This window comes from Triticum urartu, chromosome 1A (assembly GCF_056163025.1).
Source record: "Triticum urartu cultivar PI428250 chromosome 1A, HENAU_Tu73, whole genome shotgun sequence".
Classification (NCBI taxonomy): domain Eukaryota; kingdom Viridiplantae; phylum Streptophyta; class Magnoliopsida; order Poales; family Poaceae; genus Triticum; species Triticum urartu.
The window spans coordinates 272245513-272317601 of record NC_141873.1 but is presented as its reverse complement, the minus strand read 5'-3'; the positions used below and the strand labels follow the sequence as shown (position 1 = coordinate 272317601).

Below are 72089 nucleotides of genomic sequence, written 5' to 3'. Positions count from 1 at the left end.
CCATACAACGCCATCCTCGGGTACCCAGCCCTGGCAGTGTTCATGGCAGTGACTCACCATGGATATAATGTCCTCAAGATGCCAGGAAGCGGTGGAGTCATCACCGTACCCTGTGAAGAAAGGGACGCAGTGTGTTCGCTTGAGCGCGCGTTCCAAGCCGCAGCAATCAAAGACCCGGACTGCGGAAATGGAAGACTTCCCGAGGCGACCCCCAAGAATAAGAAGGCTTCGCCTGGCCCAAGCCATCAGGAGGCAGGCGCCTCCGGAGGTGTTGGGTCAGGATCTGCGCCCAATCAGGGAGCGCCACCCTCTCTCGCATAGGAAAGCGCGCCCGGCACCCTCCTCAGGCAGGGCTCGGGGGCTCTTTCTTGGAGAGCCACCGACTTTGCCAAGGTCGCCAGGGAGGCGCTCGGGCACCAGTTGGAGGGGTGCTTCCAGGCATGTTTCCCTCAGGAAGGTACAAGGCAGGGAAGACCAGACCCTCATGAGTTCATCACAAGCAACACTCAGGAGCTACAGGAGTCGAGAGTCATGCGCGGCAGCCGCCGCTTACCTGCCATGGACCCACATCTAGGCGAGGATGGTGGGCTGCGCGTCTGCATCGACGTACCGGGGCTCAACCGAGCTGCGTCTCAGGAGTGCCTCTGGCCTTCGCGCGCGGGGCGTTGCGAGGGTCCACCTCACGGCTACGTGCGCATGCCTTTCGGCCTGCCGAACGCGGTCGCCGCTCATCGGCGCCTGCTGAGGAGCATTCTGGAGGCTCATGAGGTCAGGCATGGTACGGTCCTGGCGGAGATGGAGATGGCTCTCGGAGACCCACCTGTGCCCCCGGAGCCTCCCGAGGCTCCTGGGCCTGGGGGCTCGTGAGGGTCTACGTCTTCATAGCGCATCGCCCGCTTCTTCAACATCACTCCATCTTCAACGGCACCAGGTGACATCTTTCTAAGTTCCGTTTTTAGCTGGGAGTGCCCACAGGGCCGCATCATTCCCAGGTCGTGTGGGTCCATCCCTGCGGCATGTATCTGTTTTGCTTATGCTCTTTACTTACCTTGTCGGGGGCGCCCCTCGGGCTGCATCATCCCCGAGCTTCTCGGGCCTGGCCCTGCAGCGTTTCCTTTTCTGGCATCTACTTAAAGTGAATTTCCTCCTGCGTGCTTAACATACCCAACCTAATCGCCTACTCGATTGACGCCTACCTATGGAGCCGCTCGCTCTGGCATGGCATCTGCGCACGGGTCCGTCCCTGCAACACCGAAAAATCTGAGTGGTCGAGCTCTGGCCGCGGCAGCCCCGCAAGGCGCCACCTCACCAGGCCCTCAGTGCCCCAATCACTTCCCCGGAGCAACCAAAGGTTGGCTGGCAACCGTAACAACAGGTCTTGTTTCTCTTTATGACTGGTGTGCAGGACCTACTCCGGGAGCAACGCTAGGGACATCGCGAGCTGTCTCTCCCTCTCACCGGCATAGACCGCTTGCAAGTTAAAAGGGGCGCCTGAGCATCGCGACTCACGGGCTACTACTGGCTCTCCAGCCCTCACCCCCTGGCCTTGACCCACGGCATCGCGACCTGTCATACCAGCGGCGGCTGAGCTCGCTCGAGGGCCGGGACCTGGGGACATAGAGCATTAAGGAAAGTGCGGGGGAGTGGGAAGAAGCTTGCGAGGACCTAACCCAACGGTGCCTCAGCTGCCACCGCTCGGGCCAGGCGCTTCGTCGAGGAACTGCACCTAACTCAAGAGATAAGTCATGCCCTTACAAGAGTTGAACCAACGCATTGCAAGACCCTTGCCCAGTGCGGCTCTATCACAGTGACGTTACCTTCCTTTCTCGCCCCGCGAGGACTGCTTGAGCGCTAAAGGGGACCTCCCGAGCATCGCAACTTGATACGTCTCCAACGTATCTATAATTTTTGATTGCTCCATGCTATATTATCTACTTTTTTGGACTATATTGGGCTTTATTTTCCACTTTTATATTATTTTTGGGACTAACCTATTAACCGAAGGCCCAGCCCAGAATTGTTGTTTTTTTTGCCTATTTCAGTGTTTCAGATAAACGGAATATCAAACGGAGTCCAAACGGAATAAAATCTTTGGGAACGTGATTTTCTCACCGAATGTGATCCACGAGACTTGGACCCTGCTCCAAGGAACAAAAGAGGCGGTCACGAGGGTGGGGGGCGCCCCCCTCCTAGGGCGCGCCCCCTGCCTCGTGGGCCCCTCGTTGCTCCTCCAGTGTACTTCTTCCTCCTATATATACCCACATACCCCCAAACTATCAGAATAGGAGCCAAAAACCTAATTCCACCGCCGCAACTTTCTGTATCCACGAGATCCCATCTCGGGGCCTGTTCCGGAGCTCCGCCGGAAGAGGGCCGTCATCACGGAGGGCTTCTACATCATCATAGCCTCTCCGATGAAGTGTGAGTAGTTTACCTCAGACCTTCGGGTCCATAGTTAGTAGCTAGATGGCTTCTCCTCTCTCTTTGAATCTCAATACAAAGTTCTCCCCTCTCTTGTGGAGATCTATTTGATGTAATCTTCTTTTTGCGGTGTGTTTGTTGAGACCGATGAATTGTGGGTTTATGATCAAGTCTATCTATGAATAATATTTGAATCTTCTCTGAATTCTTTTATGTATGATTGGTTATCTTTGCAAGTCTCTTCGAATTATCCGTTTGGTTTGGCCAACTAGATTGGTAGTTCTTGCCATGGGAGAAGTGCTTAGCTTTGGGTTCGATCTTGTGGTGTCCTTACCCAGTGACAGAAGGGGCAGCAAGGAACGTATTGCATCATTGCCATCGAGGATAACAAGATGGGGTTTATTTCATATTGCATGAATTTATCTCTCTACATCATGTTATCTTGCTTAAGGCGTTACTCTGTTTTTAACTTAATACTCTAGATGCATGCTGGATAGCGGTTGATGAGTGGAGTAATAGTAGTAGATGCAGAATCGTTTCGATCTACTTGTCACGGACGTGATGCCTATATACATGATCATGCCTATATATTCTCATAACTATGCTCAATTCTGTCAATTGCTCAACAGTAATTTGTTCACCCACCGTAGAATACTTATGCTCTTGAGAGAAGCCACTAGTGAAACCTATGGCCCCCGAGTCTATTCTCATCATATCAATCTCCATTACTTTAATCTTGCTTTGCTTTTTACTTTGCCTTTACTTTTTACTTTGCATCTTTATACCAAAAATACCAAAAAAATATTATATCTATCAGATCTCACTCTCGTAAGTGACCGTGAAGGACTTGACAACCCCTAATCGCGTTGGTTGCGAGTAGCTATCGCTTTGAGCAGGTACGAGGGACTTGAGCGTGGGCTCCTACTGGATTGATACCTTGGTTCTCAAAAAACTGAGGGAAATACTTACGCTACTCTGTTGCATCATCCCTTCCTCTTCGGGGAAAACCAACGCAAGCTCAAGATGTAGCATGACTCGGGGGCTCTTACCGGACCTCGGGCTGCTCACCTCCTGGCATTGACCACGGCATCGCGACCTGGCATACCAGCGATGGCTGAAGCCTGCCTGGGGACTGGGACCTGTCAGCGTAGAGCGCCAAGTCCTCGCGAGGATAGAGAGGGGGAGCCGAGCTGAGACAGGACAAGCACCTCGCGTTGATTCATATTCAGAATATAATATTCATAAAATACATGGCAGACGCCTTACATACCCCCACGGGGTGTTGCTTCGATTCCTCGCAGGGAACAAGAGTTCTAATCCTAAGGAACGCTAATCGCCCGCACCGCCGCGAGGGACGCCATCATCAATAGTGGGCTACCCAACGTCGACGCCAACCCCTTCCAGATCAGTGACGTCGGCGGCTGGACGCAGCTGCCCCGCTCCGAGCACCGCATGAGCTCGGAGGCTCGTAGCTGTTGTCGCTCGTCGCTGGAGTCACGAGGAGCTCGGGGGAGCCACTGAATTCCCCGGCTCCTCCACTGCTGCCTGAGGAGCTGCTGGAGGGCCGACGGGCAGGCCAGGTCCTCGCCGGTTCATCACCCATGCCGCTCTCCCTGGGGCAGCACTCCAGCCGGCGTCCTTCAGCATCGAAGACCTTGAAGAACATCAGGGAGGCGCCGTCGTATTCAAGATGAATTACGAGGGCACCTACCGTCCGGCAGACCCGGGCGATTTCGCCCTAGCCCCGGGTCATGAAGACCTTGCCCGGAGCGACGACCGCGACCTCCACTCCGGCCGCAAGGGTGCCGCAGTCAGCGTGCTGCAGCCAGAGCTCCAGAGCCCCGCTCGGCGGCATCTCGAAGGCGAAGGAAGGAGGGAGGAGAATCCAAGAGCTTGGAGGCATGGCGGCGTGGAGCACGAGCTCGCGAGAGGAGCGTTCGGCATGGACTCCAGGAGGAACGACACGCACCACCGTGACTCGCCGGCGTCGACGGCGGCACCGTCGATGTTGCTCCACACCTCCTCCCGCAGGACCTACGACGCGGGCGTGCAAGGGTAGCGGGTACCCAGGCGGCGGCCGCTCGTACCAACGCCTCGGTGCCTCCTGCTGAGCACCCTCTTCTCGGTGGCAGAGGACCGGCCGCTTCTTCAGCGGAAGTGGGTCAGGACCCTCTCGGGGGGCCTTTCCCTTCTCTTCTGCAGAGAACCGGCGGATTGGTGCCATTGGCGTCAGGAGAAGCAAGAACAAGGAAGAAGAAGGGAAGGAGCAGCAGGAAGGGATGGACTGAAGGGGCTCGCCCAGCCCCGTACTTAGAGCCGGAGGAGGCCAACCGCCGAGCACCACGATCGCAGGTAATCATGACCGGTTTCTCTACATGCAGGGACATGTCAAGTCGTGTGATTGCCGAGGCGTCATGGGGAAGCGCAGTCGCCCACGTCCAGTCAACCGCCATGCGGCGCCCAAGGCCGCAGGCTGTTGGGGCCTGCGGCGCTTCACGCTTGCCCCTTCGCTCTCCTGCTAGGCCAAGCCCGGGCGCGCCTTGGGCCCGGGGGCTACTATCGGCATTCTGGGAACGGGGGTCCCCAAACTTTCCTGCCTGCGGCCTGCGGCGTGGCTCGAGTGGGGTCCAGCGCGGCCCATCTTCATCAGCTCAAGCTCAAGACCCTCGTGAGGGGCCAAGCCTCGCGGGGCGGACGACAAGAAGCTTCCTCAGAGGCAGCCTCATCAGGCAGGCTCGCGAGGAGGCGGAGAGATCAAGGCAGGGTAACCTCGCGAAGAGCCCATGACGCAAGCCATGATAATCAAGACCAGGCGGGCGCCAGGCGGGCGCCGGCCTGCGTAGTGTCCTTGTTTCCTCTTTGGTGCAAAGGGGGCAAGCACAGGCCAAGGCATCAGGCAAAGGTTGCCATTCCGGTGCAACGAGACCAAGACCAGCAGAGCAGCAGGACGGAGGTCACCGTGGAGCCCAAGACGGCGTCATCACCAGTACTTTTGGTAGCCGAAGACCACCTTTGGTCAGGATAACTTGTACTACATGTTCCCTTTCAAAATGGCCAATTGTTGGCGCCCTTCCCGCTCATTATTTGGGGAGAGGCCCAGGGCCTCTATAAATAGAGCTAGCCACCACAGAGTAGAGACATCTAGAAAACATCCAGAGATCTGGTAGAGCCCTAGCAGAGAGAGAGAGGTGACTGAACTCACCCTAGCAGTTCATCGCACCAGCTCAAGAACACCTCTCGCGAGGCTGTTCTTCCCTTGTACTATTCATCATCAGCCCCTGAGGCAATCCACCACACCACACACTGGAGTAGGGTATTACACCACAATGGTGGCCCGAACCAGTATAAACCTTGTGTCCCTTGTGTCATTCGTTGTTTCCAGCTTAGATCACGCGAGAAGATTGGACGTAGATCGGTAGGCGAGAGATCTCCGCGCGCACCCCAGTGTTCGAACCTCAAGGGTCTGCCGGAACCCAAAATCCGACATTTCTTCCCTTGGGGGGGGGGGGGGCAATGCTCTATTAATGATGATCATCACACTTCTATTTATTTACAACTCAAAGATTACAACTCGATACTAGAACAAAGTATGACTATATGAATGCCTCTCGCTGTGTACCGGGATGGGCAATGAATCAAGAGTAACATGTATGAAATTATGCATGGTGGCTTTACCACAAATACGATGTCAACAACATGATTATGCAAGGCAATATGACAATGATGAAGCGTGTCATAATAAACGTAACAGTGGAAAGTTGCATGGCAATATATCTCGGAATGGCTATGAAAATGCCATAATAGGTAGGTATGGTGGCTGTTTTGAGGAAGATATAAGGAGGTTTATGTGTGATAGAGCGTATCATATCACGGGGTTTGGATGCACCGGCGAAGTTTGCACCAACTCTCGAGGTGAGAAAGGGGAATGCACGGTACCGAAGAGGCTAGCAATGATGGAAGGGTGAGAGTGCGTATAATCCATGGACTCAACATTAGTCATAAAGAACTCACAGACTTATTGCAAAAATCTACAAGTCATCAAAACCAAGCACTACGCGCATGCTCCTAGGGGGACAGATTGGTAGGAAAAGACGATCGCTCGTCCCCGGCCGCCACTCATAAGGAAGGCAATCAAAGAACACTGCATGCTTCAAATTTGTCACACAACGGTTACCATATGTGCATGCTACGGGACTTGCAAACCTCAACACAAGTATTTCTCAATTTCGCAATTACTCAACTAGCATGACTCTAATATCACCATCTTTATATCTCAAAACAATTATCAAGTATCAAACTTCTCATAGTATTCAATGCACTCTATATGAAAGTTTTTATCATATCCCTCTTGGATGCCCATCATATTAGGACTAATTTCATAACCAAAGCAAATTGCCGTGTTGTTCTAAAATACTCTCAAAATAATATAAGTGAAGCACTAGAGCAAACGACAAACTACTCCGAAAGATATAAGTGAAGATCAATGAGTAGTTGAATAATTATGTAACTATGTGAAGACTCTCTAACATTTCATAATTTCAGATCTTGGGATATTATTCAAACAGTAAGCAAAACAAAATAAAATAAAATGACACTCCAAGCAAAACACATATCATGTGGTGAATAAAAATATAGCTCCAAGTAAAGTTACTGATGAACGAAGAGGAAAGAGGGGGTGCCATCCGGGGCATCCCCAAGCTTAGGCTCTTGGTTGTCCTTGAATATTACCTTGGGGTGCCTTGGGCATCCCCAATCTTAGGCTCTTTCCACTCCTTATTCCATAGTCCATCGAATCTTTACCCAAAACTTGAAAACTTCACAACACAAAACTCAACAGAAAATCGCATGAGCTCCGTTAGTATAAGAAAATAAATCACCACTTTTGGTACTGTTGTGAACTCATTATAAATTCATATTGATGTAATATCTACTGTATTCCAACTTCTGTATGGTTCATACCCTCCGATACTACTCATAGATTCATCAAAATAAGCAAACAACGCATAGAAAACGGAATCTGTCAAAAACAAAACAGTCTATAGTAATCTATAGGTTTCGAATACTTCTGTAACTCCAAAAATCCTGAGAAATTAGGAAGTCCTAGGCAATTTGTTTAGTAATATACTTCAAGTGGAGTTGGTATTTTATCTCTCTATGGTAAAAAAGCAAAATTATTCTTGTGAGAGCATACTTTCTGTTTTTTACAGCAAGATCGCAAAGACTTCACCCAAGTCTTCCCGAAGGTTCTACTTGGCACAAACACTAACTAAAACATAAAACCACATCTAAACAGAGGCTAGATGAATTATTTATTACTAAACAGGAGCAAAACGCAAAGAACAAAAATAAAATTGGGTTGCCTCGCAACAAGCGCTATCGTTTAACGCCCCTAGCTAGGCATGATGATTTCAATGATGCTCACATAAAAGATAAGAATTGAAACATAAAGAGAGCATCATGACGAATATGACTAACACATTTAAGTCTAACCCACTTCCTATCCATAGGGATTTTGTGAGCAAACAATTTATGGGAACAAGAATCAACTTGCATAGGAAGGTAAAGCAAGCATAACTTCAAGATTTTCAACACATAGAGAGGAACTTGATATTATTGCAATATGTAAAAGCATGTGTTCCTCTCTCATAGTAATTTTCAGTAGCATCATGAATTAATTCAACAATATAACCATCACATAAAGCATTATTTTCATGATCTACAAGCATAGAGAATTTACTATTCTCCACATAAGCAAAAAAATTCTCATTTGGAATAGTGGGAGTATCATAAGAAACTCGAATACTATAAATTGTTTCCACATTAAAAGAGTAATGTTCAGAAAAATGGTAATCATAATCATGTCAAGTTTTATATATATAATCACCACTACTTTTTATAGCATAAGTATCATCACAATAATCATCATAAGTAGCAACTTTTTCTCATCATAATCAATTGAAACCTCTTCCAAGATAGTGGAATCATTACTAAATAAAGTCATGACCTCTCCAAATCCACTTTCATAATTGTCACAATAAGATTCAACACCCTCCAAAATAGTGGGATCATTACTTCCTAAAGTTGACACTCTTCCAAACCCACTTTCATTAATATAATCATCATAAATAGGACCCATGCTATCATCATAATAAATTTGCTCATCAAAACTTGGGAGACTAAAAATATCATCTTCATTAAACATAGCATCCCCAAACTTGGGACAAACGTTAATTGCAACAAATAAATTCTCAAACATGTCATTCTCATCAAACATAGCATCCCCAAGCTTGGGCCTTTTCATATCATAAGCATAATCACTCTCATCATTAATAGTATGGATAGCACCAATAGTATAGCAATTATCATCATCACAATGAGTAATAGGAGCAACATCATTGGGGAGGGATACCTTTTTACCTTTGCTTCTCCGTCTTTTCTTTTTCTTCTTCACATTAAGTATGGGTTTAATCCTCTTTTTGGAGCTCCTTATTAATGATATTGGTTGAATAGAAAGCTCCTCCTCGTTACCTGATTCATCATAAGAAAGAATAGGAGGATATTGGGAAATCTCTTCCCTTTCATCAGTATTCTCTTCATCTTCTATTTGTTTTCTAGACTTTATGTAATTGGCAATGTAAGGATTTTCAATACAATTCACCACACAATACATATAAATTTCCTCTAGATCAAAATCAAGAAATTTATCAAGGACAAACTCTGGAAGACTTAGTTAAACGTTTCATTTCTTCATAACCCACAAGCAAACTAAGTTCATTATGATGTGCAAGGGAAATCAAGTCATCACAATTTTTGGACACGATACGATCATGAAACAATTTGCATTGGAGATTTAGATGATCACGTTCATTTCAAAGTTCACAAGGATGGCAAAGAAATTTTAAATTTTCAACACAAGCATCTAGCCTTTCTTGCAACCATTTAGTTTCTAAATACTTATGCCTCTTGCAAAATCTATCTTCCCTATTTGGTGTGTACTTGCAAACTCTATGCACTCCACAAAAATTGACATGCTTATAAGAGACATTGTCATCATGACTAGTGCAATCATCATTAGTACTATGGGTATTCAAAGATTTCATACTAACAACATTGCCATCATGCTCATCATTCAAAGATTTAGTGCCAAACATTTTAATGCATTCTTCTTCTAACACTTTGACACAATTATTGGAATCCTTATTTTCACGAAAGACATTTAAAAGATGAAGCATATGAGGTAACCTCAATTCCATTTTTTGTAGTTTTCTTTTATAGAATAAACTAGTGATAAAACAAGAAACAAAAAGATTCGATTGCAAGATCTAAAGATATACCTTCAAGCACTAACCTCCCCGGCAACGGCGCCAGAAAAGAGCTTGATGTCTACTACACAACCTTCTTCTTGCAGACGTTGTTGGGCCTCCAAGTGCAGAGATTTGTAGGACAGTAGAAAATTTCCCTCAAGTGGATGACCTAAGGTTTATCAATCCGTGGGAGGCGTAGGATGAAGATGGTCTCTCTCAAGCAACCCTGCAACCAAATAACAAAGAGTCTGTTGTGTCCCCAACACACCCAATACAATGGTAAATTGTATAGGTGCACTAGTTCGGCGAAGAGATGGTGATACAAGTGCATTATGGATGGTAGATATAGGTTTTTGTGATATGAAAATATAAAAACAGCAAGGTAGCAAGTGGTAAAAGTGAGCGAAAACGGTATTGCAATGCGTTGAAACAAGGCCTAAGGTTCATACTTTCACTAGTGCAAGTTCTCTCAACAATAATAACATAATTGGATCATATAACAATCCCTCAACATGCAACAAAGAGTCACTCCAAAGTCACCAATAGCGGAGAACAAATGAAGAGATTATTGTAGGGTATGAAACCACCTCAAAGTTATTCTTTCTGATCGATCTAGTCAAGAGTCCATAGTAAAATAACACAAAGTTATTCTTTCCGTTCAATATATCCTAGAGTTCGTACTAGAATAACACCTTAAGACACAAATCAACCAAAACCCTAATGTCACCTAGATACTCCAATGTCACCTCAAGTATCCATGGGTATGATTATACGAAATGCATCACACAATCTTAGATTCATCTATTCAACCAACACAAAGAACTTCAAAGAGTGCCCCAAAGTTTCTACCGGAGAGTCAAGACAAAAACGTGTGCCAACCCCTATGCATAAGTTCACGAGGTCACGGAACTCGCAAGTTGATCACCAAAACATACATGAAGTGGATCACGTGATATCCCATTGTCACCACAGATACGCACATGCAAGACATACGTCAAGTGCTCTCAAATCCTTAAAGACTCAATCCGATAAGATAACTTCAAAAGGAAAACTCAATCCATTACAAGAGAGTAGAGGGGGAGAAACATCATAAGATCTGTAACGCCCTCAATGCGGCTATATCTCCTACGTGTCGAAGCACGACTTAGAGGCATAACCGCATTGAAAGCAATGTCGCAAGTAAGGTAATCTTCACAACAACCCATGTAAATAGTTAAAAGGGGAAAAGGTACATAGTTGGCTTACACTCGCCATGTCACACAAATACATGAATAACATTACAATCATCCAATACACTCATGGTCCGGCTACGGTTCCAAAATAAAAGATCAACCCCCACATGCGACAAAGTCCCCGATCACCCCACTGGGCACCACTACTGATCATCTGGGAAAGACACATAGTAACGACGAGAGTCTTCATTGAACTCCCACTTGAGCTCAAGCGCATCATCTGGAACGGTATCATCGGTCCCTGAATCTGGTTTGGAAGTAAACTGTGAGTCACGGGGACTCAGCAATCTCGCACCCTCGCGATCAAGACTATTTAAGCTTATAGGTAAGGCAAAGGTATGATGTGGAGCTGCAGCAAGCGACTAGCATATATGGTGGCTAACATACGCAAAATAGAGCGAGAAGAGAAAGGCAAAGCACGGACGAATAACTATGATCAAGAAGTGATCCTAGAACAACCTACGTCAAGCATTACTCCAACACCGTGTTCACTTCCCGGACTCCGCCGAGAAGAGACCATCATGGTTACACACGCGGTTGATTCATTTTAATTAAGTTAAGTTTCATGTTATCTACAACCGGACATTAACAAATTCCCATCTGCCCATAACCGCGGGCACGGCTTTCAAAAGTTCAAATCCCTGCAGGGGAGTCCCAACTTAGCTCATCACAAGCTCTCACGGTCAACGAAGGATATTCCTTCTCCCGAGACATTCCGATCAGACTCGGCATCCCGGTTACAAGACATCCTCGACAATGGTAAAACAAGTCCAGCAACACCGCCCGAATGTCCCGACAAATCCCGATAGGAGCTGCACATATCTCGTTCTCAGGGCACACTCAGATGAGCTCTCCATACAACTAAAACCAAACCTCGAGTTTCCCTGAGGGGGCGCTGCACAGGGCTCTAGTTTGGACCAACACTCAGAGGAGCACTGGCCCGGGGGGGTTTAAATAAAGATGACCCTTGGGCTCCGGAAACCCAAGGGAAAAAGAGGCTAGGTGGCAAATGGTAAAACCAAGGTTGGGCACTGCTGGAGGAGTTTTATTCAAGGCGAACTGTCAAGGGGTTACCATTATAACCCAATCGCGTAAGGAACGCAAAATCCAGGAACATAACACCGATATGACGGAAACTAGGGCGGCAAGAGTGGAACAAAACACTAGGCAAAAGGCCGAGCCTTCCACCCTTTACCAAGTATATAGGTGCATTAAGATAAACAAGATAATATGGTGATATCCCAACAATAAACAATGTTCCAACAAGGAACGATCTCCAATCTTCACCTGCAACTAGCAACGCTATAAGAGGGGCTGAGCAAAGTGGTAACATAGCCAATCAACGGTTTGCTAGGACATGGAGGGTTAGAGGTTTGACATGGCAATTTGGGAGGCATGATAAGCAAGTGGTAGGTATCGTAGCATAGGCATAGCAAAAGAGCGAGCATCTAGCAAGCAAAGATAGAAGTGATTTCGAGGGTATGATCATCTTGCCTACAAAGTTGTCAGAGTTGACTTGATCCTCGTAAGCAAACTCAACGGGCTCCTCGTTCGTGAACTCGTCTCCCGGCTCTACCCAAACAAGAACAACAAGCAAACGGAACACAATCAAGCACGTGCAATGCTCAAACAACATGATGCAAACATGGTATGATATGCGGGATGCGATATGTGGTGCATATGCAAGATTTGACAAGGAATGATTGAACCTAGCCTCAACTTGAAATTCCAAGAGTTCCACTGGAAAGGTGAGGTGATTTTGGTTGAAATCTATATAAAGATCACCGGAATCGGATGCACGGTTTGGAAATGGCAAGCAAAACAAATATGGCACCGGTCTGCGATAATCAGCAAGTAGTCATCTAAATGCATCAAGATAAATATGCTACAGCACTCAAACATGACAACAAAATACATGGCAGGGATCCACTCATGATGCTTGACAAAATATGAACACTGATATATGGCTAATTCATCAATTAACAGGTTCAAACAAGCATGGCAAAAATGCAAATGATAACAGGTTTCAGACTTAGTGAAATTAACACAAGCCTGGAATTTATCATCAGGAAGCACACTTTAGAGCATGAAAAGTACAAGCTATAGGAACTTAACATGGAAAAGCAAGGCATGGCATGACGCTACTCAAAGCACTTAACAAAACTCCCTTAGTGACCTTGAGCCAAAAGGGATCAGAAAATACAATTGCAAGCATGTGAACATGGCAAAAACATAAACAGATCTCAGACTTAGTGAAAAACTGGAGCATGCAAATCAGTTAACGAGTAGGCATGTTTACGAGCTTGATGCACTCACTACAGAGCATGGCATGACAAACTAAGCATACACCCATCAAGAATACATGGCATAGAAGCTAGACATGGCAAGAAAAACAACATAGCATGCACGGATCAATAGCAACATTCTCGGCAAAATCGCTAACAAGTCAACAATCTGCCAGGATTCACGATATAGCAAAAGTAGAGCTCGATTGACTCAAGCTAGTGTGCTCCATAAATGCAAATAAAGACATGGATGGATATGGCACCACGATATTAACAAATAATCCTTACTGATCATCCTCAAAAGAGGCACGGATCACTAGGAAACAACATGAACATATGGCATAACGACAAAATCAAGACAAGGACTTAGTGAAATTCTAAGTCCCTGAAATTAGCATTACCGATTACGCTACTTTGCAACCTTGTTCTAGTCACCACAAATATCACAAAAATAGATGGTAAGCACCTCTGTAAAGATGGCATGGCATATAACAAAACACATGTAGAGCTCAGGAGCATAGCATGCACACATTAATCATGGCAAAAATGACAAATAGCTATTTGCTGAAACAGATCTGCCAAATTTATCACATAGCCCTCTTCCAACAGCATTTCGGGCATCAAGATGAGCTCAAATGAAAATGATGCCATGAGATGAAATGATATACACGTTGAGAAGAACATTTTGATATGCTACACGCACAAATCGGATCTACGATGAGAGAGTTATAGCATGCCAAAGATTGCAAAAAAATAACTGAGAGAGGCAAAAGTCAACCCCCAACTAGGGTTTACTGTAGTGCGGATCCAGATCTGGTGACTCGGCACGGATCCCGAGGTTCGTCAGTGACACTGTTCACCGGAGGTCGCCGGAGATGGTGGTGGTGGCCGGAGCTCGTCGCGGTCGGAGGAGGACGCCAGATAGGAGTGAAGGCGGCGGCGGTGCGGAGGCCGGAGCGGGGCGGCGCCGGAGCGGGGTGTCATCCGAGGTGGAGGAGTGGGGCGGAGCGAGCTCACCGGCGAGGACGTCCGGCAGCTCCGGCCGGCGAAGAGGTACCGGGCACGGAGAAGAAAGGAGGCGGGCGCGGGCGCGCGCCTGAGGCGGACGGCGAAGGTCGCGGGCCTGGAGGGCCGCGCGCGGGCTCTCCGGGCCGGCGCGGTTGGTGGAGGCGGCGACACGTGGCGTACGGTGGTTGGCGGCGGTGGAGTGTCTGTTAGGCGGCGGACATGTCTGGCGGCGGCGAGAGCAAACTTTTTAAGGTCAGGGTAGAATGATCCGCGAATTTCGGAGGAGGGGCTTGTTTTATAGGTAGAGGGAGCTAGGAAGCTCCAAATGAGGTGCGATTTTCAGCCACGCGATCGTGATCGAATGCTCTACATGATGGAGAGGGTTTAGGTGGGTTTTGGGCCAAATTCGAAGGGTGTTGGGCTGCAACACACACGAGGCCTTTTCGGTCCCTCAGTTAACCGTTGGAGTATCAAACGAAGTCCAAATGGCACGAAACTTGACAGGCGGTCTACCGGTGGTAAACCAAGGCCGCATGGCAAGTCTCGGTCCAATCCGGAAATGTTTAACCCCCACACACGAAAAGAGGTAGAAAGGGCACCGGAGGAGATAGGAGCGCCGGAATGCAAAACGGACAACGGGGAAAAAGCTCGAATGCCTGAGACAAACACATATGCAAATGCAATGCACATGATGACATGATATGAGATGCATGACAAAGGCAACAACACACGGATACAAAAACCCGAACCCTAGGAAAATAAAATAACTTAGGCCAGAAACGGCAAGAGTTGGAGTACAGATAAGGTAAATTACATCTAGGGTGTTACAAGATCCAACTATAATAGCAAAGCTCGCAATACATCAAGATCGTTCCGAATCAAGAACACGAGAGAGAGAGAGAGAGAGAGAGAGAGAGAGATCAAACACATAGCTACTTGTACATACCCTCAGCCCCGAGGGTGAACTACTCCCTCCTTGTCATGGAGAGCGCCGGGATGATGAAGATGGCCACCGGAGAGGGATTCCCCCCTCCGGCAAGGTGTCGGAACGGGTCTAGATTGGTTCTCGGTGGCTACAGAGGCTTGCGGCGGCGGAACTCCCGATCTAGGTTTCTTTCTGGAAGTTTGGGTACATATAAGAGGTGTTGGAGTCGGGAACAAGTCAGTGGGGTCCCCGAGGCGTCCACAAGGTAGGGGCGTGCCCAGGGGTAGGGCGCGCCACCCACCCTCGTGGGTGCCTCGGGACTCTTCTGGCCCATCTCCGATACTGTGGGCTTCTTCTCGTCCAAAAATAACCTCTGTGAAATTTCAGGTCAATTGGACTCCATTTGGTTTTCCTTTTCCGCGATACTCAAAAACAAGGAAAAAACAGAAATTGGCACTGGGCTCTAGGTTAATAGGTTAGCCCCCAAAATCATATAAAATAGCATATAAATGCATATAAAACATCCAAGATTAATAATATAATAGCATGGAACAATCAAAACTTATAGATACGTTGGAGACGTATCAGTGTGCCTTCGTGGTAACATCCACCTCTCCAAACGGTGACTAGCTTCCCTCCAAGGAAGTGAACATCGGGATACAACCTCGTCTCCATGGCTTTGGTTATCCCTTACCCTATCTCCTTACTTGTGGTTTACTTTGGTCTCTTGACCTTGCATTCACTATATATATTGTCGTCCTCATTATATTGTGTTGGCTATTTCCTTGAAGAGATTATTTAGGCCTACACTTTATATCCCACAATTCATACTTGTTACTATTGATATATCTTGTGTTTAGTGTGAATTGCTAACTTGTGTCATACACTTACATATCATGTGATATTGCTCAAGTAAGTTTGTGTAACTTACTTGTGCTTCTTAGTATCCTTGTTGTGCTCACCTCATTTACATTAAGTTATTGATGCACTTATTTGAGCCTAGTATATTTAGGATTTGTGCTTGAAAAGTATCCGCTTAGTTTATTTTTGCATTAGGATAAAGCCAAATCCATAGAAGTTTTTAAAACGCCTATTCACCCCCCCCCCTCTAGGCGACATCGTGGTCCTTTCAATTGGTATCAGAGCTAGGTCTCTCCTTATTAGGCTTTACCGCCTAGAGAGTATCGATGTCGACTAGTGATTTACTACACAATGACACCTTTGATTTAGATGGTAAAAATTATCACTTATGGAGAATTCGCATGCTTTGCCGCTTCCGGGCTGTGGGTCCAAATGCTTTGCGAATTGTTCTTGTAGGGATTTCTATTGCAAAGTGTGGTCCATCTCCATCAATCAAGGATATGCTTCTTGATTGTGTGGTTTCTCTTGCCATTCATCAAACTATAACCTTTGAGTGTTTAAGTCAATCTCATCTTGTAAGTCAGCTCATGAGGCTTGGACTAAACTTGACGAAATATATTGTGGGTCCAATCTTGATGAAGATAATCGTCTTTCGGAGGAGTTAATGGAGGAGCTCTCCACATTTTTATATCATGAAGAGCTTTCTATTGTTTCCACCTCCGATTACTTAGACACTTCCACATATTCCACTTCACCAACATGTGGTGTGCCACAAGGTAATGACATGGTGAGTGAAGAAATATTTTGTGATGATATGTTTTCTCTCTCATGTTGCCATGATCGAAATGCTTTGGTTTCCTCTAGTTGTTCTATGACTAACCATGTAGAGGAAATCAAGAAAGATGAGGCACGCTTGATTGATGAAGAACTCCCTTCTCCAAAATAATCATCATCAACCCCTTTGGTCACATGTGCCTCATGGCAAGAGGTAATGACGAGGTATCATCTTATCTTAGTGATAATGATGATAGTTGTAATGAGGATGAGGATGATGACTTGACTCAAAATCTCTATGAGATTGGTAAAACGCTCCATAGAGCTAAAAATAATACTTACAAAAGGTTCCAAGATGTTCTTGCTTACTTTGAAAAATGTAATGATTCATTTCTTGACGAGCAAGCTAAAAGTGAACAACTTGAACATGAACTTGCTAAGGCTCATGAAACTCTTAGTGACTTGAGGTCTTCAAAAGAAGAGATTAAAGTTACTCATTGTAAACTTAAAGAGGATTTTGAGCTCCTTATCCTTGAATGCAATAGTGTCAAGGGAGAGCTCATAAAACTCTCTAAGTCTCATGAGGAGCTTCAATCAACTCATGAGAAGTCTCTAATTGCTACTTGCTCCTCTCATATTAATAATGATGTTTGTGCTACTAACTCGGTTTCATGTGAAGCATCAATTTTGAAGGAGAATATTGAGCTATGTGCTCAACTTGCTTTGCTAACAAGCAATTATGGGAAATTGGAAGAAAGTCATGAAAAGCTCTCGGGAACTCATGAGCATCTTTTAATCTCTTATAGTAAGCTAAAGTCAGCTTACGAGGCTATGGTCGCCGAGGTAAAATCTTGTGAGTCTCATGTGAACATTAGCACCAATTACTAATGAACACTTGTTGTGCATCAAGTACATAGACTTGGATCTCAAGGCATTCTAAGCCGATTGTTATTCAGAAAAGGGGGAAAAGACAGAGGAAGACCCATGTGGATGATAGTGCTACATTAGACGTGCATTTGTCCAGATATTTTTTATCCGAGCATGTCCAACATTATTCACACCAGCATCCGTGATTGTCTGACAAAAAATGCCAGGTGATATCCATCTAAGTATATTTTATTAGCACATACTGTTTTTGTCAAAAAACAAGTACTCTGCTTTGTGATATTTTCTGATGTAGGACAATTGATCACTGCAAGGGCGATGGTCGTGTCATGGATATATAGCTCGCACCACCATTATCATGCGCTAGCATCTGACCGTACCATAATGCTCAATGAATGTATGTGCAAGCCAGGCCTCTGCGGCCCAGTCTACATCGACGTGACGTGAGTAACTCGCCGTCCGTGCGGCTTACTACGCCCGTGATTGACTCGACGTCCATGCGTCTTACCACGCCCGTGATTGACTCGCCGTCCGTGCGGCTTACCATGCCTGCGATTGACTCGCTGTCCGTGCGGCCTACTGCACACGCGATTGACTCGTCGTCCGCGCGAATTACCGCACATGCGATTGACACGCCCGTCTGCGATGGCTTACAACACCGTGGCTGGCTCATATATCTGCTCCCGCGGCCGACTCGGTCATGATTGATTTCAGCTTCACCGTGGTGATCATCAACTGTGCGGTGGATAATTTCTTGTCTAACATATCAGGTGAAATACATCCAGTATATTTTTATATTACATATTGCTTTCTTTAAAAGGGCAATTACTCTGGCTTGCAAGTTCTCTAATGCAGGACAAGTTGTCTACTACATAAGGGACCGTTATGTCACTTAGTTGTTGAATGACTCATACCGGGAGTATATAATAGTCAAATGTGGAGAATCTTAAGCCAACTCCTCGAGTTGTCTTAAGACTCGGGGGCTACATGGACATGGCTCGGTAAATGTTGCCAATTTAAGCAGACTCAAGAACTCCGGGTCATTGGAGGGAAGATAACCCGGTCCCAGAGGCTACTGTTATATTGATGAAAATCTAAAAGCCGTCAGAATATTTCCGGCTTAAAAAGAAGGATTTCGGTTTAAAATCCGGCTCAAGAGAAATCTCTCTCCCACAAAGCTTTGGAGCTCTCAATATCCGGTTTAAAATTCCGGTGCAAAAAGAATCCATCTCTCGCAAGTTCGAGTTCTCAGGAAAAATTAAAGGTTGCCAAAGAGAGCTTGCTGCCATGATGCGCGGTTCAAACATGGGCATCCTACCTTATTGGCTTATCACATTATTGGTCACTTGGGGGCTTCCTATTCATTGAGCACAGCTATGACTACCCTACCGATCCGGCTTGTACGCCTTGATTGCAAATAACTTGGGGGTTTTCTGCCCAAGTTGAATTGTTACCAGAGAGAACTTGCTATAATGTGCAGCTCAAACATAGGTAACCTGCCTTGATGGCTTGTTAAAGGTCACTTGGGGCTTCCTGTTCAATGAACATAGTTATATTTACCCTTTGGTCGGCTTGGGCGCCAGGTGTATTCACCAAAACTCCGGGTTATCCTGCCTTTGTATGTCTGCCACTCCGCCCAGGTAATCCTGGAATGACCCGCCGTACTCTTGACAGTCAATCTTATAAAGACCCTGAACGTGTCAAAGTTAAAACGGTGATTGGTCATGTGAGGCCCGGCTTACAGGTTTGAATAAAGGATTAGCTCAGTGGTTGTGCGGCACTTGAATAGCACTTGATATTGAGGTTTGTTAACCTATGAAAGCCTTGTTTTTTTCTAATTTGTTATTTTCTATGAACATTGTTTGGGTTCATATCCTTGTACCATATTGAAATATGGTTTAAAATGATTCAGGCCATGTAGCCTTAATCCTTATGACTCATATTTGAGCATATCTGGGGTTTTGATAACCTGGCCTGGTTATGGACGATAAGTCGCTAGTGTGTGTTGATCATGTGCTTCGAGTTCTGCGCTCTAAGTTTTTGGGGATGTTACCCTTGCTGCATATGGCGTTGTAAGCCGGTAGTATGAACCGATTTCACAGGCCATGTAGCCTTGATTATATGACTCATCATTGAGCATATTTGGGTTTGATAACCCGCCCTGATAGCAGACTTTAAGTCGTCGGGATATTTTGCCTTGAGCAATCAAAATGATGATATTTCATGACTCCGGGTTGATACTGGCTCCGGATTATAATTATCAAGGCATCACCATGGTATTAATCTACAGGTATGTCTTTCAGTAATGGTATGAATATTTTGGGTTTAATAACCCGTCCTGGCTTTGGGCGTTAAGTTGCCAGTATATTTTGGAGTGCGCCATTGAAATCATCGGCTTATAAATCATTGGATTATTTCCCTCACTAGATATGGCAATGTAAGCCGGCAGTATGAGCCAATTCTACAAGTATGTTTTCCTGGTTATATGAATATGCGAGGTTTGATAACCCGCCCTGGCATTGGACATTAAGTCGCCAGTATATTTTGGATTGCGCCATTGGAATCATGCGCTTATAAATCATTGGATTTTTACCCTCACTGCATGTGGCGATGTAAGCCGGCAATTTGAGCCTATTTTTCAGGTATGTTTTTAAATTGTTGGATGAATATGCGAGGTTTGATAACCCGCACTGGCTTTTGACTTTAAGTCACCGATATGTTTAGGCTTGATATCATGTTTGGGTTGTTACCCGCCCTGGTTTTCAACGTTAAGTCGCCAGGGCATATGTTGTTTAAACTTTGTGTAGGACATGCAGAGCTTTACACATAAAGATACTACTATTGCTCATATGAAAAATTGCGTTTAAGCCCATCATCTGGCCATCTGAAAATATTGTTTGGTTATTCTGCTTCGGGTTATATTGCTACATATTGAGTTTATTGAGGCTACAAGAAGCCAAAGTGATCTTTTCAAAAACTGGACATGACTATGAGCCGCCATGGATGGTTTATCAGTTATTGATTTTTACAAAGGCTATAAGCCGCCGGGTTACAAAAATCCCAGATTACAATGGATGTGTATTAAGTCGCCATCGGCCAAGAGCCGCCGGGTATTTAACTCCGGATTTACTTATCAACAGATAAGGTATTCAAATCTTTAATAGCCAAATTTGGCTGGATTTTCATTATAATATTGAATGATTGAGGTTTTTATACCGGGTTATATTATTCAAATCTTGAATAACCAACATGGCTGGGTTTTATTACGGTTATCAATAACCAGTATTATGATTGAGGTTTTCAAAGTCGCTTCAGTGTAATGGTTATTATTTCTTTATCAATAGATATGATTTATTTTACAATGGAAAGAATAGACCCAAGTCGCTGTAGGCACATGACCTGGCACTTGGGGGCTACATTATTCAAATTATGATTATATCAAATATAGAAGTCCCATGTCGCTGCAAGCATGCACCATGACACTTGAGGGCTAATGCAAAGTCATTTTTTGCTCGCCTTATTGAAGACCTGACTCATCACATCGTAATGAGCCGGCCCTTGGGGGCTACCAATTGCTCTTGTCAAAAATTCAAAGTACACAAGCCTTAATCCATTATATTGAAGGGTTCATTACTCAGTTGGTAGAGCACAAGGCTCTTAACCTTATGGTCGTGGGTTCAAGCCCCATGGTGGGGACTACATCATATGATATTATTTTTAATGAAGTATATATATAAAGTCCCAGCTTAGTATTGTCTTACTGAGCCGGCCCTTGGGGGCTATACGTTGTTGCTCAAGTCTACATGATCATATCTACAAAGTCCCTGCTCATTATTGCATAATGACCCGGCCCTTGGGGGCTACACTGGTTGAAGTTTTTATGAGCATAAGGCAATTACAAGTCCTAGGTTGCTGCAAGCATGACAACCCGGCACTTGGGGGCTACATATGTGGAATATTTAGTTTTGACTAGTGACTGAGATGAACAACCCGGATTTCTTCGAAGTTGCGACATTTATATTGAAGCAAGTCTTAAGTTGTTGCTACGCTCCCTTCTTAAGACTTGGGGGCTACAAGTGATATGCATATAAGAGAGGTACATTTTCAAGCTTGATCTTAGCGACAATTATGACCCGGTGCCATCAATATTTACAAACCGGCAATTTTGGTAATGATAAACCGGCAAGTTCTACATCTTCAAGCTGGCTGAAAATCAGATGAGTATTTGAAGACCAATATTTTGTTAAGTATTGAGGAGCTGAATCAAATGAATTATTCTTCACAGTATTTTTCTGTGAGAAACCAATGTCAGCAAATTGATTATGAGGTGGCCTATTGACCCGGACTTTCTAGAAGAAGGAAATGACAAGGACTTAAGGATGATTAGGTGCCGGCTTACAAGAACTTTTAACCCGAAGCACAACCTGTCAAATTTGTTCTTGTGTTTATATTGCAGGATCAGTTTAACATGGATAAATCCAAATTAAACTGGGGGCTAATGTCGGGGATATACCCTGCGGTATGACCCGGCCGGAGATATGACCCGGCTGGGACTTGGCGTTTCATCGGTAACCCGCCCGAAGACTGGCGACTCACTGATGACCCGGCCGGCCTGGTGACTCATTGATGACCTGGCCGGTGGTTCAGACGATCGACAAGACCCAACGGCCCAGAAGGCGGCTCGTGGGAAGGTCGGCTCATATTATGGTGGGCCAGCTTAAGAGGAAAGGCATGAGGAATATTTCCCTTACAAGGAAGCAAGACCCGAACTTGTATCCGACTTGTAATATAAGATAGACTAGTCCTAATCCTACTAGGACTCCACATGTAACCCGCCCCTCCAACTTATATAAGGAGGGACATGGCACCCCAAGAGGGACAAGTTTTTCACAAGTTGAGACAGACAAGTTGATAGCTCTCTCTCGAGAGAGAGAGAGAGAGAGAGGTAGCCAAAGAGCACCCTTGTAATCATGAGCATCACCATGATCAATATCAATGAAGCAGGATGTAGGCTTTTACCTCCACCATGAGGGGCCGAACCTGGGTAAAACCTCGCGTCTCTCGTCCTGCTCAACCCCTCTCAAGCTACCACATAGATGCGTTGGCCTCACGACTAAGTCCTCACACTAAGGACATCTGTCGTGACAAATCCACGACAAATACCACTCATGATGAATTGCTCGCCTTGTCTTGTTTCTCTAACCATTAAGTTTCTGCTTCCACTAGTCCTCTTGTTTCTACTATTGAAACTAACCATGTAGAGGAAATTAATGAGCTCAAGGCCCAAGTCACTAGTTTGAAGAATGACTTGGAAAAATGTGGTAATGTGATCTTGTGTGTCCAAAAAGACCCACAAGACAAAAGTGGACATGACTTCATCTCCAATAAGAAGTCCCATAACATGATGAAGAGACAAGATCAAGTCAAGAATTCGACCAATATTACTTGCTTTAAGTGCAAGAAAGTTGGTCACCATGTGAGATCGTGTCCATTGAAGAAGAAGGCTTCAAGTGTGAAGCAACAAGGGAAGTGGCACCATGTTCAATCACGAGATGAAGAAAGGACTCTACCCATGATTAACGGAGATAATGCTCCCAAGTTGAGAAACTAAAGAAGAAGAGAAGGTAGAGTACATGTTGTCATATTTGCCATAAGAAGGGACACATAGCCTCATCATGTCCCAATGGTAACATATCTAAGCCTCCAATTGTCAATGATAATTATTCACTTAGGAAGGACAATGTTGGCAATTTGTTTGCCAAGTATGTTGGTGCCCAAATGGGTTTGGAAGTGGATAAGACCATTTGGGTTGCCAAGCCTATTGTGACTAACTTCTTAGGACCCAACTTAGTTGGGCACCATCAAGCTTAAACTTGATCAATAGGTGTGCGGAGGGCATTGGAGACTTGGCTAGTTCATGAAGAAAAATGATTCTCAACATTTATCATGGTCCCAGCCAAGTCAAGTGGATTATCATCAAATTTTTCATTGCAATGCTCCTCGAGGCGGTAACTTGTACTTATATATTCTACATTGAAAGTTGCTTGCCTCTTGCATGTTTAGGTTTTGTACCTAGCATGAACTCGTATATGTTGTGCCTCATAGTATGCTTGATTTATGTATCTAGCATGTGTGGGTTGCTATGCACGTCATATATTTGTGTGTATAGTCTCGAGCCTTCATTACATCTTAGTTGCATCTTTTGGGGCTCTTTTGAGATATTAATGGATCATCACGTTATGGGGGGTGTTATGCTCTACGCACATCACAAACCTAAAATGTGTATATATATGAGATACCACCTAGTATTTATAGTGCAAGATTATCTAGTCACTATGTGGTATGTCAAGTTCATTTGAAATTCAAATTCTCATCCATTGATTATCTTTAGTTGGATTTCATATGCCTCTTATGTATAATACATGGGTTTTCACATTATGGGGGAGTGATATGCTTTGTGCATATCATAATCCTTGTTAATGTGAACAATTGAGGATTGCCACTCTAATTTATATTGTTAGATTACCTTATATCTTTGTGGCTTGCTATTGTGACAACTTCCCAATTATGTTAACACCTTTTTGGTGTGCATCCTCTGGACTTGTTTGTGTATATCATTCTTGCAGTTTCGCCCATGGTTTCCTTAGCAATTGTATTTGGGAAATCATTTGTTTCAAGCCATTCCAATTGTTACTTTGCGTGATGATCTATCTAATTGGAATGTTGTAAATATGCCATCCAAGCATTGTGTTTATTGCTAAAACTCTCATGTTATGCTTGTGATTAGTATAGATGATCGTGTGCTTATTTTGGAATCTACAACCGAATGATAATTCAAAATACCATTTTTCTTCTTCTCTTATACATGGTATTCATTATGTGTAGACCTTTAGGATAATCTTCAACTCGTCTAGTGCTTCATCTTGCATTTTATATTTATCCAATGAATGTGTTCTCGCTTGTCTTTGTCTGAGTTCATCTTATTGGTTTTGTGTAGTTATGGGAGCTGGTTATCTCATTGCTTTTATTATCTTGTATCCAATCCAGTAAGATATGCCTATGAGTATGTCTGAAATGTATATCTTGTATGCTCATGGGCTTTGCTTGGTTCTTATGTGGAACTCTGTGTGTGATCATGTGTTGATTCATCACATTGATGCAACTTGGCCAACATGAATGATTTGTGTGTTATTGTAGTATTCATGGTTTATGTGTTATTGTGTCTAAATTGTATCTCCTTGGATCTTGCTGGCTTGTGCATGCATATTTGTTAGTTGTATATCTTCATGCCTTGTTTGCTTTCTTTGATCCAATATATAGGGTAAATTCATCAAATGGTATCAAATCCTTAACCGTTAAGATGTGCATGAAACTCACATCCATATCCATATGCACGTATTTAATTGGTTTTACCTTATGTTTTGTAGTTAAGCTAACTACTTCAGACCTAATAAGTTTGGGGACCATATTATACTTAAATTTTTTAGGTACAATGGAGAAGCATTGTGTGCTTGGCTTATTCATGAATAAGGTGGTGACACCAACAAGGAATTAAAGCCAAGCTTGGATGACTCATTGATCTACTAATTCATACCAATGCTTTCTTGGTAATAAGTATTTACTTCATGCATATACATAAATAGAGTCAACCTTGTGTAGGTTGCATCAAGGCATGCATATTACTTGTTGTATTTGTGGTCTCTTACATGTTCCTAGAAGAAATTTTATTACAATGGTGAGACATTTTGATGAAATTGCAAAAACAATCTATTTGCTTGAGGTATTTGCTATCTTACTTAGTAATTCATTGTTATGCAAATGAGATCAATTTGTGCCATGTGCTTTGTGTCATGTGCCTTGGTACTTTCAATTGGTCTTATGCTAGGATCACAGTTGTATAATAATGGATTCACTTGTGCATAACATGTTCTCATCAATTGTGACTATTTTGTGTATGCAAGTTTCTTTGTGGATACATAGACTACTATTGTCCACTTAGAAATTTTTATACATAAGAAACTTCAGATATTACCTTGATATGATTTACTCCTTGCGGGTCACCTCGTTTGTTTCCTTTTCGATTCGATGGTGGTCTTGGTAAAAGGTTGAGTAGTGAGTGCTTGTATGTTTGCATATAATCTTGTGCACTCATGTGTTTTGAATATATGTTAAACCCATTCTTATCATCATGATCAAATTGGGTATTCATATTATATCGTGTCCAAATATGTTTTTGTAGCGACCCGACCTCGGACGGTCAAGTCTCTGTGCTTAAGTTTCATCCCTGGATCGGTATGCTGACACACACAGTACTCGAGGATTTATAACAGAGGTAAATCACATGTAAAAAGTAACGTAAATACTATTACCTCAATCCAAATAGAGGAAGTAACAAGGTTGTGGATTCCCATCAACACCAACGGCAAAGTTGGGTGTAGAAATAGTAACCCTAACGTATCACTTACTCGTTGTAAGATTCCTGCAACATGAGATGTTGCAGCCACAAAGGGTCAGTACATTGAATGTACTGGCAAATTCACACCATAGAGAATGATGAATAAAGGCTATCACTACATGCATATTTGGCCGGTGGAAAAGCTCTATGGTTATAAGGTTTTTGCAAAAAGCCATTTTTTCCTACTACAAAGGAATAAATTTTATTTAACTATCATGGTGGTTGTTCATCATTGAGAATGGTTGACAGCATTCTCAATCCCAATTAAGTAACATCATTAAACCCAACAAAATTATTTAAAGTCACATGATGAGATTCACATGATAATCCAAGTACTAGATACTCAAAACGTCCATAACCGGGGACACGGCTAATCATGATTAGTTTATACACTCTGCAGAGGTTTGCGCACTTTTCCCCACAAGACTCGATCTCCTCCGTTGGATTTCTTGCACTACATGGTGTTTGAGAAACGGATGACCGAGACATAGTCTTTCAGAAGCGTTTGCACCTTACGATGGGTAGACCGTACCACCTACAACCCCTACATCTGCTAGTCTACCACTGTAAGAGTTCACACGACTTAATCAACTATGCTAGAGCTCATAATAGCTTGTGGCTGCACACGGAAGTTTCTAGTATGAATAATCTCATGATCCCTTTGAGCCTGGGTGGCGGTCCATAAAAAACAAGCAATCCTGGAATACCCAGGTGCCTAGACAGGCAATCGCTGGAATACCCAGGTGCCTCAATCCACCCAGATGTGTGTTAAAGTTTCCACCTTAAGTAAACCATTAATTAACAATCTCACATCTGTCATGAAATACTCTCAAACCCAATCCACGTCTACGAGCATAGCATGGCAATATAAGCATAACGTAATAGTAAATCCCAAGGTTTGAATGCAGGGCAATAGGTTCCTACCTCATCAACTACTTCCCAATACCTACATGTTATCAATCCTACTCATACAATGTTTGAGGGTGAAACTAATGCATAAAAACTTAGTATGAAAGGGATATGATCAAAGTGTGAACTTGCCTGCAATGTTGATGAAGATGATTCGCACTCATAACTCTTGATAGTTCTATTCGTCATACTCTGTTCAATCTATCGTGAGCAAGCAATATTAACCACACATAAGCAATCACTCAGAAGATCGGGAAGAACGAAGAAGACAGTTCAGAAAACACGAAAACCAAGCAAATAACTCTTGCAACATAAACAATTTCTAACAGTACCAAAATTATGCGAATTTGGCCTTATCAGAAAGTTTAGGTCAAGAGCTTCGATTTGCAAAAAGAATCAACTAAATCGGAGTTATAAAACTCAAGTTATGATCAAAAGAAGTTTGAATATAAATCTGAACAAAATTTGAAAATTGAAAATTTCAAAAAGTTGATGTGACAGGTCCACTGGATAGGTAACAAAAAGCGTTGGTTTCATCTAATTTGGATGAACGAGTAAAAATTTATGGCTATTTGAAAAATCAAGGCCAAGCTCTTTTACGGAAGAAAAATAGCTACGACTAGGGTCTAACGTATAAATACGTAGACTAATTGATAATCTAATTATTTTATCGTATTAGTCTAGAAATAATAAACTATGGAAGTATAAAGAAAGATACCTTTATAAGGCGAAGAAAAGATTACTTTGGAGAAAGGAGACAATTTTCAAAAGTCGCGCCAGAGAGGAGAAAAATATTTTTCTTAAATGAATCTAGTCAAACCCAAAATATTGATTTAACCCGAATCGGATGATTTTTGGAGGCTCTATGGGTCTATATTTATTGGTGGAAAAGAGGCTTAGAGGTCAAAGACTAGGCAATGTGGGACTAAACATAGACGAAAATACACGAAACAGAGATGAAAAGAGGTGAGCGGCTCGCATGGGCCTAAAGGCCTTCGGCCGGCCGCGTGCACGCTGCGGCTGCAGTTTTTTTACAAAATTCGGCCTAAAAAAACGGCTGGCTGGGCCTGGCCTATTTAAGAGAGAAAAAAACAATGGGGCGCCAGAAGCTACTATACTGCGCATGTAGGCGATAAATAAATATGGGCCGCACGTACAGTTTAAAAAAATAGAAACAGAAGGAAAACCGAATAACAAAATAAAATAAAAATTTTATATAGGCATATTATATATCAAAATTTTCAGAAAAAAGATTTTCTACGAGATGAACATTTTTCTAGCATTAAATAAAATACACACAAATTCTAATAATTCCAACAGTGCTCCTGCTCTAATAAGATCCAACAAAATCATTTTAAAAATACCAAAATGAAATCAAATTTATTTCTCTCCAATTTTCTGTTGTAGGGAATCATGTTACCCTATTTTCCATGTATTTTATTTTTGGAGAAAAATGATTTGAATAAAATCCAAATAACTCCAAATTGAAAAATAATTCCAAAAGACTTTGAATTTGATCCTTTGAAACTCTCAACTCATATTTCATATAATTTGAAGAAGTCATTTTATCTCCTCTCGTGAAAATCATTGAGTTGCATAAAGTTTCAGAATTGGAAATATTTTCCAAATGAAATTCAAATATTTTCAACACCCCTTGTCATTTAAATAAATGGAAGAAGTCATGTCATCTTCTCTCTAGGGTTTCGTGGTGAAGAGAATTTGAATTCACGGAGATCACGAATGAAAAATGAAAGTTTGGGAAAGTCCTTTTATTCCCTCTCATTTAACTTTCAAAAAGGTTTCGAATTTCACTCAATTTCACACAATCAATCAAACAATCAATCAAATCTATCTATTTATTATAACATTCCAAAATTTAGAATTTTGGGATGTTACAGTTTTTTAATGTTTTTCTCACATATAGAATGCTTATTTTCATATCATAATACCTTGTTGCATTCTATAGATCCCGAGCTCCACTAATTTTCGTCATTGAATATGTGTATTTAATCTTCACTCACATTTTGTAATATGCACACATTAAGGAGGAACTCATACCATATTGACTTCTAGATTTTTCCCATTTTGGCATTTGTTGCCAATGGGGCATAAGTTTAGAGGGTTTGAAGATAAGTGTTCTTAGTGTGCTTGTTGTCATTCATGCTTACCTACCCTTGTTATATATGTGGTGTTGCATTGATGAGTATTGTATATAGAGAAAACTTCACCTAGTTTATATCAACCAATATATGCAATGACATTCAAAGTTCATTCACACGTGCATATATTGTGGCGGAGTTTGCTCTATATATTGTGGGTGTGCTAACATCAAATGCGTGTGTAGTGTTTGATGCTAGTACAATCGGTTTTAATAAATTCAAGTATCTTTGTGACACTTGATGCTGTCAAAACCACCTCAAGTATACAACGGATAAATTGCATATTCGTATTTAAAATTCAATATATAAACCCTCTTGTTGAGATTGTCATCAACTACCAAAATGGGGGAGATTGAAAGTGCACGTAGTCCCCATGTGTGGTTTTGGTAATTGATGAAAATCCTAATGGACTAATGTTTGCATTGAGTTTACAATTGAAGGAAAGTCCCATTAGCAATGCATGAAGAATATTGGATGAATTAAAGGATGTAATCCATCAATACAAACATATGCATTGTGACTTGATAATGAATGACAATTCCTCTGAAAAAACAAAGGCATCAAGAGACATATGAAAGTTTGTTCCATGGGTAATGCAATAAGAAGATTGAATGAATTCGAAACGAATGCCCTCTACATTCATAGAGATTGAGATCAGTGACTGAATCATGATGGATCAAGTTCTCGAGGGAATGATTAAAGAGAAGAATTCCCATATGGCTTGAATATTAGAAGCATGATGCTCTCATATGTTGAGTCATGTATGATTATGTCTTGAAGCAAGTAATTCAAGTGAAGAATTCATTGTACCTCTTAAGAGTTCAATATGGCCTTCAAGACATCAAGATTAATCATGGAGCAAAGATAAATGTCACCTAGATGAAAATCAAAGATTGAATTCAAATATGGTCAACACACAAGCACAAATAATGTACCACATGGGTTTTTGTGGTATGGTACGTATTGGTCAATTACATTATGTGTACTAACCCATACTATGTGTTTTCTATATCTATGTGGGCTAGGTGACTCTCATGGGCTTGCATCAAGATGAAGATTCCTATTATCCATGAGAGGGTGACATCAAGTAATGGCGATCATGCTTAACAAGCGCAAGTTCAAGATAAGCATCCTGAAGTATTACATGCTTGAAGCTTGTGGGTGATCACATGATGGACATATGAAGATGGGATACAATGAAGTTCTCCCCGCATGACTTATGGGGGAGCTATTTGAAGTCTTCATCAAATGATATGATCAAGCTTATGCTTCCATCTTGAGCCAAGAATAAATGTCAACATTAAGCTCAAGTGGAATGCTCTAGTAAAAGGTATTAGTTCCTTTGGTTGTAGTTGCATGGATCAACGACCATCACAAAAGGTATATGCCCAAGAATGAATTTCTAGGAGCTATCTACTGTAGCAATTTTATGTTTCTTGAGTTATAGGGATCCCGCACTATTAAGAGGGGATCAAAGGGGTTAGTGATGGATTTGCTCAAGTCAACGTCTTCTATACACAATTTTACTCCTACCATACATTCCAAAGTAAAACCCCAAGCCAAAAAGGGTTCCACAAATTCTATGCTCAAACCTTTGTGTTGACTCCATCATACATTTTGTTTGATATCGGTTAGTTCTCTATGTGAGGACCTGGAGCTTTTCAATTGCTACAAAACGAGCCCAAGATCATCAAAATCAGAGTCTGTATGAAAAAGTTATGCATGTTTTACTTTCGGTATGCTGGCTATTTTCTGTGGGGACGGAAGTTCCGGGTGCTGCCCGAAAGTTCCAGGGGGTGAAAGTTCCGTGCAGGTTCCGGGAAGAGTTCCGGGCTAAACTGAAAGTTTCCATACATCTGGCCAAAGGGAGCGTGGAAGTTTCGGGCCTTCCGGAGGTTTTGGGGGCCAGAAGTTCCAGGCGTTCCCAGAAGTTCCAGGCTGCATTTTTCTGAGCATAACAGGCAGTTTTGGTGGGGCCCTATATAAGGAATCCTTCTTCCCCAACGAGGTAGAGCTTTTGGATCTTAGATTTCCCCATTCTTTTGAGCTCTATCCTTTTCCCCCAAGCTTCAAAACTCCAATCCATTTTGGGGGAAACTATCCCTGTTGGGGAACGTACTAATTTCAAAAATTTCCTACGCACACGCAAGATCATGGTGATGCACAGCAACGAGAGGGGAGAGTGTTGTCTACGTACCCTCGTAGACCGGAAGCGGAAGCGTTATAACAACACGGTTGATGTAGTCGTACGTCTTCACGGCCCGACCGATCAAGCACCGAAACTACGGCACCTCCGAGTTTTTGCACACGTTCAGCTCCATGACGATCCCCGGACTCTGATCCAGCAAAGTGTCGGGGATGAGTTCCGTCAGCACGACGGCGTGGTGACGATCTTGATGTTCTACCGTCGCAGGGCTTCGCCTAAGCACCACTACAATATTATCGAGGATTATGGTGGAGGGGGGCACCGCACACGGCTAAGAGATCAATGATCAATTGTTGTGTCTCTGGGGTGCCCCCCCTGCCCCCGTATATAAAGGAGTGGAGGAGGGGGCCGGCCAAGGAGGGTGGCGCGCCCAAGGGGGGAGTCCAACTCCCACCGGGGATAGTTTCTATTAGGAGTCCAACTCAATAGGAGTAGGAGAGGGAAGGAAGAGGAAGGAGGGAGGAAGGAAAGGGGGGCCGGCCCCCTTCCCAATTCGGATTGGGCTTGGGGGGTGCACCCCCTCCCTTGCTCCTTTCCCCTCCTTTCCACTAAGGCCCATATACCTCCCGGGGGGTTCCGATAACCTCCCGGTGATCCGGTATTGTCCCAATCTCACCCGGAACCTTTCCGGTGTCCAAATATAGTCGTCCAATATATCGATATTTATGTCTCGACCATTTCGAGACTCCTCGTCAAGTCCGTGATCACATCCGGAACTCCTAACAACCTTCGGTACATCAAAATATATAAACTCATAATGAAACTGTCATCGTAACGTTAAGCGTGCGGACCCTACGGGTTCGAGAACAATGTAGACATGACCGAGACACGTCTCCGGTCAATAACCAATAGCGGAACCTGGATGCTCATATTGGCTCCTACATATTCTACGAAGATCTTTATCGGTCAGACCGCATAACAACATATGTTGTTCCCTTTGTCATCGGTATGTTACTTGCTCGAGATTCAATCGTCGGTATCTCAATACCTAGTTCAATCTCGTTACCGTCAAGTCTCTTTACTCGTTCCGTAATACATCATCTTGCAACTAACTTATTAGTTGCATTGCTGGCAAGGCTTAAGTGATGTGCATTACCGAGAGGGCCCAGAGATACCTCTCTGACAATCGGAGCGACAAATCCTAATCTCGAAATACGCCAACCCAACATGTACCTTTGGAGACACCTGTAGAGCACCTTTATAATCACCCAATTACGTTGTGACGTTTGGTAGCACACAAAGTGTTCCTCTGGTAAACGGGAGTTGCATAATCTCATAGTCATAGGAACATGTATAAGTCATGAAGAAAGCAATAGAAACATACTAAACGATCGGGTGCTAAGCTAATGGAATGGGTCATGTCAATCACATCATTCTCCTAATGATGTGATCCCGTTAATCAAATGACAACTCATGTCTATGGTTAGGAAACATAACCATCTTCGATTAACGAGCTAGTCAAGTAGAGGCATACTAGTGACACTTTGTTTGTGTATGTATTCACACAAGTATTACGTTTCCGATTAATACAATTCTAGCATGAATAATAAACATTTATCATGATATAAGGAAATAAATAATAACTTTATTATTGCCTCTAGGGCATATTTTCTACAATCCCATGGATCTAGGGTTCATTTGTTGACCTCCTCCATTGTTCCTCTCCTCTCCCATCCCTCCATAGCACTAGTTGCTTTTGGTGGGATTTGAGAGAGAGGGATTTGAGCCTTCTTATGCTAGACCCCGAAGAGATTTGTGAGAGTTCTTGAGAGAGATTTCAACCAAGCATACACCCACTCCTCCTCTCTCTTTTTACCAAAGCAATTTGTGATTTGAGCAAGTCTTGAGCATTCCCCCTTGATCTTGTTACTCTTCGAGGTTGGAGACTCCTAGGCGGTAGGAGTGCTCCGGTGAGGAATCAACTTGTGATTTGTCCCCGGAAAGTTTGTGAAGGTTTGGAGGCCGCCTCAAGGTCTACCACTAGTGGTTGGGAATTTCCTTCATGGCGATATCTCAAGGAGAATAGGGTGATCCTTCGTGGCCTTGGTGTGCCTTCGTGGTAACATCCACCTGTCCAAAGGTGACTAGCTTTCCTCCGAGGAAGTGAACATCGGGATACATCCTCGTCTCCGTGGCTTTGGTTATCCCTAGCCCTATCTCCTTGTGGTTTACTTTGGTCTCTTGACCTTGCATTCACTATATATATTGTTGTCCTCATTATATTGTGTTGGCTATTTCCTAGAAGAGATTATTTAGGCCTACACTTTATATCCCGCAATTCATACTTGCTACTATTGATATATCTTGTGTTTAGTGTGAATTGCTAACTTGTGTCATACACTTACATATCCTATGATATTGCTCAAGTAAGTTTGTGTAACTTACTTGTGCTTCTTAGTATCCTTGTTGTGCTCACCTCATTTACATTAAGTTGTTGATGCACTTATCTGAGACTAGTATATTTAGGATTTGTGCTTGAAAAGTATCTGCTTAGTTTATTTCTGCATTAGGATAAAGCCAAATCCGTAAAAGTTTTTAAAACGCCTATTCACCCCCCCCCCTCTAGGCAACATCATGGTCCTTTCAAGTGTCACGAGAGAGGGAGAGGTGGGATGGCGTCCTCCATCCCCTCCATCCATTAGCTCGGGGTCTCCCCGTAGGCTGCACCGAGGTAGAGGGGTGTCGTCCTCCATGCCGACTAGGTCAGGGTTTTCCCGACGGCCGGGCGAAACCTCTCAGCGAGGCTGCACTGCAGCTCATGGCCACGCAGGTGGTGGGAATGTAGGTTGCAACAGACACTGCAACGTGAAAGCATATGGACCACTTTTGAGGAAGTAAACACATATAAAGGGCTCATTTGAAAAAACAAATTCCCCATAGATGTTGGCCATGCAAGCTTATGACCTCAGATGAACACTTACATTCTTAAGGAGTTGGTCCCAATTCTCTCAACATGCAAAGTGTCCATCTCAACGTCCCCACTAAGGCCATGTATTTAAGTCTTCTCTCCCACTAAGCCATGCAAAATCTGCCAGATAAGTGAACGTCCCCACTAAGGTCATGCATTTAAGTCTTCTTTCCCAGTAAGCCATGCAAAATCTATCACCTAAGCGAACTTCTAAATTACAATTGTTCTTGCATTAGTCTGTGAACGTAACCCTGCCACATCATACATGCATGTTAGTCATCCTTCACATTTTTTTTCAAAATGATATTTTTAACAATAATTCAAAAGTTTATATTATATTTTTTAGAGACTTTCTTTTATTGATTTTCAAGCTTATGTTTTCTTTTCATTAGATTTAGTTATTTTTTAGCAACTATTTACGCATTTTTTAACAAAGTTACCGCAGCAACGCGCGGGGTATCATCTAGCTTACATAGTTTTGGGACCCAAAACTACAGTTTCGAAGTTATAGGACTAAAATGACACACCTTCAATAGTTTTAGGACCCCCAAACTGCAGTTTCGAAGTTATACGACTAAACTGACATACCTCCAATAGTTTTAGGACTTATGATGCATTTTACTCTTTTTCAAAGCATGTTTCACACCAATTCGCAAGTCCAAATGTGTACCCATATTCAGATCTGAATTCAAAAGTCATGCATTTTCTCCAATTCAATATTTACAATCTCCATTGAATTAAGACATGAATATTAAGTCAGTATTCTACAATCCAACAGTTTTAATTTTCACTGAATTCAATATGTACACACGGACTCTTTCTATTTAGATCTCTCCATGCCTCTCTCTCGCGCGCACACACATAGTTTCCCTCTCTATCTCTCTCTATGTGCCGGTCTCTAGTTGTCTCTCTCTCTCACACACACAGTTTCCCTCTATATCTCTCTCTATCTACCGGTCTCTAACTTCTCTCTCTCTCTCACACACACACACATTCTTTCTCTCTAGGCCTCTCCTTAGCGCGCGTGCACACACACACACTCACCCCCTAGCTAGGTCTCTTGTTCTCATGCACATTCTTCCTCTCTATCCTCCGCTCGTTGCATCGCGATGAAGGTGAAGCCTATGTCGATTTAATCTTTCTGCATATATAACAATATTAAACCAGCTAAGCTAGCATTCACTTGGGCGTTTGAAGTGCTGCCCGTTGATGCTTTCCAGTTTGAGACGTGTCTTTGGATTTTTGGTCGGTTCATTCTCGGTTTTGTGGTTCTTTTGTTAAATGCGGTCTGGTCGGTCCACTGTCTGTGCGGGCACTGTGTTACTGCGTCGTGTGCCCATGCCTCATTGCATACCACTTTTCCCATCGATAGGATCATGGGTACCGTCGGTTACTACCACCTACTCCCTCCGTTCTGAAATATAAGTCTTTTTAGACATTCAAATGGACTACAACATACGGATGTATATAGACATATTTAGAGTATAGGTTCAGTCATTTTGCCCCGTATGTAGTCACTTGTTGAAATCTTTAAAAAGACTTATATTGTGGAATGGAGGGAGTATATTTGTTTCAACAGTGATTTACATAGTGGCGTGAAGCCAATCTGCCGAGGGGCTTAAGCGATGCTTCATGAAACAGTGCAGGAGGTGCCGCTCCCATGAGCGGCCCGGGAGGAACCCTAGATCACCGCCGCAGCTCCCCTTCCTCACCTTCCTTCTCCCTCGCCGCCGTCGGGCAAAGCCCGTGCGTGCGTCAGCGGCGGCGGGGCTCCCTCCCTCCTCGTGAGGCTCCTGGGCGGCGCGGGACTACCGGCCCTCGCGGCGGCGCTCGGCTCAGCGGCAGGTCAGGCCACCGGCGGATCTGCGGGGCTCCCCTTTGGTGGTGCTACGGCGATGGCAGCGGCGTGGTCTGCACGGGGCAGCGAGGCGCGGGCTCCTCCTCCTCCCGATCTGATGGCGCCGCGGTGGCGTCGGTGTTCGGGCGTGCGGCAGGGTCCGCGAGGGTGGTCGGCGCGCGATGTCTTCCTCCCCGATCTGATGACTCCACGGTGGTGCCAGTGCTCGGGCGGCGGCTGGCTTCGGCAAGCGGCGGCGGGCGCTGGGCTCTCAGCGGCGCTCCGGCGTGTGCAGGCGGCGGCGGTCCCTGTGTGCGGTCGGCGGCTCCGTCTTTGACCCTAACGGCGCGGGGGATGGCGGCGGCCCGGCGTGGCCGGCGATCTAGATGCCGTGGTGCCGGCGGCTCGCTGATCTGCCGGTACTCCAGGATCTGCCTAGTGGTGATGGTGGTGACGGTGGCCCGTGCACGAGAGTTGGATCCTTTGAACTGATCTGGATGAAAACTTGCCTTCGTCTTCTACTAAGGCCAGCGGTGGCGGCGCTATCTGCGCCGTTCCCTTCTTGAAGGCATCGCAGTGGAGAAGCTCAAGGTCACTCTCTGCTATCTCCGAGGGAAACCCTAAATCGGATGATCGAATGACGGCGGCGCTCTGGTGTCGTTCCTCCCTTGGGAGCGTCATTCTTGGAGGTACACACATGATCGAGGGACCAGAGGACGGATTCTTCGGTAAAGCTGTGCTACATCCTACACACTGATGGCGACGGATCTTGACAGCGTGGCGCAGTGCAGATTCGGAGTTCGCTGTGGGAGGATGGACTCGCGCAGGAGGACGACGTTGTCGGGCGTCGGTGGCAGAGAGACCTGGCACAGTTGTAACGCCCTCGATGCGGCTATATCTCCCACGTATCGAAGCACGACTTAGAGGCATAACCGCATTGAAAGCAATGTCGCAAGAGAGGTAATCTTCACACAACCCATGTAATACATAAGGGAAAGAGATACATAGTTGGCTTACAATCGCCACTTCACACAATACATGAATAAAGCATTACAACATCCAAATACAATCAAGGTCCGACTACGGAACCAAAATAAAGAAGAACCCCAAATGCGACAAAGGTCCCCGATCGACCCCAACTGGGCTCCACTACTGATCAACTAGAACGAAGCAACACAAAGGACAAGATCTTCATCGAGCTCCTCCTGAGCTTGGTTGCGCCATCTGCACAGTCTCATCGGCACCTGCAAGCTGGTTTTGGAAGTATCTATGAGCCACAGGGACTCAGCAATCTCACACCCTCGCGATCAAGACTATTTAAGCTTATGGGTAAGGTAAAGGTATGAGGTGGAGCTGCAGCAAGCGACTAGCATATATGGTGGCTAACATACGCAAATGAGAGCGAGAAGAGAAGGCAAAGCACGGTCGATAAAAGTATGATCAAGAAGTGATCCTATAGCAACCTACGCCAAGCATAACTCCAACACCGTGTTCACTTCCCGGACTCCACCGGAAAGAGACCATCACGGTTACACACGCGGTTGATGTATTTTAATTAAGGTCAACTTCAGGTTTTCTACAACCGGACGTTAACAAATTCCCATCTGCCCATAACCGCGGGCACGGCTTTCAAAAGTTCAAATCCCTGCAGGGGTGTCCCAACTTAGCCCATGACAAGCTCTCACGGTCAACGAAGGAATAGACCTCCTCCCGAGACATTCCGATCAGACTCGGTATCCCGGTTCTTCAAGACATCCTCGACAATGGTAAAACAAGTCCAGCAAGACCACCCGATGCGCCGACATCCCGATAGGAGCTGCACATATCTCGTTCTCAGGGCAACACCGGATAAGCAATCCATACAACTAAAACCAGCCCTCGAGTTTCCCCGAGGTGGCGCTGCAAGGGGCTCTAGTTTGTACCAACACTTAGACAAGCACTGGCCCGGGGGGGTTAAAATAAAGATGACCCTCGGGATGCGCGACTCCCAAGGGAAAAAAAGGCTAGGTGGCAAGTGGTAAAACCAAGGTTGGGCCTTGCTGGAGGAGTTTTATTCAAAGCGAACTGTCAAGGGGTTCCCATTATAACCCAACCGCGTAAGGAACGCAAAATCCAGGAACATAACACCGATATGACGGAAACTAGGGCGGCAAGAGTGGAACAAAACACCAGGCATAAGGCCGAGCCTTCCACCCTTTACCAAGTATATAGATGCATTAATTAAATAAGATATATTGTGATATCCCAGCAAGTAAACAATGTTCCAACAAGGAACGATCTCCATGTTCCAACAAGGAACAAACTTCAATCTTCACCTACAACTAACAACGCTATAAGAGGGGCTGAGCAAAGCGGTAACATAGCCAATCAACGGTTTGCTAGGACAAGGTGGGTTAGGGGCTTGGTTCAACAATATGGGAGGCATGAAAAGCAAGTGGTAGGTATCGCAGCATAGGCATAGCAAAAGAGCGAGCATCTAGCAAAGCAAAGATAGAAGTGATTTCGAGGGTATGGTCATCTTGCCTAAAATCCCGCAAGGAAGAAGAACGGGTCCATGAAGAAGACAAACGGGCGTAGACGAACGGGTCCTCACAAACGCGACGATACCGGAACCAACCCGAAGAAGCAAACACCGGAAAGAAGCACACAACATAGTAAACAACCAACACATGAACATGGTATGATATGCGGGATGCGGGATGCGATGCATATGCATGATTGGACAAGGAATGCATGAACCTGGCCTCAACTTGGAAATCCAAGTGTGCCACTGGAAAGATGAGATGAAATCTCTTGAAAACGATATAAAGATCACCGGAATCGGAGTTACGGTTTGGAAATGGCGAGCAATTCAAATATGGCACCGGTCTGCGATTTACAGCAAGTAGCCATCTAAAAGCATCAAGATAATAATGCTACAGCACTCAAACATGGCAACAAAATACATGGAAGGAATACATTCATGATGCTTAACAAAAGATGAACACTGAGCTACGGCTAATCCATCCATTAACAGGTTCAAACAAGCATGGCAAAAGTGCATTTGGCAAACAGATTTCAGACTTAGTGAGATTAACACTTGTCTGGAATTTCAGATCAGGTAGCACACTTTGGAGCAACAAAACTATATGCTACAGGACCTGAACATGGCAAAGTAAAGCATGGCATGGAGATACTCAAAGAGCTTAACAAAAGTCCCTTAGTGACCTTGAGCCAAAAGGGATCAGAAAATACAATTGCAAACATGTGAACATGGCAAAAACACAATCAGATCACAGACTTAGTGAAAACTGGAGCATGCAAATTAGATATCAAGTAGGCATGTTTACGAGCTCGATGCACTCACTACAAAGCAAGTCATGACAAGCTAAGCATACACCCATCAAGAATACACAAAATGCAAGCTAGACATGGCAATAACAATAGCATAGCATGCACGGATCAACTACAACATCCTTGGCAAAATCGCTAACAAGTAGACAATCTACCCAGATTCACGAAGTAGCAAAAGTAGAGCTCGATTGACTCAAGCTAGGGTGCTCCATAATTGCAAACAAAGACATGGATGGATAGAGCACTACAAGATTAACAAAACATCCTTACTGATCATCCTCAAAAGAGGCACGGATCCCTAGGAAACAACATGAACATATGGCATATTGAGATAAACAGATCAAGGACTTAGTGGAAATGCCAAGTCCCTGAAATCAGCATTACCAAGTGCCTCACTTTGCAAGCTTGTGCTAGTCACCACACACGTCACAAAAATACATGGGTTGCACCGCTGGAAAGATGGCAAAACCCTTAACAAAACATATGTAGAGCTCAGGGGCATATCATGCACACAATAATCATGGCAAAAATGAAAAATAGCTAAAAGGAGCAGCAGATCTGACAATTATCTCAAGTAGCACTCTTCTAACAGCATTTCGGGCATCAAGATGAACTCAAATGAAAATGATGCAATGAGGTGAAATGATGTACTCTCTGAGACGAACATTTTGATATACTATATGCTCAAATCGGAGTTACGGATGCAAAGTTACGATGCTATGAACATGTGCATAATAATTAGGGTTTCGTGAGTAGAAAGTCAACCGAGGCAAACGGATCTCAGATCCAGATCGGGCCGGCACTGTTCATGCACGCAGCCCGAGGTACACCGGAGACGGATCTCTCCGGAAGGAAGGACGATCTCGCCGGAGGAGAGGGGCTTGCTGGAGCGGCTCGCCGGCCGGAGAGGAGGGCGGCGGAGGGCGGTGGCGCGGCGCTCGGCGGGCGCCGGCGAGGCCGCGCGGTGGAGACGGTGGCCGTGCGGCGGCCGGAGTTGGCGGGGTGGCGGTCGGCGTCGAAGGCCGGTGGAGGAGGCGGCGCCAAGGCACGCCGTGGCGGCGACGGGCGGTCGCGGGCGGGACGACCCGCGAGGAAGCGGCGGCGAGATCTGGGCCCGCGCGGGCCCCGGATGAGCTCCGCGGGCCGCGGCGGCGGTGGGAGGAGAGAGAGGGCGGCGGGGTGAGGTGGCGAGGCCGGATTGGCTGAGGGTGAGGGCGGACATGTCCGTTCGCCGGGCGGACATGTCCGGCAACGCGAGGAAGAGGGAGGCTAGGGTTCATCCGTGAAAATTTCGGGGATGGCCACATATTTATAGGTAGAGGGAGTTAGGGGACTCCAAATGAGGTGCGGTTTTCGGCCACGCGATCGTGATCGAACGACCAAGATGATGGAGGAGGGTTAGGTGGGTTTTGGGCCACTTTGGAAGGGTGTTGGGCTGCAACACACACGAGGCCTTTTCGGTCCCTCGGTTAACCGTCGGAGCATCAAACGAAGTCCAAATGGTACGAAACTTGACAGGCGGTCTACCAGTAGTAAACCAAGGCCGCTTGGCAAGTCTTGGTCCAATCCGGAAATGTTTAATCCCCACACACGAGAAGAAGGTAGAAATGACCACCGGAGGAGAACGGAGCGCCGGAATGCGAAACGGACAACGAGGAAAATGCTCGAATGCATGAGACGAACATGTATGCAAATGAAATGCACAAGATGACATGATATGCAATGCATGACATGCAAGCAATGACACGACAACAACAGCGAATAACTGGAGGACACCTGGCACATCGGTCTTGGGGCGTTACAACACTCCAACACTACGAGAGGATCTCATCCCGAGATCTAGAATGGCACCGGAGGGAAAACGGAAGAGAAAGAGAAGAGGTAACACTAAGTTGCTTCTTTGACAAACGAGTGAAAATCCAAGAACCTTGGAAAGGTTAAGCCATTTCAAGAAAAGAATGCAACGGAGATGAACGAAGTTGAAAACACTCCGTTAGAAAAGAGGAACAAGGGAGAACAAATTCGGGCAGCACTCCGGTTGAAACGGAAGTCAACAACTTGATAAAATGAAAAGAACTTGAGAAAAAGGGCACAACACTCCGGTTAGATGGATAAGCACAGGAAAGAACATGATCTTAGATGAAACGAGATGATGGTTGAAGAAAACAACATCGCAATGCCTCCGGAACAAAAGTAAGAATGGAATGGGATGAACGAAGGAAAACAAGCTCTCGAGGTAGCACGCTTACAACAAATGCTAGAACGGAGTTGTTGGAAAACCCACAACGAAAAGAATAAGCTTGATATGGTCTTATGGAATACATCTCGAATTATGAGATGACAACTTGCCACTCACGGAAAAAGAATTGGATTGATATGAACAAATTGGCGAGAAAATATATCGCACCGGAAAGGATAAATGAAGAACTTTGATCAATTATAAGCACCATAATAGCAACAAACCTTAGAGAAGGCTTTAGGTGAAATATAACCCAAGATAATAGCAATGAAGAGATTGATGGATTTAAAATATCTCGTTCATGACAACATGTGAATCATGAAACATGAATTCAAATTATCAAGAATGACATAATACCACCTCCAAAGATAAGGAAGAACAATTGCACTCCGGATTACAAAATGAAGAATGATTGAGCTCCTTAGAAAAGAATGTTGATGAACGCTTCGAGAAGGAAATAAAACCTCGATGAACCATCATGTAGAACATCCATGAGGAACTCCGGTAAACAAAATGATGATAAAAGCAAGAGAAGTTGAAAACACAAGGTGAATCCTTGTAATGATTTAGATGAATCTCCGTGGTGATATAATTGCAAGAGGTAGGAACTCCGGGACAAAGATAAGATGAACAATTGAGATCAAGAATTTTGATGAACCTCCGGAATAGGGAATTAAATCACTTGGATGAAACAAAGAATAAGAATTACGTTGTGCGCATCCTTCACCAATTAAATTGATGACAATCAACGGATTTGGCATACTACTTATTCTCATAGAAAGGATTAAGATAGATAATGTGCAAACTTGAAGAGGCCTTCGATGAACCACCGGTAGGATTTGAAAGAACGGAAGTATGATAATGTGAGAAGAGGAATCTTGAACAAACCACCGTAAGAATTGAAAATGAACGAAGAAAAAATAAAGAAACACCGGGAAGAATTAGCAAACGAATGAGGATGCTTGAGAGAATTTAGATACATGAGAACGAAGAGATCATGAATTGATTAGAGAATATTTGAATGATGCACCGGTAAGATTAGGAGGACGATAACTGAAAGCTGGGAATGAATAAACCTGAATTGATGGACTCTAGATAACAAACTGAGAAGACTCTTGAATTACTCCGGATAGGTGAAAAGAATTCTCACGGTCAAAACAATTACGAGAGGATGGCAACAAGCTAGAATCACGAATCTTGAAGAGAATGGAGCAAGATATGGAGGAAAAATTCTTCTTCGGTATTCAGAATCTGAGAATTACGACGAGAAACACCACCATGAATTGTTGAGATACTCCGAAATGATAAATAGAAAGGTTGAACCAACGATGAAAAGAATTTGACAGATCTTGGAGAAAGACATGTGACTGATGATAATCCATTCTTACGTCAAACTTTAGAAAATTAGAGAAAATCTCCGGTTAAATTAGAAGAGTCGGGTAAGATCCTGGGAAAAGACCTGCGGGTTAGGGCCCACTCAAAAGAAACACCGTTGAAATGATTTAAAAGAGAGGTTGCACCGGTTGAATTAAATGACTTGAATGAGGTGACATCCTCGAAAGATCTTGAACGAAAGCAGAGTGGAAAACAGGAATCTTTTGAGATATCTTCGGCACTCCGAAACAATAGAATAGCGAGAGGTGAATGATAAAGAGGTGTACCGGTAAGAAAAGGTATTGAAACGAGGAAAAAGGATATGATCCACAAAGCTTGACTTGAATCCACGGTAGAAGAAAAAAGAATGAATAATGGTGAACTAGAAACTCCGTTAAAATGTTCATGAGCATCACCGGGTAAGAACATTGATTGAAAAGAAAGAAGAGGCTTCACATGGATAAGATGGATAGTTCATTAAGAAATCTTAGTCCTTGAAGAAAAAAGGGTGGGTGGGCGGGAAAAACAAAGGCAACTTGGAGAAGGATGAAACAAACACCGTTGAGAAGAAGTGATAATTGATCTCGCGGAAATTGAAATGATCGGATCCACTTGAATTGAAACACACCGGTTGAAAAGGAGTGACATGACAATCTCGATTATCGAGAAGGATTAGTATTCACATCGGAGTATGAGAACACCATTTGGGGAAGGTATGGAATCAACATTAGACATTGAAGCAACTCGAATACCACAACTAAAAACAAAACAAAGGATTGGCTTGCAGAATAAGCCAGAACAAACATATGATAGAGATTTCGTCCGAAGTTTTCGTGGTGGGGCCTACACGGGCTCGATCGTACAACACCATCATGTACAAGGCAGTGCACATGACATACGAAGCATCCCCGAGTCGGCATAGCCAAGGACTCTTTAAGACACAATGAGACCACTGTAAAACCGACCGTGAATAGGCGGACCACTAGACGTCGAACCCCAATTTCATATCATACATCTGTGGGAAAGATATCCTAAGAGCTACTTGAATTCCCACCTATGAAACTCCCGAACCTTTCCGGTTATGCAATCAGATGTTGGGGATACAGGGGAAGCATAATATCTCACCCAAAACTAGCAAATCCTACATCCAGCTGTATCCATCCTTCAACACATAACCAAGAAACCTTCGGAAATCTTCTACCTCAACCTTCGAAAAGCATCCGTTATACAAGTTATGGCAATACTCCCGAACTCCCGCCCCGGTACTGGGTGGCGTCGAGGTTATCTCACCAACGAACTGCATAAAAGATATTTTCGATGTCGGCATACTAAACTCAGGTATTCCAGAACTGCAACGATAAAATTATGACGACAACACCTCGGAGCTCAACTCCCCGGGACACTTCCACAAAACCCCTGACAGGAGGCACCAAGACAATGTTCTCGTCATAAAACCATCGGAACGATTCCAAGATACCCGCGTGATCCTAAAAAAATTTAGTGAAATTTGAGAAGAGAAGAGTCAAAACTCTACGACAGGATGCCTTACCAGAGCGATGAGGAGACTGGGGAGTAAAAAGAATTCCTAAACTCTCCGATATATAATTCCTAAACGACTCAAAACATTTTTCTAGACTCAACAACGGCAGCTAATTCAATCAAGCAGTGGGGCTCCTAAGGTCGGGGAAGGCTCTGATAACAACTTGTAACGCCCTCGATGCGGCTATATCTCCCACGTGTCGAAGCACGACTTAGAGGCATAACCGCATTGAAAGCAATGTTGCAAGAGAGGTAATCTTCACACAACCCATGTAATACATAAGGGAAAGAGATACATAGTTGGCTTACAATCACCACTTCACACAATACATGAATAAAGCATTACAACATCCAAATACAATCAAGGTCCGACTACGGAACCAAAATAAAGAAGAACCCCAAATGCGACAAAGGTCCCCGATCGACCCCAACTGGGCTCCACTACTGATCAACTAGAACGAAGCAACACAAAGGACAAGATCTTCATCGAGCTCCTCCTGAGCTTGGTTGCGCCATCTACACGGTCTCATTGGCACCTGCAAGCTGGTTTTGGAAGTATCTGTGAGCCACAGGGACTCAGCAATCTCACACCCTCGCGATCAAGACTATTTAAGCTTATGGGTAAGGTAAAGGTATGAGGTGGAGCTGCAGCAAGCGACTAGCATATATGGTGGCTAACATACGCAAATGAGAGCGAGAAGAGAAGGCAAAGCACGGTCGATAAAAGTATGATCAAGAAGTGATCCTATAGCAACCTACGCCAAGCATAACTCCAACACCGTGTTCACTTCCCGGACTCCACCGGAAAGAGACCATCACGGTTACACACGCGGTTGATGTATTTTAATTAAGGTCAACTTCAGGTTTTCTACAACCAGACGTTAACAAATTCCCATCTGCCCATAACCGCGGGCACGGCTTTCAAAAGTTCAAATCCCTGCAGGGGTGTCCCAACTTAGCCCATGACAAGCTCTCAGGGTCAACGAAGGAATAGACCTCCTCCCGAGACATTCCGATCAGACTCGGTATCCCGGTTCTTCAAGACATCCTCGATAATGGTAAAACAAGTCCAGCAAGACCACCCGATGCGCCGACATCCCGATAGGAGCTGCACATATCTCGTTCTCAGGGCAACACCGGATAAGCAATCCGTACAACTAAAACCAGCCCTCGAGTTTCCCCGAGGTGGCGCTGCAAGGGGCTCTAGTTTGGACCAACACTTAGACAAGCACTGGCTCGGGGGGGTTAAAATAAAGATGACCCTCGGGATGCGCGACTCCCAAGGGAAAAAAAAGGCTAGGTGGCAAGTGGTAAAACCAAGGTTGGGCCTTGCTGGAGGAGTTTTATTCAAAGCGAACTGTCAAGGGGTTCCCATTATAACCCAACCGCGTAAGGAACGCAAAATCCAGGAACATAACACCGATATGACGGAAACTAGGGCGGCAAGAGTGGAACAAAACACCAGGCATAAGGCCGAGCCTTCCACCCTTTACCAAGTATATAGATGCATTAATTAAATAAGATATATTGTGATATCCCAGCAAGTAAACAATGTTCCAACAAGGAACGATCTCCATGTTCCAACAAGGAACAAACTTCAATCTTCACCTACAACTAACAACGCTATAAGAGGGGCTGAGCAAAGCGGTAACATAGCCAATCAACGGTTTGCTAGGACAAGGTGGGTTAGGGGCTTGGTTCAACAATATGGGAGGCATGAAAAGCAAGTGGTAGGTATCGCAGCATAGGCATAGCAAAAGAGCGAGCATCTAGCAAAGCAAAGATAGAAGTGATTTCGAGGGTATGGTCATCTTGCCTAAAATCCCGCAAGGAAGAAGAACGGGTCCATGAAGAAGACAAACGGGCGTAGAAGAACGGGTCCTCACAAACGCGATGATACCAGAACCAACCCGAAGAAGCAAACACCGGAAAGAAGCACACAACATAGTAAACAACCAACACATGAACATGGTATGATATGCGGGATGCGGGATGCGATGCATATGCATGATTGGACAAGGAATGCATGAACCTGGCCTCAACTTGGAAATTCAAGTGTTCCACTGGAAAGATGAGATGAAATCGCTTGAAAACAATATAAAGATCACCGGAATCGGAGTTATGGTTTGGAAATGGCGAGCAATTCAAATATGGCACCGGTCTGCGATTTACAGCAAGTAGCCATCTAAAAGCATCAAGATAATAATGCTACAGCACTCAAACATGGCAACAAAATACATGGCAGGAATATATTCATGATGCTTAACAAAAGATGAACACTGAGCTACGGCTAATCCATCCATTAACAGGTTCAAACAAGCATGGCAAAAGTGCATTTGACAAACAGATTTCAGACTTAGTGAGATTAACACTTGTCTGGAATTTCAGATCAGGTAGCACACTTTGGAGCAACAAAACTATATGCTACAGGACCTGAACATGGTAAAGTAAAGCATTGCATGGAGCTACTCAAAGAGCTTAACAAAAGTCCCTTAGTGACCTTGAGGCAAAAGGGATCAGAAAATACAATTGCAAGCATATGAACGTGGCAAAAACACAATCAGATCATAGACTTAGTGAAAACTGGAGCATGCAAATTAGATATCAAGTAGGCATGTTTACGAGCTCGATGCACTCACTATAAAGCAAGTCATGACAAGCTAAGCATACACCCATCAAGAATACACAAAATGCAAGCTAGACATGGCAGTAACAATAGCATAGCATGCACGGATCAACTACAACATCCTCGGCAAAATCGCTAACAAGTAGACAATCTGACCAGATTCACGAAGTAGCAAAAGTAGAGCTCGATTGACTCAAGCTAGGGTGCTCCATAATTGCAAATAAAGACATGGATGGATAGAGCACTACAAGATTAACAAAACATCCTTACTGATCATCCTCAAAAGAGGCACGGATCCCTAGGAAACAACATGAACATATGGCATATTGAGATAAACAGGTCAAGGACTTGGTGGAAATGCTAAGTCCCTGAAATCAGCATTACCAAGTGCCTCACTTTGCAAGCTTGTGATAGTCACCACACACGTCACAAAAATACATGGGTTGCACCGTTGGAAAGATGGCAAAACCCTTAACAAAACATATGTAGAGCTCAGGGGCATATCATGCACACAATAATCATGGCAAAAATGAAAAATAGCTAAAAGGAGCAGCAGATCTGACAATTATCTCAAGTAGCACTCTTCTAACAGCATTTCGGGCATCAAGATGAACTCAAATGAAAATGATGCAATGAGGTGAAATGATGTACTCTCTGAGACGAACATTTTGATATGCTATATGCTCAAATCGGAGTTACGGATGCAAAGTTACGATGCTATGAACATGTGCATAATAATTAGGGTTTCGTGAGTAGAAAGTCAACCGAGGCAAACGGATCTCAGATCCAGATCGGGCCGGCACTGTTCATGCATGCAGCCCGAGGTACGCCGGAGACGGATCTCGCCGGAAGGAAGGACGATCTCGCCGGAGGAGAGGGGCTTGCTGGAGCGGCTCGCCGGCCGGAGAGGAGGGCGGTGGCGCGGCGCCCGGCGGGCGCCGGCCAGGCCGCGCGGTGGAGACGGTGGCCGGGCGGCGGCCGGAGTTGGCGGGGCGGCGGTCGGTGTCGAAGGCCGGTGGAGGAGGCGGCAGCGAGGCGCGCCGTGGCGGCGACGGGCGGTCGCGGGCGGGACGACCCGCGGGGAAGCGGCGGCGAAATCTGTGCCCGCACGGGCCCCGGATGGGCTCCGCGGGCCACGGCGGCGGTGGGAGGAGAGAGAGGGTGGCGGGGTGAGGTGGCGAGGCCGGATTGGCTGAGAGTGAGGGCGGACACGTCCGGTCGCCGGGCGGACATGTCCGGCGACGCGAGGAAGAGGGAGGCTAGGGTTCATCCGCGAAAAATTCGGGGATGGCCACATATTTATAGGTAGAGGGAGCTAGGAGAGTCCAAATGAGGTGCGGTTTTCGGCCACGCGATCGTGATCGAACGACCGAGATGATGGAGGAGGTTTAGGTGGGTTTTGGGCCACTTTGGAAGGGTGTTGGGCTGCAACACACACGAGGCCTTTTCGGTCCCTCGGTTAACTGTTGGAGCATCAAACGAAGTCCAAATGGTACGAAACTTGACAGGCGGTCTACCAGTAGTAAACCAAGGCCGCTTGGCAAGTCTCGGTCCAATCTGGAAATGTTTAATCCCCACACACGAGAAGAAGGTAGAAATGACCACTGGAGGAGAACGGAGCGCCGGAATGCGAAACGGACAACGAGGAAAATGCTCGGATGCATGAGACGAACACGTATGCAAATGAAATGCACAAGATGACATGATATGCGATGCATGACACGCAAGCAATGACACGACAACAACAGTGAATAACTGGAGGACACCTGGCACATCGGTCTCGGGGCGTTACAACAGTACATGTAACAGTACAGCTCTGAAGATGGATTGGTGGCAGGTGGCTGCGGCGGCCTTATACCCGGCAGGCGTCCTGATTGAGGAGTGCGCTGTACTGGTAGGTGCCTTATACCCGGCAGGCGTCCTGATTGAGGAGTGCGCTGGACTGGTAGGTGCCCCATACCCGGCAGACGCTCTAGTTGGGACCTCTGGTCTTAGGTGTTTAGATTTGGCTGCGATGTCTGTTTGGTATTAGGCTTAGACTATCTGCGCCCCTTCATCGATTGAATAGGTGTAGCGACAGTTTATTGCTTAGACGGTGGCTTTAGTCTTGCTGTTGTATGGCTTTATAAGGTCTTGTGAGAATAATTAATAAAGTGGCCATATGCATCGCCCAGATACAGAGACCGGGGGTATCCTCCTTTTCTAAGAGAAGAAATGAAACAGTGCAGGCCTTCTTTTCACCCATCGCTCTCAAACCCTCCCTCCCTCTCGGCTCATAGCATGGTGGCTGCAACACGACGTCATACCCTGTCCTCCCCCTCGCACACTGTAGGACCGAATGGCATGTCGAACATGGATTGAGTGCCGCCTTTCCTCCTTCCTTTTTTTCAAAAAGGGGACTCCCCGGCCTCTGCATCAGAACAATGCATACGGCCATCTTATTAAATCAAATAAATAAGTTTCAACAAGGTCTCAAAGTCTCCAACTGAAAAGTGAAAAAAGCTCACACAGAGCCAAAAAGGCTAGAAACACAAACTAGCCAAATAAAGGACGCCACAACCGGCTGGCAAAAGAGAGATAGGTAAACTAATTGCCTATCCTATTACATGATCGCCATCCAAACTGGTTGAAGATATCCTGAGCTACCATCTTCCAGCGGATAGATCCAGTAACCAAACGCTCCCTGGCCTCCATCGGAGTGAGTAGCGACCACGAACGGATCAACGCCGTGGCTCTGGAAATAACCTGCAAAAAATGAATGTGTGTTGTCTTGTTAAAAACCAAATCATTTCTGCAATTCCATAGCGCCCACACCAAGGCACAAACTCCTACACAAATATTTCTCGCTAACTCGGGCTTTACCCCGTTAAGCCATGTTCCAAATAACGTGTTGACTGAACTCGGTGGAGTAATATTAAAAGCAATATGGATCGTCCTCCATAAAACTTTAGCTAGCAGGCAATCAAGAAAAAGGTGTTTGATCGTCTCATCCCGATCACAGAAACTATACCTAGTAGGTCCTGTCCAATTACGCTTTGTCAAGTTGTCCTTGGTTAAAATAACTTGTTTATGGAGAAACCACGTAAACACTTTGATTTTCAAAGGGACTTTGACAGCCCAAACATGTTTGGAACTAGGGGGTCGAACTTGAATTGATAACATCAACATACATTGATTTAACAGTAAAAACTCCAAACCTAGTAAGCTTCCAACGTAATTCATCGGGTTGTTGGGAAAGCTGAATGTCCATCAGTCTACTTACTAGATGTAGCCATTCTTCCCAACGATTACCCACTAATGCCCTTCTTAACTGAATATTAAGGGGGTCGATTGTAATACCGTTGCAACAAAAATCTCACGTCTTTGAACAATACGATAGAAAGACGGGTATTGGATGGCTAAGGATGCCTCTCCGAGCCAAGTATCCTCCCAGAATCGCGTAATGACACCGTCACCAACAATAAACTTTGTCCTATTAAACAAGGAAAGCTTTACTTTCATAAGCCCTTTCCAAAAGGGTGAATCAGTCGGTCTTACTGTCACCTGGGACAAAGTTTTGGTTTGAAGATACTTGCTACGGAGGATTTGTGCCCAAGTGGCGTCAGTCCCACTTGATAACTTCCAAAACCACTTGCTGAGAAGACATATGTTCTTAACTTCAAGATTCCCAATACCAAGACCCCCTTGGTCTTTCGGTCTATAGATGATATCCCATTTGGCTAAACGGTATTTTCTTTTTAGCTCATCACCCTGCCAAAAGAAACGCGATCGATAGAAGTCCAGTCTTTTCCTAACTCCAACTGGGACTTCGAAGAAAGACAAAAGTAACATAGGCATACTCGTGAGAATCGAATTTATCAGGATTAATTGGCCTCCGTATGACATGAGCTTGCCCTTCCAGCAACTCAGTTTCTTTTCAAATCGATCCTCGATGCACTTCCACTCTCTGTTTGTCAGCTTACGATGGTGGATTGGTATTCCTAAGTAGGTTAAAGGCAAAGCCCCCAAATCACACCCAAACAATTGCCTATAAGCCTCTTGTTCATCATTGGCTCTACCAAAGTAGAACAACTCGCTTTTGTGAAAGTTAATTTTTAACCCAGTCAATTGTTCAAATAAGCATAACACCAGCTTCATATTTCTTGCTTTTGCCAAGTCATGCTCCATAAAGATGATTGTATCATCGGCGTACTGGAGGATGGACACACCGCTATCAACGAGATGAGGTACCAGGCCACCCACTTGACCAGCCTCCTTAGCCCTTCCTATCATAATTGCCAACATATCCACTACAATGTTGAACAGGATAGGGGACATCGGATCTCCTTGTCTCAGGCCCTTTTGTGTCTGGAAATAATGATCGATCTCGTCATTCACTTTCATTCCAACACTCCCTTTTTGCGTATATGATTCAACCTGGCGTCGCCAGATTTCATCAAAGCCTTTCATACGCAACGCCTGTTGTAGGAATGGCTATTTTACTTTATCGTACGCTTTCTCGAAATCCACCTTAAAGATAACTCCATCCAATTTTTTCGAGTGGATTTCATGGAGCGTTTCATGCAGGACCACCACCCCTTCTAGGATGTTTCTGTACGGCATGAAAGCAGTTTGGGAATGCTGCACCACAGAATGCGCAAGCTGTGTGAGTCGATTAATCCCAACCTTGGTGAAAATTTTGAAACAAACATTGAGAAGGCAGATCGGCCTAAACTGCTCGATTCTCACAGCATCCATTTTCTTAAGAAGCAGTGTTATTGTTCCAAAATTTAAGTGAAATAACTGAAGCTGTCCAAAGAAAAGATCATGGAACATTGGAAGTAAATCCCCCTTAATAATGTGCCAACATCTTTTGTAAAACTCCGCCGGGAATCCATCAGGTCCGTGAGCCTTATTGTTTTTCATCTGCGCTATAGCATCAAACACCTCCTTCTCCGAGAATGGGGCAACCATAATATCATTATCATTAGCAGTTAGTTGAGGCACATCCTCAATCCTGGACTCATCAAGGGATACACAACTATCCTCCGGAGGTCCAAATAACTGCTTATAATACTCGGTGATGTAAATTTTTAGGTTGTCCTGCCCCACAATCGTTCCTTCATCTTGCTCAAGCTGAAAGATTCTCTTCTTTCTGTGCTTGCCATTAGCAATAAAGTGAAAGAATTGAGTGTTTGCGTCCCCCTGGACCACTCTGCGAACCTTAGCCCGCAACGCCCACTTCAATTCTTCTTCGCGGAGAAGTTCTTTCAACCTCATCTCCGCATCTTTCTTAATCTGGAGCTCTGCAGATTGCAAAATCATGGATTCGGCTTTTATATCTAGGGACTGAATCAGAGAAATGAGCCTTTACTTTTCAATTTTATAAATCCCACTAAGGTGTTTAGCCCATCCCCGTAGGAAACTTCTCAAATGCCTAATCTTGTTTTGCCAACGCTGGACAGAAGTCGTACCTCCTACATCTTTAGCCCATTCCCTGGCAACCAGATCCAAGAAACCTTCTCGTTCAAACCATGCAAGTTCGAAAGAAAAGGTGTTTTTGTTTCCCACGTGGTTTGGCTCACCTGAGTCCATGAATAAAGGTGTGTGATCCAAGATTCCGCGCGAGAGAGCCTGGACCGTTACGAGAGGGAACTTCTGTTCCCACTCGACACTCGCGAGAACTCGATCCAGCTTCTCATACGTCGGGTTTGGCAAAGTGTTAGCCCAGGTAAACTTTCTACCGGAAAGCTCTATCTCTCTCAGATCCAAGCTTTCAATAATGGTATTGAACATAAACGACCATCTGCCGTCAAAATTATCGTTATTCTTTTCCTCTCTCCTCCTTATAATGTTGAAGTCACCCCCAACCAAAATGGGGAGCTGCTCGGATCCGCATATTCGAACCAGGTCCGCCAAAAACTCCGGTTTAAGCTCGGGTTGTGCGGCACCATACACCACCACCAGAGCCCAGTTAAACCCATCAGCTTTGGACCTGACCCGAAATTTAACCGCGAAGTCACCCATCACTACACTTCGGACTTCCAGTGAATCGCATCTCACTCCAAGGAAGATCCCACCCGATCTTCCTCGTGGAGGAAGCCAATGCCAATCAAAATCGACACCACTCGATAAAGTGTTGAGAAACTGGGGTGCAAAATTATCCCTACCAGTTTCTGAGAGAGCAATGAAATCTAATCGATGCTCAAGAGATGCCTCAGCAAGAAACCTTCTTTTAGCCAAGTCCTTCAGACCTCTGCTATTCCAAAAGATTCCTTTCATATGTCATCATGAAATTTTTTGGCCGTTCGAATCCTAGCACTCCTACGAACCGCGGAAGCGGGATAAACCTTCCGCTTCCACTTATGCTTGGGTTTACTATGGTCCTCCATCCGGTCCTCATAACCGAGGTCAGTTGGTCTTGCTACTACATCCTCTAGAATTACATCCTCTTCCTCAGATTCAAGAGTGGATGGTGCAAGATCCGCACAAAAATTATCAAGCACTCTTACCCCCAACGCATCAATCTCTACATCATTCATAGGTTTTACTGCTGCTAGGTTTCGAAATGTTTCTAAAGCGCGTTCCGCTTCCAAATCTAGGAGATCATTAACCGAGTTAGAAATTTCACTATTAGTACTCCCTAGCGAAACTCCTAATTGGTTGGCATTATTAATAATCTCATCTTTAGAAAAATGCAATATAGAATTAGACATGTTGACTGACATACCAGTAGTGACCTCAATGTCACGAAGCTTGGCCGCCCTCATAGCGCACCTCTACTGCATGTCATCAACCTTCGGGTGGTCCTGGAGACGAGAACTCATCCGTCGCCCCGCAGAGACCAGGTCGGGGATCCCACCAAAGTCAATGACCTCCTCCCGAGTAATACCTCGCGCTAAAGAATCAGCCAAGGATACCGGAGGAGGCGGCAGAGGGCTCCCAAGCCCCACGGACGGGAAGCCGGGGGAGGGAGGCGCGGGCGCCGCCTGCCCGAACACTCCCCCCGCCCCAACCCTCTGGCCTGAGGGCGTTGCTGTCCTGACTGCCGAAGGAGAAGGAGGGGTCGAGGCCACCTGCCCTAGACCCCACCCAGCACCACTGGAGATGTGGCCACTCTAGCCACCACCGTAGGAGAAGGAACCGGGTCCACTTGACCCAGACGGCCTCCCCCACGGCCGGCCGGCGTCGGCGTCTCCGGCGCCAGGATAGGAGGAGAAGAGGTCGAGGCCACCTGCCCGGGAATCCGCCCCTCCCCCCAGGCACAAGCTCCGAAGCAGAAGACATCTCCTGGCACGTGACCACTGGGGAAGCGGGGGAAAGCGAAACCACCCGAGGCTCCACCTCCCTACCCCCCACCAAGGTCGTCGCCGAGTGCGTCCCCATCAAGCCTCCCACCACAGGACTATCAGCAGCATCAAACTCCAACACCGGAAGCGTGCACTCAAAAACATCATCAGATTCCACCCGGTCGCTCCAAAGTCTGGGAGGGGCAGACGCTGGCTCAAAGGACCCAAACCGCAAAGTACTCATCGGCACCGACGGAGCTAGGGCCGGCTCTACCCCGGGCCCATCCCCGGGCAACTGAGCAACAGGTCCCGATCCATTTGACCTCTCTCGTCCAGCCTCATCAGTCGGTTCCCCACTAGCACCCGTGTTGTCATCACCCTCGTGCATATCCACATCAGTCCCATTAACCGCCTCAGCAAACAACTCTGTATCCTAACTCAATCTCAAGAGGAAACACCTCTCCCCTATAAGTCCAGTTGACCACATCCGGGACGAACTCAATGTCCAGAACACTCACTAGGAGTCGGGCCACCCCATGGGCGCGGGTGAAAGCCATATCCACTTTCTTAGTTTTTCCAACCATAATACCCAGACTAGCCACAACTCGAGCATCCGTCAAAGGCTCAGAGGGAGCCCTGGAAAACCGCAGCCACACCTGAGTGAGGGGCTTTCCCTTAGGCTCCACCTTCTTCCACTCGTGAAATTCCAGAATGCATTTAGTACCAGGGACCTTGCACAACCCAAAGCTCAGCAACCTCTGCAAATCATCCACCGTTGGGAATTCAACCCTAAACACACTGTCCTCAATATGGACAAGCTCCCACTAAAAATCACCTGGAGCCAGTTCCTGAAGTCTCTGCACAATCTGAGCCTCAGAAACCACTCCCTAGGTAGCTTTCACAATTCCAGTAGTCAAGCTCTGCATCTCTACCAGAATCTCTCTCGCAGCCGGGGACTCAAAGAACATCAGCTCAGCACAATATACTCCATACATTGTAAGAGCCGGAACCTGATCACGCAGAAGCGGGAAATCCCCCGTGGCATGTGCTGTCTTACCACACGAATCGCATAGCTCCGCCACGCACTCAGCAATGAAGTGACCCTTCTCACCACATCGATAGCATAGCATCTTCTCCTTCTTACGCGCCCACTTGGACGCTCTCTCAGACTCTGTCCTGTCACCTGCCTCAACAGAAACACCAGTAGCAGGAACCTCCACGTTGGCCAATGCTGTCACTACCTCCATCGCCTGGCTAGGCAGTTCGGTTGACTGAACGGGATCGGCCGCCACATCAGTAGCCTGATGGTCAACAATGACCGGTGGCGGAGGCTGTCTGCGGTACCGACCACGACCACCACCACGACCACCACAATGACCACGGTAGCCACCTCTCTGCCGGTAGTCCGGGCCTGAAGCTCCCTCGACAAAACCACCCGGAGGGCCGAGAAATGGTCTCTCAGCAGCACCATCACTCTACCAGGCATAACCACGTCCACCTCCCATAGACGACGATCCACGGTGTTGGCCATCCCCATAAGCATCATATCCATCATCCCCCCACTGTCCTCGGGGCGGATCATTAGACTCTCCAGCAACCGCGTTCTGCCTCGTCTACGTTGGGCCCGATCATTTTTGCGTCGGCCTCGCGACGTAGTGCGGCGGTAGCGCAGCACGAGGCTGCGGCGGAGCAGCACCATGCCCCATAGCCACAGGTGTCGGTGGCCTCGGCGGAGCAACACCGCTCCCCGCAGTAGCATTAGCCGGCGTGGGAGGCCGTATTCCACCACGCCCGACCGCCGGCGACACCCCCGCCGTCAGCGCTGGTCGCGGGCCGAGCGGAGTTCCCCGTCCAGCATTCCCCGGGCCCTGAAGCGGCGGCCGAGAACCAAGGCCAGACCCGCCCCGACCCGAGGTGGCAACAGCAACGGGAGTCGGCGGTCTCTGGCCGTTCACTCCACCACCACGACCCACGGCAGTGGGATTTTGCACCGGCCAGCGCCGGCGGTCGCGGCGCACCCTGCACCGCGCCCCCGCGTCCAGCCCCAGCCGCCGGCAGCGTGGCAGTGGCGCGGGCGGTTCCCAGCAGCGTAGCCGCCCCACCGCGGCCAACCCCACCCGCGGCGGCGTTCTTGCCTGGCGGCGCGGTTGACCCGCGGCCAGCCATGGCCAGGAGGGAAGGGATGCGCCGAGCTCTACCAGCGCCACACGCACGGAACCCCGGCTTGCCGCGTCTCGGAACCCTAGACCGACTAGACGATGGCGAACACAGAGGAGAAGCGATCAAACGCGTGCATGGGGAGGCGCAGCATGGACGTATAGGGGTCGGGTTAGCCCTGGCCCGTCTATGCTCTGGCCCAACTCATCCAGAGCCGGCCCAACTGCTTGCGCTCCCAGCTCGTGGCCCAATAGGCAATTCAAACGCAGCGTCCGCTTAGCGGAGATCCCGATCGCCTGAACCACCGGCGATGATGCCACAGCCGCCGCCGGCGTCCTAGACGCGGTTGGCCGGCGCGCATTCTTCTTTCTCTTAACCGTGATCCACGATTCTGGCCTAATCAAATCAAAAAGAGTAAGATTTGGAAGACTTACCTTCGGGAGGGGACCTTTCCATGGTTTGATTGCCGTCGCCGCTGTTCTCCGGTGAACTACGCGACAGATCATTTCTTTCTTCTCTCCTGCGTGCAATCCAATTCTTGTCGGATCATCAGGTGGCAGAACACTATCGATCGTTGTTGCCACTTCATCTTCGTCGTACCCTGAATTAAAAAACTCACATATGAGATCTGACGGAGTCGGAGATGGTGGAGAACCCGCTGGGATCCCATCGCCGTCGTCGTCCGCATCCTCCTCATCCGGATCGGCAAGAGCCCAGAACCGGCCTCCGACTCGCCGGCCATCACCGGCGGCTAGGGACGGCGTAGTCGCGGCCGTGGCCCCGGTCGCCCGCCCAGTCGCCCGTTCGCCCATCCCTCGCCCTTCTCAACACCAATCTCCTTCTAGTTATGGTAGAGAGCGATCAATTAGTTTCCCCATTGTCTAGTGTATGAATAAGTTTGGATATAATATTAATAGGTGAGAAACCAATCAGCGACCTCTTTAAAAATGGGGGAGAATTTCACTTCCCCGGCCTCTTGTAACACCCATGATGCGGCTATATCTCCCACGTGTCGGAGCACGACTTAGAGGCATAACCACATTGTAGGCAATGTCGCAAGAGGGGTAATCTTTACACATCCCATGTACTGAACAAGAAAGAGGTACAGAGTTGGCTTACAATCGCCACTTCACACAATACATGAATATAGCATTACATCATCCAGATACAAACAAGGTCCGACTATGGAACCAAAATAAAAGAAGACCACCCCTAATGCTAGATCCCCGATCGCCCCGACTGGGCTCCACTACTAATCAACTGGAAACGAAACAACTCAACGCACACGATCTTCATCCAGCTCCTCCTTGAGCTCGGTTGCGTCACCTGCACGGTATCATCGGCACCTGCAAACTATTTTTGGAAGTAATCTGTGAGTCACGGGGACTCAGCAATCTCACACCCTCGCGATCAAGACTATTTAAGCTTATGGGTAGGGTAAAGGTATGAGGTGGAGCTGCAGCAAGCACTAGCATATATGATGGCTAACTTACGCAAATGAGAGCGAGAAGAGAAGGCAAAGCACGTTCGTGAACTAGAAGTGATCAAAAAGTGATCCTCAAACTACTTACGTTCAAGCATAACTCCAACGCCGTGTTCACTTTCCGGACTCCGCCGAGAAGAGACCATCACGGCTACACACACGGTTGATGCATTTTAATTAATTTAAGTGTCAAGTTCTCTATAACCGGACATTAACAAATTCCCATCTGCCCATAACCGCGGGCATGGCTTTTGAAAGTTCAAAACCCTGCAGGGGTGTCCCAACTTAGCCCATCACAAGCTCTCACGGTCAACGAAGGATATTCCTTCTCCCAGGACGGCCCGATCAGACTCGGAATCCCGGTTACAAGACATCTCGACAATGGTAAAACAAGTCCAGCAAAGCCACCCGGATGTGCCGACAAATCCCGATAGGAGCTGCACATATCTCATTCTCAGGGCACACCGGATTGCCCAAATTTCTGGTAGGCCAGCCCAGAGTTGCCCCTGGTGGCCACCGGCGGCTAACAAGTTGGACCAACACTCAGAGGAGCACTGGCCCGGGGGGGTAAAATAAAGATGACCCTTGGGCTCCGGAAACCCAAGGGAAAAGAAAAGGCTAGGTGGCAAATGGTAAAACCAAGGTTGGGCCTTGCTAGAGGAGTTTTATTCAAAGCGAACTGTCAAGGGGTCCCCATAACACCCAACCCCGTAAGGAACGCAAAATCAAGGAACATAACACCGGTATGACGGAAACTAGGGCGGCAAGAGTGGAACAAAACACCAGGCATAAGGCCGAGCCTTCCACCCTTTACCAAGTATATAGATGCATTAATTAAATAAGAGATATTGTGATATCCCAACAAATATCCATGTTCCAACATGGAACAAACTTCAATCTTCACCTGCAACTAACAACGCTATAAGAGGGGCTGAGCAAAGCGGTAACATAGCCAAACAACGGTTTGCTAGGACAAGGTGGGTTAGAGGTTTGACGTGGCAATATGGGAGGCATGATATAGCAAGTGGTAGGTATCGCAGCATAGCAAAAGAGCGAGCAACTAGCAAGCAAAGATAGAAGTGATTTCGAGGGTATGGTCATCTTGCCTGCAAAGTTCTCCGAGAAGACAAAAGCTTGATCCTCGTAAACGTACTCAACGGGTTCCTCGAACACGAACTCGTCCCCCAGCTCTACCCAAGGCAAAAACACAAGCAAAGGGGACAACAATCAACCACGGTGCAATGCGCAAGCAACATGATGCAAAACATGGCATGATATGCGGGACGTGATATGCAATGCATATGCATGCTCCGGAAGGAAAAGATTGAACCAGGCCTCAACTTGGCAAACCAATAGTGCCGCTGGAAAGATGAGGTGATTTCGGTCGAAATCGATATAAAGATCACCAGAAACGGATGCACGGTTAGCAAATGGCAAGCAAAACAATAATGGCACAAAGTTGCGATTAACAGCATGATGCCATCTAAATGCATCAAGAAAAATAAGCTATTGCACTCTAACATAGCAACAAAGCACATGGCAGTGATCTACTCAAGATGCTTGACAAAAGATGAACACTGAGCTACGGCTAATTCACACAATAGCAGGTTCAAGCAAGTATGGCAAAAGTGCAAAAGATAACAGCATCTCAGACTTAGTGAAAATAACAACATGTCAGGAATTAACATCAGGAAGCAATGTTTAGAGCAAGATATCAACATGCTACAGGATCATAACATGGCAAAGTAAGGCATGGCATGAAACTACTCAAAGCATATAACAAAAGTCCTTTACTGACCATAAGCCAAAAAGGATCAGAAGATATGATGGCACCCATGTAAACATAGCAAGTTTCGTTAACAGATTCAGACTTAGCAGAAAACTGGACATGGCATGAACAGAATTATGAAGGCATGTTTGCGAGCTCGATGCACTCACCACAAGGCATTTCATGACAAACTAAGCATACACCCAGCAAGAAGATATGATCAAGTAGCTAACCATGGCAAGAACAACCTCATAGCATGCATGGATCAACTACAACAACCTCGGCAAAATTGCTTAACACGTAAACAATCTACCAGGAACATTTATAGCAAAAGTAGAGCAATATTGAGTCATGCTAGGGTACTCCATAATTGCAAACAAAGACATGGATGGATAGAACATAACAATATCTCAAAATCATCCTTACTGAACATGCTCAAAAGAGGCATGGATCACACTGTAGCAACATAAATACATGGCATAAAAATAACATCAGGGAAATTACTTAGAAGAATTCTAAGTCCCTGAAATCAGCAACATCACGAGAGCTACTTTGCATGCTTGTTCTAGTCACCACATTGCTCACAAAAATACATGGTATACACCCCTGTAAAGAGGGCATGGCATAGCCCAAAACACATGTAGGGCTCAAGTTCATAGGAGGCACACAATAATCATGGCAAAAATGACAAATGCTCATAAACTGATAAGAATCAGGAACTAACATTTTATAGCACTCTTGCAACAGCATTTTAGGCATCAAGATGGACTCAAATGAACATGGTGCAATGGAATGAAATGAAGAGGACATCCAGATGAACAATTTGATATCGCATGCACGCAAAACGGAGCAGCGAGCACAAAGTTATGACATGATGAAGGAGGCATAAAAATAACATAGATCTGGGACTTAGTGGAAATTATACCCCTCCGAGAAGTCAACGGGATGGAGCGGTGCGGGACGAAGGAATCCGGGTCGGAGGACGCGCCGTTTGGATTGGTGAGGTGGTGGATCTGATCCACCCGCGGTGGATCCGGCCGGGACGAGCTCCGACGAGGAAATCCGGCGAGGGGTGGCTGGCGTGGCTGGCCGGAGTTGCCGGGGACTGCGCGGGACGGGCGGAGGAGGCCGGCGACGGGCGGCGCACGGCGGCGACGGAGGCGGAGGCGCGGCGATGGAGGCGGAGTTCCGGCGAAGAAGGACGACGACGAGAGGGCGGCGGTGGCCGGAGCACGGCGAGACGGCGGTGGGGCGCGGAAGGACGCGGGCAGGCGGCGGCGGCCGGATCCGGGCCCGAGCGGGCCTCACGCGGGCTCCGCGGGCCGCGACGCGGTGGGGAGGAGCTGGCGACCACGTGGCGCGAGGGGAGTGGACGACGGCGGCGCGGTGGTGAGGTGTTGGCCTCTCATTGGCCGGAGTGATGTGGCGGCGGGGGTGGACGCGTCCGGCGCGGATGGACATGTCCGGCGGCGCGGAGGGAGTTGGATCTAGGGTTTGTACTGCGTGAAATTTCGAGGGGAGACACATATTTATAGGTAGAGGGAGTTAGGATAGTCCAAATGAGGTGCGGTTTTCGGCCACGCGATCGTGATCGAACGACCGAGAGGATGGAGGGGGTTTGGATGGGTTTTTGGCCACTTTGTAGGGGTGTTGGGCTGCAACACAAACGAGGCATTTACGGTTCCCCGGTTAACCGTTGGAGTATCAAACGAAGTCCAAATGGCACGAAACTTGATAGGCGGTCTACCGGTAGTGAACCAAGGCCGCTTGGCAAATCTCGGTCCAATCCGAGAATGTTTAACACCCGCACACGAAAAGAGGCAAAAAAGGGGCGCCGGAGGGCATAGGAGCGCCGGATTGCAAAACGGACAACGGGGAAAATACTCGGATGCATGAGACGACCACGTATGCAAATGCGATGCACATGATGACATGATATGAAATGCATGACACGCAAACAAATGACAAGGCAACAACAGCGAATAACTGGAAGACACCTGGCGCAACGGTCTAGGGGCGTTACACCTCTGCACCAACTAGGGATGCATACAACCATTTTTGGTATGAGTACCAAGATAAACATGGTCCTCAGAATTTTTTTAAATGAGTATCAATATATTTTTTGATAAGTGGTTCCACCGCACACCAAACTTGATCCTTAATAAATGGAGGGAAACCCCAGTGCATCACCTGTCAATTCTAGGAATTGAACTCGGGTCGTTAGGCTGCACAACCGCCTTCCCTCCTTCCCTATCATGCGCCACCCAACACTGATGGGAGGCCGCCGCCTTGAGTTTTCATTGGCCTTGCTGCAGGTCAGAGGTGGTCGAGCTCGACCCGTGCGAAGGAAAGCCGCCGCCAGCTCCGTGAGGGTGGTTTTGGCGGCGTGCTGCCGGAGACGGGATGGTCGACGGGCAGGCCGCCGCGGGCAGGCCGCCGCGGGCAGGCTCCTCAACAAGTTGGCCAACACAATTCGGTTCTTAGCCATGTACTATATTGTCGAGAAGGCCAACTATGGCCACCCTCGGATGTTCATGGGGCACCACATCCTCTACAACGCAGTCATTAGTTGCTCCAATAATTTGGACTGATTCAGCCACAATTGTTTCATTCTCTTTGCTAACCACAACTACATGCTCCTGTAAATGTAAGTAATACTAAAGTTTTGTAGTTGAGATAATGCTATTTTTTCCCTATGTTCTGCTTAGTTTGCGACCATGGAACTACCGGTCTTAAAAGGTGTAAGCAAGCAAAAGAACCAGTGGAAAATGATAAAGCCATATGCTCATTTGACAGGGATGCAACAAACATGGCAAAAAAACTGAGTAGGAGATCATGAAGGATGATGCCAACGTAGGCCAAGTCAGGATGCCACTAAGATTGGTACAATAAATTTAGTAACTTCAAGTGTCCCCAAGTAAAAGCGGAGTACCGTGGGCGCTTAAAAAATGGTCAACACTAGCAAGTTAGTTTTTTATCTGTGCTTTACAAGTTATGTTTTTTATTCCTTCACAAATTCCATCTCTTCTACAAACCACTTTCATAAATTTTTAATCATGCCATAACATATATGCAATGACTACTTTGCAAGAAATGCAAGTTTTTCTCTTTATATCCTTCAAGATACTGCAATATGTGAGGTGAAACTTTTGTCTTTGTTCTCATGTGGAAAATTGAGTGTGCCACTGCATTACACTGTTATCAATTATTAACTTATTTCTTTATGACATCATCTTCATTAATGTTCCCAAGTAATCTTATATTCCATGTACTAACCAACATGGTTGTCCTTTAACATGGGATTTGTACTAGAAGTTCCCAGTTTGATATAGATTATTTTGAGCAACACTTACATTGAAATATAGTTTTGCAAAGAATTCTTCTGGAAAAGTATTGATTTTTTTCTGAATTTGAAGCCTGAAGTTCATCTATTTTAGTTCACCTGATCAACTAGGTCACCTATGTTTCGAGCTACGAGGCTTAATCGCATGGCCCCGTGGCTGATCGATCAGCATGCTACAGCCTGATTTACACACACAATGACACGGTGCAGGGTGAGCCTCCACATGTACTTACTGCTCAGGTTGTTTTTGTCATATGCAGGTTCAGAGCTTGTGATACGAATCAAAATGGTGAAGTTTCAAAAAGTTATGCTTTGTGCATGATGGCTCTCCTGTTTCTATGTTTATCTCTTTCAAATATTCTGATTGTGTTGCTTTTAGCATTTTTGGTTTGTCACTTGCTTTGTTACATATTTTTTTACTAACAATATGCATTTCATTGGAGTTTGATGGTTATTTCTAAAGTCTGAATTCTTCATTGTTGTTACTGTTCATATGATATTTGTTTGTCTAGAATTTTTGTTACTACTTAATGCATCTGAATATATGTGTTCAGACATGAGTATGATTCGAGATTAAAAATTACTCCCTCCGTCCCATAATATAATAACCTTTTTTACGCTATACTAGTGTCAAAAACATTTTTATATTATGGGACGAAAGGAGTACAATAAATCCAATGATGATACACACGCTTCAGTGTTTTTCACTTCAGTTATTATTCTTTTGCGGAATTGTTGATCACTTTAATTTGACTAGCCAACCTGAACGATGCTTTGTTCCGTACATTCTTCTGTAGAAATTTTAAATATGCATTTGCTAATAACTATTTTGCCCTCATAAGCTGCTCAGATGTTAATTTTCCTCATTGCTATGTACTACTCTGTTCCATAATGTAAGACGTTTTTGTAAGCTAGTTTAACTTACAAAAACGTCTTACATTGTGGAATGGAGGGAGTACCATATATGAGATTTTAGCAAGATATTACCATGTATGCTCCTTTTGATTTTCAACCGCGTGGGCAGGACATTATCTTCCAGAAAATGATCATCATGGAACTTCTTATTCACAGATTTTTCTGATGTAGTACAGACACGATACGTGTACCTCCTATAGTCCTATATCCTTTGCACATATCTTTTTCATTTTTATTTGATTCTGTTCTTAGGTTCCGAAAACTGTAATGCAAGTCTTTGAGTTTTCATGTCCATCTCTGTTTGCACATCAATATTGTGCATTTCTATAATAAACATAACTATCATGTTTTCTTTTCCAAGTGATTCAAACAGGCCCTCAATTCTATTTGTTTAACAAAATCAACACCAAAGATTCAAACGGGCTCTTCTATGGGCACAGCGTGTCGCCGCGCTTCAGCTTGCTAGTTTGTACAATTCGGCTCCTGCTCCAAGGTGTGAGACTTCTGATTCGTGCAGAGTTATACTTCCTCCGTCCAAAAAAAGTTTGCCCCAAATTTGTTCTTTAAATGGATGTATCTAGCATTAACTTGGTCTAGATACATTTATTTGAGGGACAATCTTTTTCAAACGGAGGAAATATCCACCTATGGATACCATCTTGATGATGCATTCATTTTTTCTCATGTTCGCAAATCTGATGCTGCTGTGGTTGCCCTTTCGCGGGTGTATGCCATACTGGGCACAGGAGAAGAGCTTTGAAGTGGTTCGCTTTGCCTCTAATCGTCTTTCTCGTCCAGCGCCTTCACTCTCCCGTGCAAGATAGCTCCGTGGGTGGTGGCATACATCAAGCATGCGGCCAGCGGATTCTCATCTTTGGTCTTCAAGCATGTTTAGCTCATGTGTTAGCTATAAAACTTGTATAAAGGGACAAATGCATTTTTGCCCTCAGTCGGAACCACCCCACAGATTTTGCCCTTACTTTTCATCTCTGTTCAATTTTACCCTTAGATTTGTCTCTAAGGTTGTCCGAGTGCCCTTTGACTATTTAACCAATACTATGAAAATTCATAACAAATTCATATAAAGATATCAAAAAGTTTAGAATGACATTATCTTTATGTGCATGTCATTTGCATTTAGAAAAAAAAATACCATTTAAACTACATGAGGTTATTAATGTTATAAACATTATTAAAAATAAGAAGGTATAAACAATACCCTTTTTCATGAATGAAAATTACAAACAAATCTAGGTAATGTTTTTTGAACATCCTAATATCTTTTTTGCATTCTTCAGAGTTCATATCAACTTGCTATGAATTTTCAAGTGACTTTGACTATTACTTTGAAACTTTGACTATTACTTTGAAACTTCATAACTTGATACGAACTCAGAACAATGAAAATAAGATATCATGATGTTCAGAAAACATCAAGTACATTTGCCTGCAATTTTTATTCCTATAAAAACTATTATTTGTACCTTTTTATTTTTAATAATGCTTATAAGATTAATAACCTCAAGTAGTTTAAACGGTACTTTTTCATGAATGCAAATGGCATGCACATAATGGTAATGTCATTTTGAACATTGTGATATCTTAGTTGTCATTTTGAACATTTTTGCATTTTTATGACTTCGTATGAATTTGTTATGAATTTTCAAAGTATTGGTCAAACGTTCAAAGGAGACTCCTCAGAGACAAATCTAAGGACGAAACTGAGCAAAGCCGAAAAGTAGCAAAACCCACGGGCTGGCACAACTAAAGGCAAAACTGTAATTGTCCCTTGTATAAACTATACTGGTCTGTGTGTTTTTCTTTCTAATACGAATTGCATCCAGGAGTCATTGTAACTTTGTTACTTAATCAGAAAAAACGCCGACGCTCACTAAAAAGAAGGCATGTCAAATTTTCGCAAACTTCTTGAATATGTTACGTAATAGTTCACTGTACAAATTATACAACAAGAGCTCTTTGGAGCTGTGAGTTTAACTGTCCCATAGGTATTCCCTCTGACTGTAAAGGGGAAAAAAAGACCTGAACCCCCCTGGATCTTGGAGGGGAGCAAGCAAAAGCCGGAAAAAAACCATGATTTACTCATCAGTCGTTACACGTTACCTTCTTCCCGTGGTTAGCATTCGCACTGGAACGTGGAGCTCGGAATACATCTGTTATCGGGGGCGATCTTTCGAACACCTATCTCACCGACTGCTCGGACTGCTTGAGGGGATATATGTATTCTGTCCATCAGGTTTACCTTGGGTGCCTCGAGAATCGCCTTTGGGGGTGACAATGCCCACTGCATTGCCCAGATAGCAAGAGGCCGCATGTATACCAGCGACCTGTAATGCCCATCTGTGGTCCATCCTTCCGGTGTTTGGAACCAATACCTGCAGTACCACAGGAAACTCGAGTGACATTCAGAACACATGGTTTGGCACGCACACTGATGCTGCAAATTGCTGGTGCAAAGTAACAGCTACCAACACTAGATAGATTATTATGGACTTCTTTTTTCTTTTCAAAAAGAGGGTAAAAACACCGACCTCTGCAATAGATTATTATGGATAGCAGCATAAGCAAGCAGTAATAGAATGAAGAAACAAACGGTAACTGAGCTTATGATTATGAAGGTGAAATGCTGCCAAACAATGTGAAAGGCAGCGCTTACCCGTATCCATCTTCTGACCAGCCGGCAAGAAATATTCCTTCCGCAGTGATAAAACCTTGATGCTCCATCCCATGGAGTAGCATGTTTGCTGCAACACCGTATGTAACACCAGTCCAGATTTCCCGAGACTGCATGCATGTCTCATCCACCTTTCCCTTGGGAGTCATACCATTTACAGCTCCCATCCGTCCTCCTTTTACCTTCATAACATTGAATTCAAATATTTTCTGCAGAGCACTTCTTATTTTGTGCTCATCAAAAATTGGGGGCAAGCCTGATGATGCGGCGTACCACTGTCCTGCGAGCTGATCAGCCTGAATGGACCGGCTATTGCTGCTTGTACCACTGTCATAATTGAAATAAGAACCATTCCATAACTTTGCCTCGTACACTGCTTTAGCTTTCATAAACTTCAGCTTGTACTTTTCAGCATATGGACGATCCCCAAGACGATGAGCCATTGTAGCAGCAGCTTGAAGTGCAGCAAGCCAGAGACCACCACAGTAGGCACTGATCCCGTGAACAGTCCAAGCATCATAGGTTTGATCAGGAAATCCATCATTCTCAATGAGACCATCACAATCGCGATCAAACTGATCCATGTAGTCCATTGCTGCACAGACTGCAGGCCATACATCTCTACCAAATGTCATATCACCTGTGGCAGCAAAGTCTCTGTACACCTGGAGTACAAACTTGGGATTTAGATCTTTCCATTTGCTTGTATCATGTATATTGTAGGCATTCATTTCGTGCCATGGATCATGCGTTCCTAGGTCATGAGGAACAGCACCTTTGACTTTACGGATTCCTGAGGTGCCATCAGCCAAAAATTTGACTCTCCGCCGATCTTCATACAGAACAGCATCAGCAAAATCGCGTTGAATACTCAGCTCTATCTTGGGGAATAAATCAAGGAGAGCAAAAGAAGCATAGAAATGCACATCATACGTGTTCCACATGATGTATTCCACTCCCTCCAGGTACAAGAATTTACCGACATTTTCAGGGCCATCCTTGGAAAGTAAATAAGGAATCGGTTCCTGCAACCTAAGTCCACTGGTTTGTTCAGGCATCTGTGATCCATGAACTGCTGTATACATTGACACGCTTCGCTCTTCACCATTAGGCAGGTCATCTCCATCAGAGACTTGCTCTGCTGCTGGCTTGACATGGTTATCTTTAACTGATTCTGATTTAGTGCCCTTCTTTGAATGTTTATGTTGGTAAGCAGGACTTGATTCACTAAACGCTGGAGGTTGACCATCTGCATCATCAGAAGGAAAGAACATATACATAAGGATGGGTACTACACATGGAAGGGGTAGGTGCTAAAAAGGAACTCTGGCAATTGCAATGTAACTTTGAGAATAAAAAGAATAATGCAACACAAAAGTAGGAGGAAACTATCCTCGTGACCGTAGTTTAAAGGGAAGACTAGAACAGTGAGTGAACCGGTCGAGAGACTGGCTCAATTGTTCGCTGGTTGGATCGCCAGCTAGGATGGTTCAATGCGGATAAAACCATCATATTTTCGTTGATATTTAAGCTAGTTCTAGAAAAAACTCAGGTTGCATGGGTACAAATAATATAAGCAGTACTTCACCAATAAATCACAAAACCAGCTCAGTGCAATTGCCGATTAAGGTCCAGAGTTCGAACCCCGCCTGATATACATCATTCAATTTTTTTAAAGTTCTCTGCAAAAATAGTCTTTTAATCTTATTGAACCGGACAAGATGTTGGTTCGGGTTTTTCAGTCGGAACGCCTGCCCGGTTCAGTTTTTGAAACTACGCTCGTGACATCCAGTTCTTATACTATGCTAGGCATAAAACCATTGAGAAGTATTGATACGACATACCTGTCCAAACAGTTCCCCCAGCTACCAGAAAATAAAGCTCGTTAAAAAGGGTGAACTTGTACCTGCAGATAAGACTTTCACTAGTCAAGATTTAGTTTTTGTGTAAGAGGAAGTTAAGACATCAGCTATCATTGTCTGAAGAAACAAAAATATATTATTGAGACAGAAGTACAGAGCTCCACTGGTCAAATAAATTATTGCGTTCAACCCATGCATAACAACACCCAGGTAGGGATCAGCAGGCCGCTACATGAATTAGAATAAGCTTACACAGAATGAGTTAGATGCATTCAACAATGGTAACAGACAAAGGTCGAAACAATCATATGTGATGCCTAGAACAATAGAGGAATGATAAGACAAATCTGCCAGATGACCTGAGTGTGGGATTGGGTACATATAGATTTAAGTGAGAGTTGAGAGAATAACTAGGAGACAACAGGTTGATTCTTCTTGCTTGTCTCAAAACATAAACAAAACTGCAGCCTTATATAGTGAATGTCCATGCCTTTGACTCTCCTGGTCATGGTTCTAGATATTGGGTGCATCGGTCAATATTGCAGTATCGGTTGGCTGCCGATATTGTGCATCGGCCGATATATCCGTTATCTCAGCCACAATATCGGTCACATTTGCCAATATCTGGTCATACCACTCCTTTGGGGCCAAACTGACACAAGTCCAATATCCAATGTTTTGAACCTTGCTCCTAACATGATATTAGACTTATAAGACCTCTTATGCAATAATATAATTTCCCAATGGTCTCCTCTTTCCTGTTTACCTGCTGCTGCAACTCCTTGCAAAACACTGAGGACCATACCTCCGGACGGAGGGAGTACAATTATCTACAAAGTTTAGACTTGACCCTTTTTTTAAATAATTAAGCAAGTTATAAAGTTACACCGAACATGCTTTAGAGGTGCAATGCACAGCTTGATGATAATAACTATATACAAGCACAGCAGGAGACAAAGCTTATACCATTCTGGGAGTTTTTCATCCTTGAGTATGGGGTCTTGCCATTTCTCGATCTCTTCTTCCCAAAGTCTATATTCTGCAAAGCAAGGAAGGGTCATACAGCAGCATATCCGAAGGCAAATAATTAATTGATAAGTGAATCAGTAATGCAAGGACCAATACTGCACCTATCACAGCAACACTACAACAGTTCTGTTGTCAATCTATGGCCGGATATTCAATCCAACTATGAATTACTACACTGCACTTAAAAGTCTAGCAAGTGACAAGAAGCATACTTGTTAAGGCATCATGTACCAAATGAATAGATGATGATCTTTCAGAAGTTCCATAAAATTCGGTGTATCTCCTGCAACATGAGAAAATATATAAGTTATCTCTCATGATTAGGCATTACAGCATACTAACAGTTAGTTGCACATGAACTAACAGATTCACTTGTTAGGTACCACCGTACTGACTCTGTATTCCTTCATACAACCCCATAAAAACAAAAAAAGGAAAGGCGTCTGATGTGTTCAATGTGAACATACAACTAAAAAATGGGTACTCCAATGAAACATTTGACCATGTTGTAAGTGTTGCTTTATAAGTAAAACTTTGTAGATAGATGGCTAGCAGAATGTACATAGAATTGACAAAGGTGTTTTCCCTTTTGTTGAAGCAAAAGAACACTCACCTGTTATATGTGCACCCCTTCTGAAACTTCACTTTAGGTGAGGACCAAGCCAAAGCAAATGCCACAGTACACCTACCATGCGGCTCCACCCAAGTCGATGCCGAGACAGCGGCACAAAGTGTCTCCCCTGAAGAAGAAGGCATACTACAACCAGCATTGAAATTTTCCCGATTGAAGTGGCCATCCTGAGGAATTAGAACAATGGAACAGAATAAAAATATTAGCTTCATACAGATATATAATATGTTACTAGTGTAAATACGAGAACAAATCAAGAGATAAATGGTATGAAAAATCAGCCACCACACTGCAACATTGAAAGAAAGAGGTATCAGTGATTTACCTTTGACATGGTATCCCACATTTCCTTCGCCGAAGCATGGTTCTCTCCAGAAAGACCAAAAACAGGCAAGACTGTCACGCTCACATTCTGAGTTTCGCAGGCAGCAATAGAGAAAGTAACTGGAGGATTATCCTTTGCTGTTCTGCAACATACACCAGCTTGTCATCATGCAGATGAACAACATAATGCAAAAGAATTCATCAACTTGATGTCATTATTTGAAAGCAGAGGGTTTGGAACTCACTTGTGATGCAAAAGCACTCCTGACACTCCGTCATCCCCACTGATAACAGTTATGAGATCATACAATTGAGTACCAATGTTTCAGAGGGCCAACAGACACACAAAGGTATATTAACAGATCTACTTACATGAATGGTTCATTGAAGTGGCCTCCTGAATGATGAGAAAAACCTCCAATGGAATTCTGTATTTGATAAGATATGTCACTAAAAGCTCATCCAATTTTCGCACTCTCAGTTCTACTAACAAATTAAAGATCAAATAATAGTTGAGTGTAAAGTTCTGAGATTTCAATAATTGTATCTTCGAAACAGTTTTTAACTCCTTTTTAAGGGATAGAACCTACAGCAAACAGTTATTTATCCGTTCCTCTACACCAGGAATAATAATGAAAAATGCATAACCCTCAGTTTTGGTATTTCTTTAGTTGTAGCAGCTACACAACCAGTTATCTATGTATTACTACACACACCAAACTCTACAAATATATGATACGCATGATTGTGGTTATTCTAAAAAAAGAATTCTACAAAAACATCTGCCTCCCACACAGACTTGATTTCAAATGAACATCAAGCACTTCTAATCCTGAACCTCGGGAGGAGAATGTTAGGGTATTTATCAAGATGCGCCATGATGTAAGGGACAGCAGTTACTACTGGAGATGTCTACCAGTTTTTATATTCAAAAATGGCTCTGCCAGCGATAATACTGTTGCATCAGTAGTGTACATAAGCTTTAGTTGTATACTTACCGCCCATGTCATCAACAGGCTCACTTTTGCACGGTCTCTCCCGGTATTCACCAGCTATAATAAATATAACAAAAAGAAGGAATGGCCAAGTAAATATATCAGATAGAAAAGGTTTATTTGTATTAATACTAGCATCTCGGCATGTAAAACATATATGAAACTCAACTGGAACTCGTGTACGCAATATCACTATTCATTTAGCTGCAATGATGTAACATCCCAAAATTTTGAAAACCACAGCTGTAACTGGAGATGCTTTTGTATCTATTATATTCTGAAACATTGGCGTTGATCCTGTGATGGAAGTGATACTTCAATGTGGACAGACCATATCAAAAC

General features: G+C 44.9%; 2 protein-coding genes and 1 pseudogene across 2 annotated transcripts in view; all 3 read right to left on the bottom strand.

Annotated features, from left to right (window-relative positions):
- Positions 1 to 49839: 49839 nt before the first annotated feature.
- On the bottom strand, positions 49840 to 57517 carry LOC147990837 (uncharacterized). Its single transcript, XM_087532323.1, has 2 exons — positions 57140 to 57517; positions 49840 to 50025 (listed from the first exon to the last, which is right to left on the bottom strand). The coding sequence occupies exons 1-2, from the start codon at positions 57515 to 57517 to the stop codon at positions 49867 to 49869; spliced, it is 537 nt and encodes a 178-aa protein (XP_087388449.1). The 3' UTR covers positions 49840 to 49866.
- LOC147990838 (uncharacterized) lies at positions 51754 to 56714 on the bottom strand (annotated as a pseudogene).
- An 8589-nt stretch (positions 57518 to 66106) lies between the features above and the next one.
- Positions 66107 to 72089, bottom strand: part of LOC125555383 (uncharacterized) — a 9938-nt gene continuing 3955 nt past the window's right edge. The window contains exons 9-18 of the mRNA XM_048718363.2: positions 71751 to 71804; positions 71125 to 71180; positions 70998 to 71036; positions 70754 to 70895; positions 70411 to 70595; positions 70010 to 70080; positions 69735 to 69807; positions 68751 to 68812; positions 66889 to 68155; positions 66107 to 66607 (exon numbers count right to left, since the gene is read on the bottom strand). Coding sequence (XP_048574320.1) covers positions 66349 to 66607; positions 66889 to 68155; positions 68751 to 68812; positions 69735 to 69807; positions 70010 to 70080; positions 70411 to 70595; positions 70754 to 70895; positions 70998 to 71036; positions 71125 to 71180; positions 71751 to 71804 — 2208 coding nt within the window. The 3' untranslated portion in view covers positions 66107 to 66348. The remainder of the gene's footprint in view (positions 66608 to 66888; positions 68156 to 68750; positions 68813 to 69734; positions 69808 to 70009; positions 70081 to 70410; positions 70596 to 70753; positions 70896 to 70997; positions 71037 to 71124; positions 71181 to 71750; positions 71805 to 72089) is intronic.

Excerpts from the sequence above, each read along its gene's own strand:
- LOC147990837 (XM_087532323.1), bottom strand. The coding sequence starts at position 57,517 with ATGGGCGAACGGGCGACTGGGCGGGCGACCGGGGCCACGGCCGCGACT. Across the intron at positions 50,026-57,139 it reads GGAAAGGTCCCCTCCCGAAG|GTTATTTCCAGAGCCACGGC; the intron begins GTAAGTCTTCCA and ends CATTTTTTGCAG.